At 36.4% G+C, this 72,089-nt stretch overlaps 1 protein-coding gene across 2 annotated transcripts; it reads left to right on the forward strand.

Annotated features, from left to right (window-relative positions):
* Positions 1–5,728: 5,728 nt before the first annotated feature.
* Positions 5,729–57,411, forward strand: A1CF (APOBEC1 complementation factor; the record flags this gene model as incomplete). Of its 2 annotated transcripts, none has more annotated exons than XM_084246295.1 (11): positions 5,729–5,827; positions 21,787–21,921; positions 23,754–23,884; positions 29,119–29,357; positions 36,176–36,340; positions 44,205–44,302; positions 48,419–48,692; positions 50,630–50,835; positions 53,013–53,149; positions 53,853–54,004; positions 57,260–57,411. In XM_084246295.1, the coding sequence occupies 11 exons, from the start codon at positions 5,729–5,731 to the stop codon at positions 57,409–57,411; spliced, it is 1,788 nt and encodes a 595-aa protein (XP_084102421.1). The 2 variants fall into 2 exon arrangements, with proteins under 2 accessions (XP_084102421.1, XP_084102422.1); XM_084246296.1 differs by having other exon boundaries at positions 50,654–50,835.
* Positions 57,412–72,089: the final 14,678 nt, after the last annotated feature.

A 72,089-nucleotide genomic window follows, 5' to 3' on the forward strand; every position in this document is an offset into this window, starting at 1 on the left:
CAATAGAAATATAATGTGAATCATGTTTCACTTACAAATTTTTAATAGTCACAATTAAAAGGTAAAAAGTGGGCTTCCCTGGTGGTGTAGAAGTTAGTCTCAGTGCTATCAAGCTATCACCAGCCAAGGTGAGCAGTTTATTCTAATCTCTCTGTGACTTTCAGGAAGGCAGAAATCTTGAACCACCACAAACTTCTAGCTCCTTTTTCTCTTGCTCAAATAGACATTAAAGTTATAAATATAAAACCTAAAAGGTAATGAGTGCAGAAATGAATCCAAAAATCAATCTTTTTTTTTAATTTTATTTTTATATTCCCCATACATTTGCAACCCCCCATTCTGACCCCAATCCCTCCCCTCCCGCCCCCCACTCCCCAAAAACTGTCTCTGGTTCATAGTTTTTTGTTGATTTTGATTTTCACTTTCTTACAGTTATTCATTTTCCTGGTCCCTTATTTAAGTTCTCTAGATTCCGCTATGAGTGAGACCATCCGGTATTTTTCTTTTTCTTTTTGGCTTATTTCGCTGCGCATGATCCCTTCCAGCGCCATCCATGTTGCTGCAAATTGCATGTGTTTATCTTTTTTGAATGCTGAGTAATATTCCATGGTGTATATGTACCACATCTTCTTGATCCAGTCATCTATTTTTGGGCATTTGGGCTGTTTCCAAAGCTTAGCTATTGTAAATAGTGCTGCTATAAACATAGGGGCGCAGGTGCTCTTTGGAATTGATGTTTCTGTGTCATATTTTTTAATCACCTTGCAATCTCTTTCAAATATGATGCCATGCTCATAAATGCAGAGAAAGTACTCAAATTAGTTTCTTACATCCAACAATTATATTCCAGGAGAGAAAATTCAGGAAGTGACTGAAATAAGAATATGTATTAGGAAATTAAATGCAGATTCACTTTACTCATGATCAAGTGTAAGTTACTATGATGTATAAAATGCTGGTCTAGTGTTTTTCATTTGTTCTGCAAGTATTTATTGAGCACTTAGTGTAATGTCAGGCTAATCCTTCTGGGCAAACAAAAATGAGTACAACACAGTCCCTGTGCTCAGAATGTCCACAGTTTAGTGAGAAACAGCCATGTAAGCAAGAAATCAAAGTACAATGTGCAACAAAGCAAGGGTGTACAGGCTTTTTGAGAACACTGATGTGGCAACCAAAGTTACTCATGGAGGAGGTAAAGGAAGCCTCACAGAGCAGCAACATTGCAGTCAAGTCTAGAGGGATCAACAGGTTGTTGTAGTAAAGTAAGGAGATGTGTGAAAGACAAAGAAGGTCATTCCAAACGCAGAGCATAAGAGGACTTATTAATTCTTAGTGGCAGGGCATTGGGAAGGGTGTTTTGGATCTAGTCCATAAGGGAGGATATATCATGCTAACATCTTCAGCCTTTGTTTTCCTCACAAGTCATTCTGAAATTCTTTTTTTTTCAAAATAGGATAATAGTACTTATTCTTTTTTTGTATTTAATATATTTTATTTTATGTAATTCTTACATCATTTTTCATTTTTGCACAATGTATGCATTTTCATTTTGGTTATATTCCCCACACAACTGCACTCCCCTTATTTTGACCCTAATTCCTCCTCTCCTCTCCCTCACCCCCCATAGTATGTCTCTGGTTTATAGTTGCTTGTTGATTTTGATTTTTTCTTTATTATAATTAGTCTTTTTCCAGGTCCCTTATTTAAGTTTTCTAGATTCCTGCTATCAGTGAGACCATCCGGTGTTTTTCTTTTTCTTTCTGGCTTATTTCACTGAGCATGATCCCTTCCAGCACCATCCATGTTGCTGCAAATTGCATGAGTTTATCTTTTTTGATTGCTGAGTAATATTCCATTGTGTATATGTACCACATCTTCTTGATCCAGTCATCTATTTTTGAGCATTTGGGTTATTTCCATGGCTTAGCTATTGTACATAGTGCTGCTATAAACATAGGGGTGCAGGTGCCCTTTTGAATTAATGTTTCTATGTCCCTTGGGTAAATACCTAGGAGTGGAATTGCTGGCTCATATGGAAGCTCTATCTTTAGTAGGTTGAAGAATTTCCACACAGCTCTCCATAGTGGTTGGACCATTTTGCACTCCCACCAGCAGTGCAGGAGAGTTCCTTTTTCTCTACATCCTCGCCAACAAATATACTAGCTGGCACTTACTAGGTAGGTATTAAAAGCCAGGAACCATCTTCAATATTTCAAATGCATTCATATTTAGTCCTCAACTCCTTGTGAAACACAAACTATTATTATCACAACTACATTTGCAAAGAAAATGTGGCTCAGTGTTTCTACTGGTAAAGAGGTGAACATTTGATATAGCAGACATGGGTGAATATACATTTGAACAAATTATTCCTTGGCTAAGACCATCCACAGTGTCTTAGAAGATGGGGACACAAATGATAGTGATTTAATGAAAGCTGTCAGAAATAGTGGAGACCCCTAGTTTTTCTATTATTAAATTACAATAATAATAAATTATCAGCCCAACCGACACCCATTTTCAGAATGAATATAAGGAAGAAGAAAAGGAAACTATACTAGGCAGTGCTATCATCTCCATCAGGCCCCTCTAGAATCATTTTGCTCATCCTCCACTCTGCTTCTCTTCTCCAACATGTGCTATTTGTAGTAACTGTAAGTCAGGTGGGCATGCTTGCTCTTGTGCCAGACCTAACTAAACACTTCCCAGGTGTTTTATTATTTTATCTTCACAACAGCAATATCACAGCCTGCTGATTACCCAATTCACGAATGAGGAGACTCATACTTTCTTCTCATTCACTCAGTTCCAACCTCTCCACCCTGGTCTCCGTATTGTTCCAGCAACAAGCTGTCACTCTTAGCTTGTTGGGCCCCTGCCTGGAATGCTGTTCTCCAAACTCATCCTCACTTCACCCAGGTCACTTCCCAAATTCACTCTTAGAACTACACTAGGTAAAATTATATCCCTTCCCACATACATTCACATTTTATTCGTCTTCCATTCTTTATTTTTTTCTCTTCAGAAACTGTAAAAATGCTGTATATTTTACTTATCTACTTTATTTATTATCTGTCTCACCCATCATGAAATTCCAAAAGAATTTTTGGGATAAGAAGGTGTATTTTTATTCTCTGCTATATCTCAAAAATTTCTTGAATGATAGCAGGCACTCAGTAAATAATGTTTGAAAGAATAAGTGATAAATACTCATGATTGCTTTCCTCTAATGTCAGAGGTTTTAAGGCCTGCTACATGTAGGTGGTGCATTCCATTGCCTCAATACATCATACTGAGAACTACTCCTTAAAAATCCAGCAGCCCCAGAGCTGAAGAATCTATAGGGTGCTAGTTTAGAAAATGTATTGCAAAACCTGTATTTGAAATTGACCAAATTTTAAACAAAAGTTAGACATGCTTAAAAATATTTTTCAGAATTGAAGTTCATCCTGTAGATTAGATCAACATTAAGAGAGGTGGTCGTTTTTGATAAATAAACATTACTGATCAAGCATCTCTTATGGCAATTTCTGAATTCCATTTCCATTTTCTGGTCTCTAATAACTTAACCCTATATGGAGATATACAGATTTCTGCAATAATTTCAGAGTGAAACTATATGGGATCAATAGACCTTTCAAATGTCAAAACATTTTTTAATCACCATTACTAATTATTAACCAAAACTAAAGCTAGGCTTTGCAAATAAAACTTGTCATTTCACCATGAACTGTTATCTTTTGTTGGAAAAGATGAAGTTCAACAAAAAGCAAATCTACAGGTTGGCCAAAAGACAATAGACTTTGCCTTCAAATATCTGTAAGACACATATGATTAACCCCGTCAGACCCCAGTCCACCGTGGCCTCCCTGATCGTGCAGGCTAAATTCAGAGAGTTTGAGAAAGTCCTGACAAAAAGACTATTTTAGTGAGATTTGGAAAAAGCACAAGAGCTAGGTTTTGTCTTAAAAACTAATTTTTGTCAATTTTTTAAATTTTGTAGTTTTTTGAAGAGGACATGTATTGTTTCACAGAAATTTCTATGACTATGCACTGGTAGATCAAGATCATAAACTCATTTTAACCCTACCTTGTAGTATCCACGGGAAGGTATTTACACTTAATGTATTGCTATATGTGTATTAAAGCACACGTATCAGAAAGATATTTTCTAACTTGTCATAGCCTACACAGAAAAGTTAGATTTTTTTATATGTGCCCTTTATAAAATATAAACACAAAATTCACATCCCTAGAGGTGGGCTACACATAGCACTAACTAAATACTTCTCGACAGAATTAGTAATTCAGTAAAAGTTGAATTGACCAGACTCAGAAGCAAACAAGAATTATTACAAAGGATGAGGACAATGGTCAGCCTGTCAGCCTGTGAAATTGTTCTGTCCCTATACCAGTTAATGGATATTCACTCTGCGGAAGTGTAATTTTTTTCCTTTGGTTTTCTAAATTACATTGAAAATATTGTTTTCCAAATGATTGTAATCCATTGGGGGCTTTTTTTTCTGTTATTTTAATAATTCCATTCTTTGCAGTTGCATTTAAAAATGAACACTCCAGCTTCACTTTTGACACCCAACTTTTAGGCTTGATTTCCTATATTATTAATGGTCCATTAATTCTGCACCTTTAAATTAAAACTAAAATCAGTGTAGGAAATCTCAATGCCTAAGACAAAAAAAAATAAGGATCTATAGGCAAATATCTTAGATATGCATTTGATCAAATCATAAATTGTGTTTCCTCTGTCAGACTGGCAGAGCCCATTAAGCAGAGTGACAATCCAGCACAGAACCTTCAACAAACACTCACACTCTAAGCAAGCAGGTCAGTGTATACCCACACATAAATGCACACCTCCAGGCCCTCAAACCACCATGGCCTGGAACCTTCAATGTGGCCATTTTTCTTGCCTGGGGAGCCTGGGAATTTATCAATAGCAAACTATTTAATATGCCTATCTATATAAATGAACATGGACACATGTAAACTTTCATAATTTCTTAGGTTTTTACAAAGGACTCATGTCCACTACTTAGGCCATGTGGTCTGTGTCATACACGATCCAGGTATCAGGTCCACACACCACTTCTCAGAAGCGGCTACTAATCTTGTATTAAAATTCTCATGTGACTTTTTGTTACTAATAGTTTGAATGATGACTTTCATGTATCTGTCACCAGTACAGTCTTTCCTAAAAATTCATCTTTGGAGAATAGATAGATATATTAGGTAATATATGGGATAGAAAAATGAAGTAAAATCTCATGATTTTGACATTTTATCTTACTTGATTTGATTTAGTAACTTTGCTCTCTTCCCACAACAGCAAGGATCATTCTTTATAGTCTTTTAATTGACAAAAGCTATTTTTTTTTTTTTGCTCATTTTGGTGATATTCAGAGATAATTGGGTTGGGAATACTGATCTGTGTTCTAATTGAAGAAAGTCATGTTTGACTTCTGAATTTCAGCAAAAATTGAAGATTTTTTTAAAGCTTTTTTTTAATGAGGACATTAACTGGCCTTGTTTGTGTGGCTGTTAGATGCTCTAAACTTAATGACTTTTTTTATAGAGAATGTTTCCTAAAGATATCCTTCATGAAAAGGACAAGTTTGGATTTGGCAACAGTAATTTACTTAATTTATCTTAAATTTGGTTTCAGTGAGCAACCCTAATTAACCTGATTTTTTGCTGATAATCACTCTCAATGGAATCAAATCACAAATCCGGGGATGGATTGAGCGGCACCCAGAAGGAAGCAGCACTCCGCGCCCTGGTCCAGCGCACAGGATATAGCTTGGTCCAGGTAGGAACATCCTTCGACATCGACTGAAGCCCACCACTGAATTCACAGAGTGTTGCGAATTTTAGTGGGCCTATGATGCAAATGTGAACAGACATTTAACCACTGAGATGGCTCTTCCTTTACAGGGGGGGAGGAAGTAGCATCATTTAGTTTTGTAGGTGACCCTGTAAGTAATATTTTTATCTAGATTACAGTATCACTCAATTTTAGGTTGGTGTTGAAAGCAGAAAATGTATTCACACTCACAAACATTGTCACAGATTTGAAAGACTATTTTAGTATATGAAAAGGCAGGTGGAATTCACCATCCAAAGCTGTGTATGAAGTAGAAGCAAGCTAGCATTTCAAGAATCGGTAGAGAAATAATTATTTAGGAATTAGCCTAACTTCCAGAAGAATCACTGAAGATGTAGGAAGACTACTAGATATGAGATCCTGACTGGCCATTGGTCAGGCAAGCTATTCCAAACAGTTTCCTATATATAACCAGTCCTGTCCATGTTCAGCATTCTTGAAAATGAAAAAAAATTCTAAAACTGTCTATTTAGACATTGATTATTAAGAATTATCAGTATATTTTTATTATCTTTATGATAACTCCTTTTACAGAGCTTAGTAGTATTAAGTATATAATTAGGTATAGAAAAAGCAAATTCGTGTTAGGGATATAAGTTATCTTATTTGAAGAAATAATATTGTTCTTCTTACAGTGAGACAAATATTTTAATCCTCAGCTATGTTTTTACCCACTCAACTTTGCCAAACCTATGTACTGTTGTGAATACAGACATCATATGTGGACAACAAAATATGCAACCATGTCCTTTTATCACATCTTCCTTTGTCACATTTTTGGAAAACGTAACACATTCAGTTTCCAACTAATCTTATAAATCAGGCATGTTTTGTTTGAAATAATATAATGCTCCAAGTGACTTAAAAACTTTCACTCAAAAAAAGAATATTTGGACTTTCTTAAGATTTCAGAAAGTATTATTTAATGGTAAACTTTTTAAAGTTTCATTTAAGTCAAGAGAAATACTAACGTATTATTAACTTTCCATACTAAGTAACAGTTAAATTATTTTTAAATCATTAGTAAACTTTTAAGTTTTCACCACCAAAATTAGTGCTTTTATATAGTCTTCTACCACATAAAGGAGTGCTTCATAATCCATACAAATAATTTTTTAATCTGCTCTGATATAGTTACTTGAAAGAGTTTTTGCTTTCCTTTTATAATTAACCCTTCCATATATGTAATAAAATAAAAAATATTTTGAAATCAATTTTTTTCTTATTAACTTCTTGATATCTGAAACATTCATGCAAATATGTTGTTAATATTAATTACTTAAACATTTTGAAAAAAGCAGTTTGCTGATCTTATATATAAGTTCATCCCACTTCTGGGAGTGTTTCTCTAGTGATCCAAAGTATGATGAAGAGAAATATGCATAAACCTCTCTAGTGTGACATTATTTATAAGACTCAATATCACAAACCTTAATGCATAAAAATAAAGAAATGTATGTAAACTAGAATGTATGATCATTGCAGTCAACAAGTTGAATCATAAAAAAAAATCCTGACAATATAAATTGTCCATTTAATTTTATTCTTGGCACTAGTTCTTTCTTTTCATCCCAGACGAAATTCAGAGCAAGTCTCATGACTTGCTGGTAACTTTCAGATAATAAAAGATCCTCCATTGAATAATTAATATGTCCACTCCATTATAATAAAAACTTCATTCAAAGTTACAGCCTTTTCCCTTTCCCAATTATGTCAGAGTGGAGAGCTGTCTCTTTTCTCTTTTCCTCCTTTATGCTATACTCTTCTTGCATCAGTTCACTAATTACAATTTCTGACTTACAGTTAAAATATAGCGGAAGAGATACAGCAGAGGAGAAGATGCAGGGGAGTTTCTACTTCCCTGCTATTGGCATTGGACTCTGGGCCTGACAGACATGTAAAGCTTGCAGGATCCCTCACAGGATCACTAGAGATTTATTTCCATTGCTGGGGATCTCACACCTGGCTAATCTCTCCTCTGGTTGGCCATTTTTCCTGAGCCTCGGTCTCCTGCAGAGCTCTATTTGACACTCCAAGCAGTTTTCAGGGAGAGGATAGAAGATAACCTCCAATTACTACATGTGGCCAAATTCTAGTTTCCTGAGAACAGATACTCAGATCCAGTAAATGTAGAAGTGCAGGGAACACAAAGCAAAGATTTTTCCTTCTCTCCAACATCAAAGTAGCAGGTCACCTATTGTTGAGCAGGGGATTAGACCCACTGGTGTTCCCAAACACAGGGAATACAACACAAGCTTTCTGAGTGACTGCCTTTCTATTCCTCTCCCTGCTTTAGGTTAACAGAGAAGCACCTCATAATTTCTCCCAGAAAGAGTGAACTAGGACTCATAATGCACCAGCAGTGGTTTCCAAGTATATAAACTTCAAAAACTCTTTTCAAACTCTCCAATCTCTTTCTTAAACTGGGGGTGGGGAAGCAAGAGGAGAGTGTTAGGTTAACAATGTAAAGTAATTAAGCAGTTCCCTACTACCTCCTCCTGCTGTTTGGCATTCCAATGACTTGATTGCCTATCCAAACCAAAAGCCAAAAGAGTCCCATCCCATCTGAAAATCCTTTTACAGATGAAGTAGTACCCAGTCATTAATTGATCATTTTTAAAAATCCCTGCACAGAAAATTGTGTTATTATTACAGCTTGCCATAACAGTACTTTTATTTTTTTAAGATTTATTTATTTATGCATATAAGAGCTGGGGTACAGGCCAGAGATGCAGGGGGTGAGAGAATTCACCAGAGACAGTGGGGAACAGAACAGGCAGACTGACTGAAATATACTGCTGAGGGAAGCACTGGGCAAGACAGGAGAGGTCTGCTGCGCCACGTGGGTTTCTTTCTGGCCAGCCGGGGATTGAACTCGTGCTGCAGAGGCTGCAGCCAGCTTCATAGCGTGGTGCTTAACCCCTTGTGCCACCAGGGAGGCCCCATAACAGTACTTTTAAAGAGACTCAAACAGCAAAGGAGATCATTTTATAAACCTAACGTACTGATTTAGGAACAACTGCATTATGGAGGAAAAAACCCAATAGGGTTTTATACTTTTATAATTAAACTTTTATGAAATTTATAATTAAAAGTATTTCAAATAAAATTACCCCTAAAATATATGACCAATATACAAGTCACTTTGATCTGATGTGTTCAATTACATTCAGAAAATGTTAAGAATGAGAAAGGTTTATATCACAAGTTACCAACAATAATAGTAAGTATTTATGGTCACTTATATTTTAACTGCTTGTGTCTATTTGTCCAGTACTTACAATAACACTGAAATAGCTACTATGATCACCATTTTTCAGTTAAGAAAAACAAGGTATGAAAAATTCAGGTAACTTGTCCAAGATTTATAGGTAATAATTCCACTTCTACTGACAAAAATTGTGGCAAGATTAGCAGAACTAAGAACTGTTTATGTTATCTTTAAGACTGCAATTTTAGAGATTATAGGAGCATGCATGCAAATAAAAATATTACGCCTAAATTTGGTAATACTTTAACATTGTACTCACTTTAAGTAAAATTGTCAGCAGAAAGTCTACTAGGTAAGAATCACCAGTAATATAGGTATCAAAAATTCTAAAATCTAGTTACCTAGGCCTACAGCCTCTAATCAAGAGGTAAACAAATACATGATTCAGTCCAATCTTTGAATGAATTGGAGAATCTCTCCTGAGTTTGCTCAAAAGTAAGAAAAATCACCCAAGATATTAAATCAGACAGGTATTAAAACCTATCCTCTACCACGTGCAAGTTGTATGATCTTAATATGTTCCTTAACCTCTCTTGGCCTTAATTTCCAGAAGATTGTGAGGTCTTATCCCCCACTCTATTTGTCATGATTTTGTGAATCCTGTATATGATCAAGCTGGCCTTTGGTCAGCAAACTGAACTAATTTGTTGAAAAAAGCATATGCTAAGACACAGCATTTACTATGACACAGCCTCAAACTCTTGCAATTAAATGTTTTCAACACTTCAATTTTTCTACTCTGGATTAGAGGAAAGATAACATTGTCCAATAAGAGGAGATAACAAGAAGTTTACTTTTAAAAAAATCTCTGTACAAAAAATGACAACAAAGAGCATCTTGATACAATTCAGGAAAACTTCAGGCACATAAAATGATCATTTAAATTGTTACCATATTTGCAAAGTTAGGGTTTGAAATATTTACTTTTGCTGTCTTTGTAGTCTCTGACATTGAATGTTAAATACTTTCAAAACAAGAATTCAAAAAACAGAGGGTGACTAATGTGTGCTCTCTTATCACTAGCAGGACAAATACAGCTATCAAAAATAGAATTTTGCAGGTTACTTAATAACATGGGTCAGTCTTTCATACGGAAACTGATGCAACAATATGTGTGAGGGTTTGAAAACATTTTGTGGTACCATATTTTTTATAATTGGATATCTTTATATATTGATAATTGAAAATTTTATCAGAGTACTTCAGAGAATAGAAGAAATTTAATGCTGTAACCCACATATAGTAGGAATTCGATAAATATTACTGATAAAATTGTGTAATGTTCACAAGCCACACTTTCAACATCATTCCAAAGTATTTATAGTGGAAGGAAATGTTCTGCAATGTTAATTTGCAAGTAGTCTTTGTCTCCAGGTAATGGAATTGTGTGTGAAGCTTCTTTGCCCCTACTTTTAGACTTTAAACTTTCCAGATTTCTAAACTTAGGTATTTCTCTGGAAGCTAGAGGGAAAAAAATCACATTACGTTGATCCTTTCCTTAAGAACACATTAATGATGTGGGTCATAAACTCTGTGACATGTGATAAGCCTTCCATCTGGAATTTTCCCCTTAAAACTAAGAAAATACATTTTGCATAGATGAAAAATTTCAGAATGCTTCCTACCTAAGGAGGGGTCAGTTTATATCAATTTTAAATCTACAACTAAACCAAAATACATATATTTCATAAAGGTCATCCTCAAGTACTATGAATGTTTTAAAATAGTAGATCCAGGATACTTAGTATATATACTTTTTCTGCAATAACTACTTTTTTTTTCATTTAGTTTTTAAAACTAATATGTCCATTATTTACATATCCATATAACTTTGGAGTTAAATTTTTACTCCTCCATATGTACACATGTTCCTCCTTAAGGGGATGATGCTAAGAGAAGTCAGAAAGTGAAAGGCAAATATTGGATGGTTTCTCCTATCAGAATATAAAAAACAAATAAGCAAACAAATATATGTATATTGGCAAGGAACAACAAAAACAATTTTTAGACTTTGTGAAAAATAGTTTACCAGAGGGATCATATATTATTTAAAAATTATTAAAAATATTACCTGTGTAAGTATTGCTTGTCCATTTATTCAACTGATTCTTTTGAAAAATTCATTACAACATGATTTTTAGGAAGTATGATAGGCCCATTTCTCTCTTAAAACATGGTCATCCTTAATAAACATCAGGGTATTTTTGGTTATGTTTTTCTCTTTTGTTTCCTCAGTCCCTATTATTAAGAGTATGTTAGTGGTAGATCTTGGGATTATAGTAGTGTAATATATAGCACCTCAGCTAAAGTGCATATAAAGTAGTTGTAATTGAAAATGAATTTATCCAAAATCTAAAATAATACAACACAGCATTAAATAAGCAAAAATAGCTGTGGGTGCTACCTTTGTGTATAAAACTTTAAAACTGACCGTACTCTTTGACCTAATATTTGACCAGATATTTAAGATATAGGGATGCTTAGCATAGTGGTAATTACAGTTTTATAATTATAGTTTAATAAAAAATTAAACATATCCTAAATGTCCAATAAGATACTACTGGTCATATGAAATACGATCACCCTTATACTTCTAAATTATATAGCCATGTAAAACATATTTTAAAAATGATGTGGAAAATGTCCAAATTTTTAAGCCTAGTTAAATATCAGAATGCAAAAACATATACATTAATTTCCAGATATGTTTAAGAAATTATTCATATATAATAAAAAAACATTATGAAAAGAAGAAAATGTAATTCTGATAAGGATAAATTTTTTCTTGCTTTGATGCTCTTCTTTCTTTCCAAACTTCCCATAATAAATATGGATTTCTTTATTACAAGAGAAAATCTCATAAAATAGAAAAAAATCTGGGAAGAAGTCAGAAGCTGATAAATCAGGAAAATTTCATACAAAAATTTAAAAAAAAAATTTCATTTCAAAAAAAAATTTCATATAAAAGAAGTTCATTATTAAAACTGAATAATAGATTCTGAGGTTCATTAGGCTATTCTTTCAAATCTTTATAAGTTTGAAATTGTGGAATATTGATTTTTACAGTTAGAAAACAAGCCCCAGAGTAGTCATACAGCTCAGTTGAGACATAAGTCTGGGGTCAGCAACCTATCACTCATGACTCAAATGTAGCTACAGTCCATTTTTTGTAATAATTTCAGGTTATGAATGGACTTCACATTTTTCAAAATTCAGGTTAGTGTTTTTATTTCAAATTATCATGAATTTTTATTGAGGTAATGTTGGTTTTCACATGTTTAAATAGTTACTTCTTCTAAAAGCTTAAAATATGAACTATCCAGCCTTTTTACAGAAAAAAGGGTGCTGCCTCTCATTCTAATCCTTAATTTAGCTCTCTGTATTAAAAGTGAAGCTACATTTTTTTTTAAATCCCTGTTACATGACCTTGAAGAGGTCTTACCCACTTATTCTATGAAGACCTTAACCTGCATTCAATCATTTATTTGCTCATTTATTGATTTCATAAAGAAATACATGGCGGGCCTCTCCTGTGGCGCAGTGGGTTGAGCGCAGTGCTGTGAAGCTGCCGCAGCCTCTGCAGCACAGGTTCGATCCCCGGCCGGCCAGGGAGATACCCACATGGCGGCAGACCTCTCCTGTCCCGCCCGCTGCTCCCCTCAGCTGTGTTTTCGGTCCGCCTGCCTGTTCTGCTCCCCACTCTGTCTCTGGTGAATTCTCTCACCCTCCTATGCCTCTGGCCTATACTCCAGTTCTGCTGTAAATAAATTTAAAAAATTTTTTTTAAAAAAGAGAAATTCATGGCTCCTGCCTTCATAAAGATTATTCTCATGGAAATACAGGAAATAGACAATGAACAAAATAATTACAGATCATGGTGTCACAAATCACAGTGTGTGACAGAGAATGGCTGGTGGCCTTCTTCAGATAAGATGACATTGAAGCTGAGACTTTGAGGATAAAAGCAAACAAACCTTGTAAAAAAAACAAGGACGAAACAGTGTTATTGACAAAAGGGCCTACTTGGGCAGTACTCTTTAACCAAAATCTTAGCAAGTTAACACCTTTGAGCAATGAAGTTATTTATCCATTCCAAAGAGTCAGAAGGATTATAGCTAGAAAATATGAGAAATAAGCGGACTTCTTTCCCTTCCTAAATGGATCAGTCATGTGCCTGGTTTCCTGGCAGCAATTCCCTCAAACTGGGAATGAAATAATGTCTTTACTTTTTACCCATAAGTTTTGCTTTACGTTCTCTTAGTTGGTGTCTCAATGCAACCAAATATTTTAATTCTAATTTGTATGAGTCTTAACATACAAAGGATAGTTCTAGATCAATAAAAACCTGATTACAATAACCTCCTTCTTCTAAGAGAGTTCCAAATTAAGTCAGCTCCCCATCTCTCATCATTTTACTTGGGTATTTCTCAACTTGCATTCCCTTCCACAAATAATGCAATAAAAATAAGTAACGTTGGGTCCTCAGAGTTTAATAACTGGCTCTATCTACAATGGCTCAGTGAGAAGATAGAATAGTGCTGTGTCACTGAAATTCTTTTCCAATCACTACACAAAAGTCCTAGGGACAAAAGTGGGAATTTGACTATATGATAAAATATAGCACGTGGGTCCCACTTTTTTTCTATCCCTGTTCTTACCACCTGTTCATACCCATGCTATCCAAAGACTGAGGTCATTTTCCAAGTGTATGACACTAATTCTTTAAATAGGTAGCCTAACCATGAGGACAGGATGAGACCAGCAGCTCATCACAGGCGGATATTTCCCTAAGCTTATCACCCCAGCAGCCCACAGGCAGCCGTATTTTAAAGCTCCCAAAAAGCCTTGTTCTACTAACCAGAAATACCATAGTATGGTACAGAAGACTCCAAGTAAAAGAACAGCTCTGGAATCTTTTTATGGAGAATGTTTGTGTCCAACACATGATAGGAACTTCAACATCCCAAGTCACAGAGATTCATTCCAGAAACTATTTTCAAACAGCAATGAATTTCTCCCCAAATCATTTAATAGAGAGCTGGTTATATGAAGTTTTTGACATAAGCTTAAAAATCTTTGTAAACCACATATTATAGTGCTGCCCCTAAACTTGAAGCACAAAAGGTTTCCATTTGCTCAGCCTAATAGCTGGGGTGAGCTTCAGGACTCAAATAGGCAGAAGCCAAAACAGTTCTTTCGGACTTTGGACTTTGCCTGCAGACAACTTTAGGACTTTTTTTTAACCCATTCAATACTGATCAGCCAACAAAAGATAAGTGACTCTTCATCTTCAGCACTTAAAAGTTTATTGTTATTACTTGCAAAGAGTTTTCTAGCCTAGCTAGGCGCAGAAGAAAATGAGGTCAGGAGCCATGCAATCGTAGTTGTAGGTAGGACCTTGGCAGCTATGATCTTCTTTCAAATTTGTTTCCAAAGTGCAGGTCAGAGCACGAGATTATGTTAAATGACTGGTATGGTGAATTTTATAATGAATTACTCCACTTTCAATTCTCTTTCAAGCTTTTTGGTGAGGAAAGTTAGTTATTGAAGGCCCTGCAAACGTTTTTAAACAGAGAGTGCAGAACTAGTGTTCAGAGCTTTGGAGCAGAATTTGATTATGATTTTCCTTTTTTGCAATTATTTTATAATTACTTTCCATTGTGGGAAATACTAATAGTTCATATATTTTCTTTTTTGCTTAAATTTCTTTAAAAAGTGAATTTGTGCAGAGTAATTAATTCATAGGTATAAAATGGATATTCAACTGCAGATACACTGATTTTATGTTTTTTTCTTTTGTTTAGGTAATTTGGTTTATAAAACTACATGATTCCAAAACACAGGATCCACAGCTTTAAATGTGTGTTACCACATCACACCCACCACTGATTTTAAAAAAGTCTCTATCACAGTCACTTCAAGGGCCTACTGACTAACTCACAAAACATCAGTGAACATATCCCCACATTTAAATATAGTGTCAAAGTCAGGATCTCTTTTGTAAGTATCCTAACATTCTGAAAAGACCTATTTCACCCTTTTCCCTAATTAAATAAAGAGTTTAAAGTCAAAAAGAATTAGTGCTTTACCCTTAGCTAGTCAGAAATTAAAATTCATACCACTGAGAAAAGGAGAATAATTACTGTAAAAAATTTCTCACTGTATAAAACATATATACCTGACATAAAAACAAATGTGTTAGGTGGAATTCTACTTGTCAATTAGGGAAGAGCAGAAACGCAGTTACCCAAACCAAATGTTCTTTATCTGTACTGAACAAATGTCTTTTTCTTTTTTTTAAGATTTAGTTATTTATACAAGAACTAGGGTACAGTCAGAGGTGCGGGAAGGTGAGAGAATTCACCAGAGACAGAGCGAGGAACAGAACAGGCAGACTGACTGAAATACACTGCTGAGGAGAGCAGTGTGCGAGAAAGGAGAGGTCTGCCGCGCTATGTGGGTTTCTCCCTGGCAGGCCGGGAATCAAACCTGCGCTGCAGAGGCTACGGACAGCTTCACAGCGCTGTGCTCAACCCACTGCGCCACTGGGGAGGCCTGAACAAATGTCTTTAACCGCATATAGATTCGTAATATTTAACCAGATTTCCAAATGTCATATTAATCAATTCAAAAAGGCAAACTGAACCTATAAGTAAATAAAAACTTGGATTGGCCTATTGAATAAATTTCACATCCCACAAGGACAAAAACCCAAAATGGATAATGGAATCACCAAAAGTCTGGCCTTGTTATTTCTTGAATGGAATTTAGAGGTTTTATAGATTGGAGCAGTGTGTTATAACACATACGGAGAGGGCCTCCCCTGGTGGTGCAGCTTGTTGAGCAGGGGGCTGCGAGGCTGCCCGCAGCCTCTGCAGTGCCGGTTCATTCCCCAGCCGCCGGCAAGGGTCTCACCAAAAAAAAAAAAAAAAACATACTCAGAGCCAAGGTGAATATGATCACACAAAATCCTGCCATCAAAATAATAAATGTAGGGGCCCTCCTGGTGACCTAGGGGTTAAGTCTCAGCGCTATCACTGTGAAGGCCTACTGCTAAGGCCTGAATTTTATCCCAGGCCAGGGAGCTAGCCCACATATAGCACAGCAGACCTCTCCTGTCTGGCCCACCCTTCCCTTAGCAGTGTATTTCAGTCAATCAGCCTGTTCTGCTCCTCATTCTGTCTCTGGTGAAACTTGTCATCACCACACCTCTGGCCTACATCCCAGTTCTTCTACACAAAAATAAAATATATTAAAAATAAATAATTTAAAAAATAATGAAGATTTTGTGTCCATCATGTTAACTTTGTTGCAAAATGTGAACATTACAGACTGCAGAGACTCTCAGAAGCTAATCAGCATTTTACTTTTCTTTTAGAGTAGAAACACAGGTTCAGAGAATATTTTTTGATTTCTAATTTTGTGTGATCATCTTGATATTCCCATTGAGTTCACTAAAAATTTACATTTGAAAAAACTTCACAAAATATGTTATTCTTAAATAATTTGTTTTTGAATATTTAAAATATTGAGATGTTAAATTCCTAAAGGGCAGTTTGCCATATAGAACTCTAAAATATTAAAATATTTTAAATGCATCATTTAATAACATAAATTAATTCATCCTCCAAAAGACAACTAATAAATTGAATTGAATTAGGATAACCTTCCTAGAAAATAGGTCTTCAATAGTCAGCCTTCCAATGTGATACAGGAATATAACTCCTAATATTCTAACATTTGTTTTTTAATGGGAGAACCATATCATACAATTTTAAAGAGCTATAATTTATTTTTAATTGTATTATTTTTATTGAGATAATACTGGTTTACAACACTGTGTATGATTTAAAGATATAGGTTCATACCTCTTCAGATGTGTATTACCACACCACACCCACCACCAAAGCACTTATTACCCCCCACTATGGTCAATCAGGGCCCCTCCTGCTTTTGCTTCCTATTAAATTCTACAGTCCAATTTCTAGAGGTTAGTTTTATCTGTTCCTTTGTTTTGTTTCTTCATATTCCACATGAGTGAAATCATACAGTATGTATCTTTCTCCTATGTGTTGATTTCTTTTAGCATATCTCCCTACATATATTGCTTATATGCTGTCTGTCAAAAATTCCATAAACAGACTAAAGGTAAATTGCATGTAAGGAGTCTCATATCTTTGAGGATTCCTCTACATATACTATTAGATTTGTTTTTTCAACTCTATCGAAAAACATATCTAAGAGGCATCTTTTCAAACTGTTTTTAAAATCCTATAGATCTTCCTTGAACCCCATGTACAGTTGGTATATACACAGAAAGTAAATGAAATAATGGCCAGTCAAGATTTCTATTCAATCTCAAAAATCAATAATTGGGAAAATAATTCATGAAATGCAATGGATACAGTCCAGAAATTTTTTTTTAATGTAATAGCATTAACAATAAGAAATGTCCAAAGGATTTGACCCTAGAACCAATGCTCTGGGGAGGGGTCTGGTGACTGGCATGCTTATGAGGTTAAAAGATGCCATCAATCGTGGGTATCACCCAAGAGTAGAAATTAATACAGTCAATTGAAAAAGGAATAGGAGAACACATTAAAATAGTTTAGTTAAGGAATGTACACAATGTCTCCCCTCTTGGCAAGAAAAAAACAAAAGACCAAGAGAACCATAAAAATGATCACAGAATTGGAACATAAAGGAATTGAAATTATTACTCAGAATTAAAAAAAAAGATGGAATGAGGGTTAATTAGTTAATATTTTTCCAGTTTATGAATGTGCTCATTTATGGGAAACAACAAATCATCTGGTCTCCATGTTTGGTAAAGCTGAACAAGAAACTAGGTATAACATATATAACATGAAGAATGAAGAGATTGATAAATCTGAGAAGAAAAGTCACCAAGACTTTTGAATAGTATATATGCCATGCAATTTACCAAATCAAGGACCTTTAGTCTACTGTTTCTGAAATAAATTAAACCGGTGTGTTTTTCGGTAAGTCACATAATATCTTGACTCAGTTTACTCATGTGTGTAATGAGCCATATTGCCTTAATTAAAAAAAAAACAGAAAAATAATATTGTGACTACAAACATGGCCTCAGAAGTCAAATCATGTCCTTGTCACTTAGTTGTTATATGACTTTGGGTAAACTCTGTGCTTTGGTTTCCTCATCTGTAAAAGGGAAGTGATAGCAGTATCATCCTCATAGATTTGTTGAGATTAAATGAGTTAGCACATGTAAACTTTCAACATAGTACCTGATAATTAGGGCTGCCTGCTGTTTTAGTTTTGTGCTGCTGCTAATAATATGCAAAAGTAACACAAGTTAACCCTGATTGATAAAGAAGAAAGGGTGTTTATTAAAAGGGTACTGGCTCACAAAAACTTTGGATTTGGATAATCAGATTTAAGTTTTTAGGGAATGAATCCCAATACACAGCACACATCAGAAATGATTAGAACATGTATCCACCATCATAATCTGCTAATTTCACATTGCAATTTCTATACCAGAACTCAGTTTCTTGTTATAATCACACTGTCCCAGCTACAAGGGAGACTAGAAAAGCAAATACCTGGCATTTTTAATACCCATAGTTTTGTCCAATTCTCCAGATATATGAAAGTTCAGATGCATGATTGTCAAAATGAACTCAGTCCATATTTATTCATGCTAAACTATATTGCTTAGAATGATTTATTGAAGCTTGTATAATATTACCTGAAGTCAGGCAGACAGTATACACAATCCCTTAAAGACTCTACAGTTCCATCATAAAAGGCTTACTGTATCTGTCACAGAAGGAACTTCCAAATACCCTAACATATAAACTGAGTTACCAGATAGTTTTAGCATCCAATATTTAAATAAACACATTGGATTTACAGTTAGAACTAGGTATGCAATTCTTAATTTAAAGAATTGAAGGTTTTTGACCTATTTATGTGTGAACAGAGAGAGTAATGATTTCTAAGTTTTTGATTGTAAAACTAATAGACCCCAGATTTTAGTGAACATTCTCTCATGGAAAACAAAAGTCTGGACTATAAATACACTTACGCTGCTTGGGGGAATGCATCCCATGAGAAGGACATCAGCTTGGAGGAGTTACAACTGGGTTTTATCTATTTTAAACTCCTCAACTATAAAAATAGTGCTGAAAATACCAGCAATCCAGTTTCCAACTGTCCTTTCTGAGTAATGGACAGTGATTCTAACCCTGTGACTAATGTCAGTGCCTGTCTTAAATTGGCCTGGACTTTCACCACTAGTGCATTCCAAGCCCAGTGGGTGGTTCACAGAGCAAAGCTCCCCAGTGTGTGTGAACTTCATAGCATCTCTGAACCAATCAGATGGTTCCTAATGCCCAAGAATACTCTTGGGGAATTTTTCAAGTGTTCAGAGAAACCACAGAAAGACAAGAAGTTTTGCTGCCCAATTATTTTGGCTCAGAAGCAGACCAATACTCCTTTGCATATGATATGAACTAAGAAGTCTGATGATATCTTCAGCAAATATAATAAGAAAGCTGAAAGGACTTTAAAAGGTCAATCTGTGGGTTGTTTCCAAACTATCAGACAAACCTTATCAAATCAAAAATCCTGGAACAGCCACTATATTTTTATGGGATGAAAATTTGGCTTCCTCAAACTGAAGAATAAAAATACTACCAAATTTACATGGCATTTCTTCTACTTATTCATTGGGTAGTAAATCTATGTACATTTAAGTTACAGAAATGACCTAGCGGAATCATCATCAACCACAATTGTGAAAGTTAACCCAGGGAGTTGGGTTGTCATTTGGGGATACAAATATGTCTCTCTGTGTATAATAAAAGTATGTTTTCCTCAAAATTTTGTGTAACAAAATGATTGGAAATTGGAAAGGATTTTAAATGCAACAGAGTTTGCAATTTAATGTCAAGAAAATTATTTTTATTTTTCATAAATAGGCATTTAAATATATAAACCTATTATAGGTGATTATGCTTCCATATTACAAAGCAACAAAATGCAGGGACTAAGCTGATGGTCTCTGAAACCAGAAGGCTTGGATTCAAATCCTGACTTCTCTACTCCCCAATTACGTGATCTCAGAAAGTTACTTACCCTCTCTGGACTTTGATGTCTTTTGTAAAATAGGGATAGCAATTATCCCATGATGTTGTTTGAGAATTAGAACATTGCCCACCATGTAGTAAAGTGCTATATAGGTATTTGCTAGCAAATAAATAAATAAAGCATCTACTATGTCTCTGAAAATATCATATTAAATATTTTAGGAAATTCTTGGTTACGATATAGCTTTTTGAGTTCTTAAGGACCATTTTCTGTAAGTATATAGCATTCTATTTCTCATATTTCTTAGCAATACCAAAGTTTTGTTACTGGATAATCCTATAAGAGGGCAAGAAAAAAAAGAAAACTTTGAGACAAATATTTAAATACTTAAGAAGAAAAAAAAAACCTGACCTGTTGTTTGGAGCAAAAAGTAATCAGAATACTCCTCTGACTTGTCAGCAAGATATAAAACACTAGGAATATAAAATGGTTCTAAGCACAAACATCTTTTAAATCACTGTTAAACAAAAGTTTTTGTACTAATACTTACAAAATAATTGGCAAACACTACCCTTGACACATATAAAGATTTAACAGTGAAACCAGCAACTGTTTTACTTAGATTATAAGTCACTATTTACAAAACCATATTTTTAAACGGGCATTTAAGAAAAAGTATCCTTGGGAAAATATTTGGAAGGGCAAACTTTTAACAGCAACTACTTATACTGATGGATAGGCTAATATATTGGGGAATTTTTATTTTTACCTATATTTTGCTACTAACATATACCATTTCATAGTATAAAACTTTTTAAAATCATTAGTTGTAGAGAGAGTGATGAATACAGAATTTTAGTTCCTTATATTTTCCTATCCCCCCCAAACATAACAAAATATAAAGAGCTCTCTGGCTTTGTCCAAGTGGAAAGTGAATTTACCTTTCCCCAGCAAATCAACTGTCATAGATCACTAGAAATGGATTAGATCTATATGTCACTTTGGTTCCCTGAAGTTCCTTTCAGTTCTTTAAACTCTAGAAAAATAAAGACACCAGGTTAGATGACACCAATGCCACTCTTCCCAAAACATATTGAATTTTACAAAGGTTTGTTAGAACAAAGGAAAAAAAGCAGGAATTAATTCTAAGAACAGCAGTGCTCCCCACAAACAGAAGCTGCAGAATTCTTACTCTCACACCACATAGCTTTCAACATGAAATCAGAGTCCCGGATTCAAATTATAGTCAGATCCTTTAATTATCAGGCATTGGTGATTTTGAATGACAACACAATATACAATAACCCGCTATCTTTGCCCAGCACTTCCTGAGTTTTTGCAATGCTTATCTCAAGCAAGTCAAGCAAGGTATTAAAATCTACATTAAAATGACTTTTATTTCTATCATGCAATGAATCCACTTGTCAATGATAACTACAGTTCTTATTGTGAAATGACTGAAAAATAATTGAGGAACTCAAACTAAAGATTCTTTTGTTTTCTTCTCTCCCTCATACAACTCACTCTGGATTTGCAGGAAAATGGACAGAGAAAATATGGTGGCCCGCCACCTGGCTGGGATGCTGCGCCGCCAGAAAGGGGCTGTGAAATTTTTATTGGAAAACTTCCCCGAGACCTTTTTGAAGATGAACTTATACCATTATGTGAAAAAGTAGGTCCAAATGTAGTATATGCTTCTTTATCTTTCAAGAGAAAATTACTACTCCTTCACTTTGCTTTCAATCTCATTCTCTGTTGTCAGAGATGATTTCTCACCATCACTGGTGCCATTCCTCAATTAGAGACAAAGTTATAACCTTCCAGCTGTCAGTGAATTTTCTCTTATTGTCACTCCTTGACTTAGCTTTTTGTTCTGTTACTAACACTTGGAACTATCACTGCTGATGACTTTTGAATGTCTCCATCCCTGATCACGGCTAGCAGCGCTATCTCAGTGCAAACTCAATGTGTCTGTTAACCCAGCATAACACTGTAACATCTATAATAACCTATTGGCCCCACTTGACATTTTAATATGGTTTTATGAAGAGTAACACTTTCACATTAAAAGAATGTATAGTTGTCATGACTCAAATGTGTGCCCATATATTAATCCAAAATGAGATTTTTTCCTACAAGTTTCAATTTCTTATCTGCCCTGAAGCATCAACAAGACTGATATCAAGGCTTCTCAAAATCATTATATAAAGAAGGAATAAATTTCATGAATTTTAACTCCCAATGTTACTTTGTTACTAAACCTGGATTTAAAGGGAGAATACAAAATAAAATTTTATTTTCAATAATTTACCAAGTGTTGTTGGAAAAAACCACATTCCTAGAAATTTTATTAAAAATGAGAGGTTAGCTATTTCCTTCTGTTAATGCCAAAATCAGGTGTGTGTCTATAACTCAGACTTAGATTCATGCTACTCTAATTTTATATTACAAACCTATTTGGTATGTGGACAAATAAATTATGAGGACTCAATCCTGTAAGAGTCTTATATACTGAACCTAAAAAAGGGCATCAAGATAAGTCTGAAACATGGAAATGAAAAATGCTGAAATTCTTTCCAAATGAGCACAGAAAAGAATAGGTATCCATCACTGAGTACCTTGGGGCAGGGTAACCTGGAGGGAGGCTGAGCCAGGAGTCACCGACCACTGAGATAAGAGCATATGCTTAACAATGCCTCCTATTCCCGCCCCATATATATTTGTGTTACCCTTACAGCAGCCAGCAATACTAAATTGCTGAATCTAGAATTTCAGAGAACATCAGGGTCAGGAGTGGTACATAAGCAAAGCAGAAGGGATCTAGTCAGAGGGAAAGAGTCCCCAACTATTACGGAGGGTCTGGTCCTGGGTCCGCTGTATTAAGACAAGCATCAAACTTCAGCAACAGACTGAGAAAACAAAGGGTCTTCTCTGGTCAGCCCCTGAAACACATCTTCTGTGTTTACCTTGACATTATAATAGGATGAAAAGACAAGTAAGGAGTCAGTTAAAAAGGTTCCAAACGAGTATGCATGGTCTTTAAACTTATCAGTGTAGAATATGATCATGTAAACGTAAAATTGGAGACTTCAGAGATTAGTGCTGAGGGCAAAGATTGATAAATGTGTTTTTAAGTCCCTAAGACATTGTATAATTCCCCAGATAACTGTGTAATATGAGCTCATTTGCTCTGTCAAAAACCTGTTGGGACCTCAGGCTGACATGCCACTAGTATATACACATTTTCTTCACTTGACTTTTGAAATCAGGCAATGGATCTGAACCCAGCAAGAATATATGCAAACCATTCCACCTAGGATGCAAATGCCAAATGCAACAAAGACAGACTTCAGAAAACACTGTGTGTTTGTGTGTACGAGGCATGAATGTGTGAGTATGTGTGTGCATGTATGTGTGCGTGTGCATGTGTATGCCTGCCCTCATGCATTCCTTTGGGAGCGTAAATATATAAATATGAATTTTTTCTTTTTCTATCACTTTTAGATTGGTAAAATTTATGAAATGAGAATGATGATGGATTTTAATGGCAACAATAGAGGATATGCATTTGTAACATTCTCCACTAAACAGGAAGCCAAGAATGCAATCAAGCAACTAAATAATTATGAAATTAGGTAAGAACCACCTCCTTTAGATTATCAGACAATGCACCTGTATCTGTTCTTCTAACAAGTTTATCTAATATAGTGTGTGCAAAAATAGTCAAACCAGAAAAGGTTCTTTTCCTTGGTGAAAGCCAATTTAATGAAATATTATTTAATATTAATATATATAGCACCAAACTAAAAAAATACATTAATTGATCCATTGCATAAATATGTGATGGGCACCATTCAAAATACTGGCAGTAACAAGGTATATTTTTCTATTCTCATAGTGAACAAATGGATACATAAGATTATTTAAAACAACATGAAAAAATAAGACCAGGAAATGGTACAAAGCTGGGTGAAGAGGTGGCTACTCTGACATGGTGTATTTAAGAAAACATTCTGGAAAAGTTAAATTTGGCCTGAGACTTGAAAAGAGTCAGGCATGACCATCTAACCTGGAAGAAGATTATTTCAGAGAAAGGAATAACAGCAAATGTAAAGGTCCCAAAATGAGAACAAAGTTGATGTGGGAGAGGAATAGAAAGTCAACCCGAATGGGTTGGAAAGAGAGGAGAGTTGAAGGCAAATGAGTGGGAGAGTCTTTGACACCATGATTGAGAACTTGGATTATAATAAAAATGGGAAAATTCTTAGGAGGATTTTTCATTGGATTTGTGTATTTTATAATGTTACCGAGGCTTCTGGATGAGGAATGAAGTAGAGCAGACTAAGGATTGGCAGGGGGAAGGCATTTAGAACGCTGCTGCTGTAGTATTGATCCAGACAAAAGAAGATGGTGTTTGGACCAGGAGGTTAGTGGTGAAGGTGGTGAAAAAGGGTCAGATTTGGGATATATTTTAAAGTTTGAATAAACAAGATTGGCTAAATATTGGATTTTTTTAAGTAAGAGAAAACATGAAAGAGAAGTTTAATATTGGATTTAGAGTATGAGTCAATTTAGCATTCTGGGTGGAAACCGAGGGTATTTATTATACAAGCAGATGGATGTGATATTGTTGGAGAACAGCAGGAAACAGATGCCTCTGTTTGGGGCAATTTACATTTGAGATGCACATTAGACACTGCAGCCAAGATGTTGAAGACATCAGTCAGGGGAGAATATAATATAAATATAAATGTGTTTAGCAAAATAGTAAACAAACATAGATCATATTTAAAGCCATGGTAGTGGGGGAGGGTTCCAGGACAGAACTGCCCTATGCAATCAACAACTGAATTTTGTAAACTGGAACTTCATGAAATTTTCTGAGTTCTAAAACCCTCACATGGAGAAGGAAATGTCATAGATCCTTTCTTAAAGGAAGCCGCAACTGTGTCATCTGGAAGAGAAATCAGCTCTAGAAATTAAGAAGCAATAGGTTTTGGGGTCAAACAGGCCTCATTCGAGTGCCATCAAGTAATTTAATCTCTCTGAGCCTCTTTATCCTCAATTTCCTCATCTACGAAGTGGGGATACTTATTTCATAGGTTTTATGTGGTGATATTAGAAAGATTTTAAAATATATAGCCCAGTACTTAGAATGTATCGATAGGTCAACAAATGATAGACTTCTTATATTAGCACATTTTATCAATCATAAAATGCAGGGTTTTTTTTTAAAGATTTATTTATTTATTTATTTATACAAGCACTGGGTACAGTCAGAAGCGCGGGAGGGTGAGAGAATTCACCAGAGCCAGAGCAGGGAGCAGAACAGGCAGAAGGACTGAAGTACAATGCTGAGGGAAGCAGTGGGCGCAGCAGAAGAGGTCTGCGCACCATGTGGGACCCTCGCCAGTGGCCGGGGATCAAACCGGCGCTGCAGAGGCTGCAGGCAGCTTCGTAGCCCAGCACTCAACTGCTGCACCACCAGGAGAGGCCCAAAAATGCAGATTTTTAAGCTTATTTCCTTCTTACAATAGAAATGTACCTTAAGATTAATGGAATGTTTAATTTGATGAATACAGAAAAAGTAGTAGATGGTAGTTACCTACCATCATTAATTTTTCTTTTATATCATATGAACACAAAATATTCAATAAATATACATGATAATTCTGTAAATCAGTCAATTACTGAGGCATTTTTCTTGAACCCCTTAGCCATAAAAAGATCAGTTGGATTTGGCAACAACTAATACTACTGAATGGCTATTCAGTTCCAATGCTGGATTCTGGAACAGAGTCTTGGAGAAAATATAAAGGAGACTCCCCTTCCACACATGCCTCCATGGACCCCAAAAGAGCTCAGTCTGGTATGTGGAGGATTGTTTGGCATGGGAATCAGGAGATCTGAGGTCTAGCACAGGTTTCTTTGGACAAATCCGTTGGCTTCTTTCAGTATGACTTATGTTAGTAGTACTTGATCACACAGAGATGTTCTGAAAGAGCTACACAATGCTATATTTTAACAAAGCTGTTTATATTACAGTTGTATTGTTTCAAGGGGTGGAAGATTCTCCATTTTTTGCATTTCATGGAATCTGAACATTTTAACAGTAAGGATTATTCCCAAAATGGTTGTTGAGATGGATATAGAATTGCCTATGTTGGGAATCAAAAGGGCTTACTATAGTTGTTTACTTAACACATTGTTACCCATGGGGGCCTGTCAACACTCTTTGCAAATGGATAGGGTATAATGAATATAATCCATCTATCACAGATACGTAACAGTATCCTCTGTGAAATTTCGGTGTTTACATCTATCAAATTAAGGTAAAAACATACCTTCCCCATGAGGTAATATGAAAAATAAATCGAAAAATGCACACAAAACTCAGTGTCTGACATGTTACAGATACCCTTCATGCTTGCTGATGGCTATGGTGGTAATGATGGAAGGAGAAGGGTGGAAAGAGAAGTATGACAAAGCATTTGCGGAGAGAAAGTTGGTGGATGAAATGCAGTCAAATGTTAGGCTGGATGTCATAAGTACAGAGAAGACACAGAATTACTTTAAAATTTGAGGGTAGGATATATGGAATAAGCAAGAGCAGAATAGACATCCCAGACTAACATCACCTATTTCCACTCTGCCCTGAATCAGTTCTGCCAGAGAGAGAGTCTTTCATGTAGAGAAGAGCTTAAACCTTGATTTGTTTTTAGCCACTATTTCTCAAATATGGTTCTTATATGGAAAAGCCCCACAATTGTCATATCATCCTTCTCTGCATCAAATATTCACTGAACAGCATCTAAATGCCTGGTTTCTGGAGACATTCAAGTCATGCTTTTATCTTTTAAGAGATGGCTCTTTGTCTCCAAGCAATTCTGGAAAGGTACCTGACAAACCACACAGATTTAAAAATAGGATATGGAGACTCTACGATCCCCCTGACAGTAATTCATATCTGACAGGGACCCTAATTATGAAAAATAATATAATTTCAAATAACTAATGTTTGGGGATGTAAGTGAAGTTTAAATTTAAAAAACCTGAAGGACCACTTTATCAGACCTCCCTTCCCAAATAAAAACACGTCCCAAGGTCAGTGTTCACCAGGCTGAGATACACCTGTCTCAGCTCTGATGCATGGACCTTGGTTCTTTAGAAAAGCAAGATCACTAGGATAGTGGCCCTATCCTGGTCAAAATGCTCAACACAACTGGGAGTTACTAGTTTCAACAAATCAGCACAAACACTCACTCCACTCACCTGACTGAGTACTTTTATTCATGATGAATGAGCAGTTGCAGTTAAAAGACCTTCACCCATTTTTAATAACTTTGTGTTATTACAAAAGCCATTACAGCACAAAACAAAAAGCCCTAAACACAAAGTATTAAAAATTAAAATCATTCTATTGCCTGAAGATAATCATTATGCTGAATTTTCATTCTTTTTCACTTTTTTAATATATTTTTAAACAAAATGATCTCACATACTTATTTTATAGCCTTTTTCTAAAAAAGCTTATTGTAAGCTGTTTTTTAGCCAGCACTTATTCTTCTAGATTACTGTTTCATGACTGTAGAGCATGCTATGGTATGAATGCCTCATGATTTTCAAGCAAACGCAATTATCATCCACTCTGGAATATTTAGAAAGATGCCTATCATTTGGCATTTCATGGGCAGGGATAACAAACTCTACAGTATAGAACATGAAAATATTCAATCCTAAGGTTGATATCCTTTCAGTTGAGATACATTATACTATTCCTGTACAGGGGAATATTTTGCTCATTTCCAGTTTGGGGACCATTTTAAATCATAGCAAAGACTATGATTAAAAAATGTTGGTGCTCATCTGTATTTCCTAAAGTGACTTTCCAGAAGGAATATTATTTGATGAAAGGTTATGCATGTTAAACCTTTTGATACATTTTGCAACCAATTTTTAAACAAGTTTCATCAATCTACACTCTGCCTAGGAGGTTTATACCAACATTGCACAGTTGAAGTAACAAAAACTGAACTGAGCGTCTGATGGCCAGTTTAATCCCTTACATGCTGGCTGCGATTGTATGGGGAATATAACAATAAAATTTACTATTAAAAAAAAAATAATCCCTTACATGCTGTAACAGCATAAGCAAGTCACAAAATTTCTTGGTGTCTTGAGTTGATCTGTAAAACATCAATAACACCTATATGCCCATCTCAAAGGCTCCTTTGTAGGCCAAATGAGAATATATTTGAAAATCTGTCCAGTATAAGGAACTAACTTTAATAGCAATCATATTAGAATAGTTTCTCTGTATAAATTGAAGAGAAAGGGGGCACCAGAAATGAAAAGTTAAATGTCTCCAAGGCTGGGCAGTAAACTGCATTATATGGGCAGGTAAATATGCTTCAAGAGTGGGGAATGAGGTAAAGACTAACACTAAGGATCACAGATGCTACTCAGCTTCCAATAATGGAATATTTTTTTCTTTTTTAAAAAATGTAACACCAATATTGACATAGCTTTCAACTGCTCAAAAGCAACCACAACTCTCCAAAAATATTTTAGACACCATGAAGACCAGCATCCCACATCTGCAGACCATTTCTGACTCAGAGTCATACATTTTCAAATTCTATCTTAATCGCGCAGACCTCTCCTGCCACGCCCGCTGCTCCCCTCAGCAGTGTACTTCGTCAGATTGCATGTTCTGTTCCCTGCTCTGTCTCTGGTGAATTCTCTCACTCTCCCATGCTTCTGACTGTACCCAGTGCTTGTATATATAAATAAATCAATCTTCAAATTCTATCTTAAGCCTTAATTCCACCAGGATTCTCACCAATCAATATGCCTGCTCTATTTGCAGAAACGGGCGTCTCCTAGGGGTTTGTGCCAGTGTGGATAACTGCCGATTGTTTGTTGGGGGAATCCCAAAAACAAAAAAGAGAGAAGAAATCTTATCCGAGATGAAAAAGGTTACTGAAGGAGTTGTTGATGTCATCGTCTACCCAAGTGCTGCAGATAAAACAAAAAACAGAGGCTTTGCCTTTGTGGAATATGAGAGTCACAGGGCAGCCGCCATGGCCCGGAGGAAACTTCTACCAGGTCAGCATCCCCTCCTCAAGCATGAGACTTTTCCACTCCATTCTGCCTCCCTCAGGCTGCTATGACTTTTAGCAAAGAAATCAAATGTTATTTTGTTTGTTCTTACTCCAGTTATGAGTAAGTTCTTACTCCAGTTTGCTTATTATGTTTTTAATTCTTCATCCTTCTTATTCACAGATCAGATAGATTTGGTTCTCACAAGTTTTCACAGACTGGTTCTGAAAAATACTTATTATATGCATTCAGTCTAATTTACATGCACTGAAGAAATCCAGAACTTCAAACTACAGCAACTCTATAATGAACCCTCTAAGAATCTTCTTAAAGTGAAGAATCTTCTTAGAATTAGACATATCAATCAATGGTTGCTTTCATGTATAGGTTTTGTTATCAGGCTTATTAAAATAAGTAACATTATCCATTACAATGTAGAAATAAATCTATAAGTACTATATTATCCTAATGGCAATTAAGTTCTATATGTCTATTATGAATCCTTAGTGCCTAATAATTCTTGAGTAATTTGGGGAATAGAAATAACAGCTCTCTATGGAGGCACCTTTGTTGGGTGCTACAGCCACAGGGTAGGTCCCATGTGTTCAATACCCATCAACTCTACCAGGACACTACCTCAGTCAGATCTACCTGGGAAAAAGTCTTCAATTCATTCTAAAATAGTTGCTAGAACTTACAGAAAGTAAGGTATTAAAATCAAAGGCTCTCAAGAATGGCAGGCTAGATACATTGGAACAAATCTTTCTCATGAACATTATGGGACAGCCACCAGGCTCATAGCGAAACAAAAATATGTAGATTTGCATTGTCCTTGTACACATTCCTAATAATGAAACAAATAGTAGAATTAGCCCTGTAGAAATTTTTGAAATTAGAAGATGGCTTTTGGGTTTGGGGAAATTTGATGAAGGCAATACAAAGTTAAAAAAATATGAGATAGCTCCAAAAACTGCTAAATCATTGAAGAGAGGTAGATTTTTTTTTGAAGTGGAAGCTTCCATTTACTACTTCCTCATTATGCAGTGGTCAAGTCCTTTGACTCACAGGATAAGTGACATCATCACTGAAAATCTTCTTGGAGTCAGACCTAGTCTCTCCATGATATGGACTTAGTATTTTGTTATCCTCTCACTGTTCAACATCAATGAATATATCACTGAATAGTCCTTCACACCCATGCTGTTCTCGAAATGTCACTATAGCCTAATCATAAACAGATGATACAAATTCATGGGTTTTTTATTTTTGACAATGGTACAAAAGCAGTACACATTTGGTAGAAACAATACTTTAAATTTTGAATGATGGCATTTTGCTTCTCACTTGCAATATAGTATTCAATGAAATACATGAGAGAATCAACACTTCATTATCAAACAGACTTTGTGTTGTTTGATTTTGCCCCACTGTTGGTTAATGTAAGTATACTGAGCATAACCTAGACTAGGCTATGATATTTGTTAGGTTAGATGTATAAATGCATTTCAACTTACAATGGGTTTACAGGACATAATCCATCATAAAGTCAAGAGTGATTTGTATTCCCACACTTAGATTTTTTTCACTATCTTCTAATTATTCTACCAGCTTTGCTTTTCTTTGAACTACCTCACCCTCTGCCTACTCCATCCTAAACATAAGCATAAGATTATATTTCCCAAGTATCATGTTGACCTCTCATAGAATCCTTGCAAATTTTAAGAATATGTTAATAGGGTAAATGGTATCCCTCACTTATCAGTTCAAAAATATTCACTGACACCTTGCTGTATTTGAGGTATAGAGTAAAGGCCTTTTCTTCATGGCCCCAGTCCTTTACAACTATATTTGCTATGCTTTGTTTTCTCAATAAAAACTCTCCTTTCTATCAGGACAAACTCCTCAATGTCCTGGATAATGCCATGCTCATTTCTGTCTTTTTCATTCCTAAAGCTGTATTCCCTACTAAGAATGGGTACCCCTCCCCCTCAGCTTACTAATCGCATTCAAAGCCCCAATTCAGGGCCTCCCTGGTGGTGAAAGGGGTTAAGCGCCGCACTATGAAGCTATCTGCAGCCTTTGCAGCACGAGTTCGATCCTTGGCCAGGGAGCTGACCCACATGGCACAGCAGACCTCTCCTGTCTCGCCCGCTGCTCCCCTCAGCAGTGTATTTCAGTCAATCTGCCTGTTCTGCTCCCCACTCTGCCTCTGGTGAATCCTGTCACACCTGAATCTCTGGCCTGTACCCCAGCTCTTGTATGCATAAATAAATCTTTAAAAAAACAAAACAAAGCCCCAGTTCAGCCACTTTCTTGAGAAACACACTGTCACTATTTCAGTCCATACTAGTCACTTTCTTCCTTCATTATCTATAAAAATGAACGTATGTGTTCTTTTGGGAACCAGGGGAGGATGACAGTGAAAGAGGGTCCAAATAGGAGCAAAGAGTTTCTAGAGTCCAGACAATCAATTTTCCTGGAGAACCTGACCTCCCCATAAGCTTCCTCTTTCTTCAAATAAAACAGCACATTGACCCACAGAAAGAGCATCTGTCTTTACCTGAGTCAGCTGACTAGACTGGGCATTGCTGATCAGCTCGGCTTCAGAAATTCTCATGTATGTTGTGATGCTTCCACCCAAGATAGTTCAGGATCCAGCAACAGAAAATCTACCTTATTCTCCCCATTCACTATTCATCTTTATCATGATCAGAGCAAACTCACCGCCCCCCCTTGCCTAGGACCATCTGAGTTGGCTTTAACTGAGTTGAATTTCATTCAGCTCAGCGTAGTCAGATTGCCTCCCTCAAAGGCAGATTAATAGGATGAGACACAAGGGTGAACAAGCCAATCAGAGCAAACTTTCATTCTTACTGAGGCCTGAAATTAAGCTCTATGACTCATGTGCACACTCCATCTATTATCTCACTCACTGTAGTTTCAACAACAACAAAGGATTTCAGTAATGGCAATCCTCTGGGGAGCCTTGTACAGAATGAAATATTTAAGAAACATGATCAGCAAGGACCACAAGAAGCTTTTCCTTCTTAATTGATTCAGGCTTGAACACAAAGAGAAAACTGTTGTCTGAAGTAATATATTGATTCCCCAGCATCAAACCTCTTCTGTTGACAGTGGCAGCTCTCACGAGAAAACGAGTGCTGTACTGAAGTGTGTGGAAGTTGGGCATCTAACTTGGAGACTATTGATCCATTCTAAGGACTTTATGGAAAGAAGTTCTAATGGTGGTTAGCCTACTTCAGAATCACTTGGAAGCTTTGTTAAAGTACAGACTGCAGGGCCTCACCGCCAGAGTTCCTGATTCAGTAGGTCTGCCGTAGATCTGATTTGCTCTTATCACAAGTTCCCAAGATGCTACTGCCCCTACAATCACTAATCTAATTCGATAGTTGTGAATCATGGGCTACAAATTTGAACCACCTGAGGAGGCTTTTAAATACTACCAGTACCCAAATCAACCTCTAATGAAAAAAATGAAAGCATTTTAAACTTTCCGTATGATTCAATTATGCAGCCAAGTTTTGTGATACCCTCTGCTAAGTCTCAACGGACACTGGACATTCACCTGCATGGAGCATAAATAGGGACACCTGGGGAACAACTCAATATGCAAACATTTATTAAATATCTACAAGACACTGCTCTTTTCTAAAGGACATGGGAGATTATTTTTTAAAAAAATCTGACTTAACTACTGCAGTCAAAGAGTGCATATTCTGAGGAAACTAAACATTCTGGAAAATAGACAAAAATCAAAAGTATATTAACAATTATCTTTCAAGTGATAAACTAACACCTTTATATGCATGGTGTCTTTTTATCTTCAAAACAACCTTAATAATTAGAAAGATTAGGTACTTTCATTATACCAATTTTTATAATTGAGGCTTAGAATAAGTTCATGTTTCCTAATCAGGGTCAGTGATCTCACATCTGAACTTTTCTGACATCAAAGCCCATGTTCCCAATTACTCTGCACCACTGACTTCTGAAAGGACATTCATGGAAACCACCTCTTTCCAGGTGAGCTCTCACTTCTGTCTGCTCAAGTTTTTATAGATATTCAGCTCTGTGGATACGCACCCTGGTTCCAGATTTGGGAGGCTGTATAGGCAGGACAGGCCACAGTGCAGGTTTTCTGATCCCATGCAGACCGGGTAAATGAGGAGTCAGAGTCCTCAGTGGTTTTGCAGGTTTTTTATTGGGGTTCACCAGGCACATGGCAGGCAGGGGTGCTGGGGGACCGGGAGGCTGGCAGGCCTCCCAGCCCTCAGCAAGTCTTCACTCTTCTGGGCTTTCCGGCCTTCTCTGCTTCTCTCTCAGCTTCCATTCATTCTCAGCTTCTTGGCTTCTCTCTCAGCTTCTCTTCGGCTTCTGCTGCTTCTACTGGCATCCCCGTGACGCCGCCCTTAAAAAAAAGCACAGTCTTAGCGCAGGTGTACCCACTTCAGGTGCCCGCCATCAGGCATGCATTCAGGATCACAGCGTTCCCTCATCTATCCTGATGTTGGGAGGGCAGAAAAGTCTGATTTTTTACCTTACCCTACAGAGGCAAAAGCCAATGTGCTAGAACAGTAGTTCTCAAACTTAGCTGCACATTAGAATTCACTGAGATGCTAGGCTCAGCACTATCAAGCTATTGCAAGCCACTGCAGCATGTGTTCAATCCCTGACCAGGAAATTAGCCCACATGGTGCAGCAGACCTCTCCTGTTTCACACACTGCTCCCCTCAGCAGAATATTTCAGTAGATTCACCTGTTTGTTCTGCTCCCCATTCTGACTCTGTCTCTGGTGAATCCTCTCACTTCTGGCCTGGACCCCAGTTCTTATATGCATAAAAATAAATCTTTAAAAAAAAAGAATTCACTGAGGTGCTTTGAGAGTCCTGGGGCTTAGACCATTTATATCAGAATTGGAAGGGGGAGGATCTGGGGCCATCAGTGAATTAGTAAATATTTAACAGCCAACTCTGAGGGGAAAATCAAAAGCCCTAACTCACAGCATTTGTGGATTTTCATGACATTAATATTCCCAACATAGTATATTTCAAGTGACCAAGGTAATAGCTATCAGATAACAAAATTCTGAAAATTTATTCTTGCATGCAGATAGGACCAGGAGCAACATACTACTGAGCAGAAGCCAGGTTTCAGTACTTTTTAATTTTTTTTCAGTGTGGAGCCAACACTGAGAACCCCTAGGTGACCTGGGAACTGTAGGAATCTAGAGATAAAACAAGCAGCAAAGTCTGTGTAAAGCATAGAACAGAAAGGAAGGAAAGCAAAAGGAATGACAGGACAGAGGGAGGGGTACAGGGAAAGGAGGGAAAGGAGAGAAGGAAGCAAAGAAAACCGCACTCTGGGATATAGTGCGGAATGAGGTATCAGCCTCCCTAAGAGCCACTGACTCTGTTTGGATTTTAAAATGTCAGTACCATGGGTGTTTTCATTGGCTGTTTTTCAAAGAATAAAAAGATGGTTTTGGTTGAAAAGAATTGCCTCCCATGTGTAATATGATTAAATAATTACCAACATTGAGAATTTCTGATTGTTTTTCTCTTCTCTCGATTTTTTTAATTTCTTCCATACTACAGCTTGTTCTGAAACAGATAATAAAAAAACAAACAAGATTTTCAATCACAGTTAGGAACTGAGTTGACCCTCAACCTCTTCTCATAACTGAAACAGGGATCTGCACCGTGCAAGGGTCCAGGAGGCGAGCAGAAAAAAGTGTTGAAGTGGGGAACATGGTAGAGAAGGGAAACAGATCTGGATAAGTTATCCTCTCTGCAGCTCATTTCCTCTTCCCTCTTCTACAAAACTGAGAATGCCATTTCCTGCCCCATAGAGTCATTGTGAGAAGAAAATGAGATAACATCTAGGAAACAGAGTACAGTGCAATTCGCTCAATAGATTGCTATCACAGGAAAGCAAAAATATATGTTGTCATAGCTAACAATGCCTGTTTAAGAATAGTTCTCATCATAGACTCTTCCATTGCTTTTCATGTCTTCTTAATTTAGATGAAAACATTTTTCCTCCAGTTTCCTGAGTTACCCACGTTCTGACAGAGAGAGAACTAGGAGGATACATGGTTGATCAGAGCTCTGACCAACTATAAGGATCAGGCAAAAAACCAAGGATGCATGAGTCCGACCCACTCTTGCCCATATACCTTTTATGTTTTTTTTTTGTTTTTGTTTTTGGACAATCAGCAGTGGTAGCTGGCCACAGTTTCCAACAGCAGCAGACATACTTCCCAGTGAAATTTTTTTGTTTTAAATTGTATCCTTTTTGAGGCAACCTTACTTTCTAGCACTGTGTAAGATTTGGGTTCATACCATATTCTTCAGATATGTAACCATACCACACTCACCACCAAAATACCAATAATTCTTATCTTTTTAATACTTCATAGTGTCAGATGCTATGTCTGATCCCTAAATCCATTCATTTCCTTTCTCTTCTGTCAACTCACCTTCACCTGTGAGAGCTATCCTAAGACCCAAGTATGCCTACTGCTGCCTCATTTCTATTCCATTTCAAGCCACATCCTAGTTCCCTTTATACTCAATCATTCATTGTAATAAGCCACTTGTCATACAGAACTCCCTCCTAGCCAGCCAGCTCTTACACTTATTTGGAATGCTTCTTAAAATCAATAATCACCTCTTTTAATATTGGTCTTCTCTCTCAGTCAAGACTTCAAGGGTCAGTTTAATTTAAAAGGCCATCAGTATGAAATGAGATCATATTGTCCTGATTCTACATAATTAATCATACTTGTGGTCCTTTTTTAATAGGAAGAATTCAGTTATGGGGACATCCTATTGCAGTAGACTGGGCAGAACCAGAAGTAGAAGTTGATGAAGATACAATGTCTTCAGTGAAAATCCTGTATGTGAGAAACTTAATGCTGTCTACCTCTGAAGAGATGATTGAGAAGGAATTCAACAACATTAAACCAGGTAGGACACAATAGGAAGATTGCTTTTTCAAAATGTACACTAAAGGCACTTATGCTTGAGATGACTTCCCATAACATTAAATATTTGTTGTATTAATGAATGCATGGCCATTCATGCAATTCTAACACAGGGTTTCTCAAACTCAGTACTAATGACATTTTGTGCCAAATAATCTCAATCGTGGAGGTCTCTCCCCTGAATTATAGAATTAACACCATCCCAGGCCTCTACCAATTAGATCCCATTAACAATCTCTATGATATGATAACCAAAATATTTTCAGACATTACCAAATGTACACCGCGGGGGAGGGGACTGGGGAAGAATCACCCCTACTTGAAAACTGGTGGACTTACAAAACATGCTTGTGACTTTACATACTTAAATAAGGAGGTGACAATTAATTCTAGGAAGCTCATTCGCATAAAGAGAATGGATAAGGAACAGAGGGAAGGTAGAGGGAAATAATTGCTATTTATCTTGTCAATACTTTTTATTATCAATTCTAAGTTATGAGATTGATTCCCCATCTCTTTTTTCTCATATAGAACTACAGCATGAGGACAAGTAAAGCATTTCAATTACCAATGCATAAACAAGCATCCCTTGAAGCTGATTCAGCAGAACATTAATATTCTACAAATTGTTAGATGTTATTGATGAAAGGAGTTCATAGTCAAATAAGTTTGTAAATACCTGGTTCAGCAAAATTAAATAGATTTCTTTATCATGGGGCTTATTAGAGTGCTTAATCTTCTAATATGTTTTTGAAAGTCTCCAGAAGTAGAATGCTTCATTTCCCAAACTTTTGGAACACTTCCCATTTTTTGGTAGATTATCTTCTGGGATTAGGGTATCTTGGAAAATACTCTGTGGACTACTGGCCAAAGTTTTCATTGTGAAAACATCCTTCCATAAATGAAAGCTTCCCTCTCTCCAGGCAATAACCCTCTAGCTTGTTGACAAGCATCAACCATGGCACCATCACATTAAAACTGCCTTTTTTTATTTCACATAGTCACATTGTCTGTTCCACCTCTGGGTACTATGTCAAGTATATCAGAATAAGCTATTCTGTTACAATTCATTCTGAAGGAAATTAGTAAGGATGTCATTCTTTTTGAAGTTTCACCAAAGATCTTTTGCTAGCCTTCAGAACTCTGCCCCTCCTGCCATTTTAGTACAATAATGGCTCCTGCTGTGAATCCATAACTAATCAAGAAACTGCAAATGTCTGATGGCCCCACTATGTGTCAGGTATAGAGTGAGCTTTTTCATAGCATGTGTCATTTATTCCTCACATATATGATGTAGGTTACTTTATCACTTCAATTATTTTCAAGGTTAGAAAACCAGGACTCAAGAGTAGTTGAGGAATTTGTCCAGGGTTCTATAACTAGCACATGGCAAATCCAAGATTTGAATATAGGTCTGGTTAAGAACATATAACAACTCTGTGAACCCCACCTTCCAACTTCATTCCATTCATTCATTCAACTGTCATTTTCAGAAGCTCTTATGTGTCAGGCACTGTTGGAAGAGTTAACAGGTATTATATGTGTAGAAGGAGTTTAAGATTCCCCCAGAAAGAATTACAGCAATGTCAGCCTACTTTTGGTATGCAGGGAAGAGTCTTGTTTCAGAGAAGTGACATGTAAGGTAGGACCTGAAAATTGGTGCTGTTGTAAGCACAGGAACTAACATATGCCTGCATAAATACTGTTTCATGAACAACTCCCCTTATTTCATACTAACTTTCTACCTTCCCAGAGTGAGTAAAACTTTAATACTTCTTATTTTTATCTAATTAAAATATTATCCTTTTTTGGTAAAGGCTAGCATGAGAAACTACCAAAAATATGCTTCCTGTCACAGTCACTGATTATCAGCTTTCCCAGGCTGCATATTAAAGAGAAACAGGCCCTAATAATGAAAATAATGAATGCCAGATCTGTTCCTCTGTTTCTCTCAACAGTTTCCTTTCAGGCCTAAAGTGTGTCCAGCTAGTCCAGAGCACATCCTGAGGCTAGTGGCACAACTCTCAGGGATCTATAATGATGCGTGAATTATTTTTGGCACTTTGCAAAATAACTTAAACTGCAGAGAGTGAACAACTAGCAAACATCTGATCTACTGGGAGGAAAAAGTCAAGAGCTAACTGGTTTCTTTTGCAGTGGAAGGGATGAGTTCTTACATATTTGGAAAAATTGTAGCGCGAAAACAAGAACATAGATCTTAAAAAATTCCATTTAAAAACTGAATTCCTAAAAAGAACCTGAATATTCCTGGCAAATATTTGATTATCTATAACTTTTTTTTTAAGATTTATTTATTTATACAAGAGCCAGGGTACAGGCCAGAGGTGCGAAGCATGAGTGGATTCACCAGAGACAGAGTGGGGAGCAGAACAGGCAAAGTGACTGAAATACACCCCTGAGGGGAGCAGCGGGTGAGACAGGAGAGGTCTGCTGGGCCATGTGGGTTGCTCCGCAGCTGGCGGGGATCAAACCAGCACTGCAGAGGCTGCGGACAGCTTCACAGCACTGCGTTCAACCTCCTGCGCCACCAGGGAGGCCCTGATTACCTATAACTTTAACCCTGATTAACCTGAAGATATTATGCCATGCAGAGAAGCAAATATCCATCAAAACAGGAAATGGGGCCTCAAAATATAGGTTCTTCCCAACAAGGCCTAAGGAAATCTACTGAAATTCCAATTAGAGCCATTCTATAAATTCTGATTTTCTTAAAAAGATAGTGCATCAGAATCACCCAGACACACTGATGGTCCATCCCCAGAGCTTTTGATTCAGTAGGTCTGGGTTGGGTCCTCAGCATTTGAATTTCTATTAAGTTCTAGCAAGGACCAAACTTTGAGAACAGCAATCCTCTAGTAAGCCTCTCTTTAGATCGTAACTGTGCTTGTCTTCAGGTAATTGATGTGGTGCTGACAAGCTGATATTGAGCAGTTATATTTTTCCAATTCCCTGTCTTATGATTTTAGAGTCTTTTTCATCACTGCTGATGGAGGATCATTGATAATGAGCACCAGTGCTTTATTACCTCACCCTCTGCTTAATGATAACCAATCAATAAACAAACTCCTATACAAAAATAAAAGAGAACATAATAAATGAGTCATGTGGTAAATACCACTGTAGAGGAAATCAGCTTTTGTGATATAAACTCACACTTTCTATTATTTTTTTAAAGATTTATTTATTTATTTATTTGTTTATTTATTTATTTATTTATACAAGCACTGGGTATAGTCAGAAGTGTGGGAGGGTGAGAGGATTCACCAGAGCCAGAGCGGGGAACAGAACAGGCAGATGGACGAAAGCACAGCTGAGGGGAACAGCGGGCAGCAGGAGAGGTTTGCGCGCCATGTGGGACCCTCACTCTTGGCGGCAGGGGATCGAACTGGCGCTGCAGAGGCTGCGGGCAGCTTCGCAGCCCAGTGCTCAACTGCTGCGCCACCTGGGAGGCCCTAAACTCACACTTTCTAATTTACCTCATTTGTAAATTTTCAAGAATTAAGATTTCCAAAAGCAGTATTGCTCAAATATGCAAGTCCATTTCAGTACCTGCAAGTAGAATTTGAGAACACCTAAATCCATTATCATCTGAAATGCTACCTAACTAATATGGATGATAGAAGCTGGAGTGGGGATTGACTGACAGTATTCAGTCATTCTGTGTATATTTATTGGGCAGCCCCTGTGTAGAAAGCATTGGGCAAGGTGAAGACAATGCAAGATGCCTTTAAAGCAGGTCCTGTTCTCAGAGACTAATAGTCTAGTAGAGCCTAGATAAAGGAAAGCTCTGAAAAAGAAAGGAGAAGAGACTGTTAGAGGTCCTAATTGGCCAACCTCTTACTTCTTAATTATCAAGACAATCCTCAGGGTGGAGTCACAATAACTACCTTATCCAACACTGGGGGAATAAAGAGACTATGTTAGAATTTCAGTTAATTACAAGTCTCATGCTTTATAGTTTCACATATCTTACTTATTTTCTCCTGTAGCCAGACATTTTTTTTTTTTTTTACAACCATTGTCATAAGAAGCCAAAGGCTGAATGCTGCAGGGAAAGAGGAGTAACACAATACTTAAAAATTATCCTTACTTTATAGCCCCACCATTATTCTAAAGGACGGTGGTTTATATCCACTGGATTATGTGATAGAAACTCTAATTGTCTTTGTGATGTTGAATCTAAGAAAATAAATAGGATGACTATTTTGATAAGAAGAGGAAGAAAGGAGAGGACCTATCTCTGCTTCTGATCCTTCCTGGCACAGTGTCCATTCTATATTGTCTCTGGAAACTAAGCTTAGGAAAAAGAAATCTAGTCTTTCAAGATACTCCCAAATGAATGAAACTAAAGAGGATAATTGACATGCTAAATGCTTACCAAATCAATGTTAAGTAAGTTTCCATTTTACCCTTAATCTAGGCAAAAAATAATAAAAGTAAAACAAATAACATTTTAATGTTAAAATGTGAAATGTGGGGCCTCCCCTGGTGGCGCAGGCAGTTGAGTGCAGCGCTGTGGAGCTGTCTGCAGCCTCTGCAGCACCGGTTCGATTCCGGCCGGCTGGCGAGGGTCCCACATGGCATGGCAGACCTCTCCTGTCACGCCCGCTGCTCCCCTCAGCAGTGCATTTCGTCAGTCTGACTGTTCTGTTCCCCGCTCTGTCTTGGTGAATCCTCTTACTCTTCCGCACATCTGGCCTGTACCCTGGTTCTTGTATAAATAAATAAATAAATCTTCAAAAAAAAGTGAAATGTGAACTTCCATGAGTTCTTAATAGATCTTTTTTTTTAAATAATAAATTTTATTTTTATATTCCCCATACAATTGCAGCCCCCCCCATTCTGACCCCAATCCCTCCCCTCCCGCCCCCACCCCCCTAAAAGTGTCTCTGGTTCATAGTTTTTTGTTGATTTTGATTTTCACTTTCTTATAGTTATTCATTTTCCTGGTCCCTTATTTAGGTTTTCTAGATTCCTGCTATGAGTGAGACCATCCGGTATTTTTCTTTTTCTTTCTGGCTTATTTCGCTGAGCATGATCCCTTCCAGCGCCATCCATGTTGCTGCAAATTCATGTGTTTATCTTTTTTGAATGCTGAGTAATATTCCATGGTATATATGTACCACATCTTCTTGATCCAGTCATCTATTTTTGGGCATTTGGGTTGTTTCCAAAGCTTAGCTATTGTAAACAGTGCTGCTATAAACATAGGGGTGCAGGTGCTCTTGGAATTGATGTTTCTGTGTCCTTTGGGTAAATACCTAGGAGTGGAATTGCTGGATCATATGGAAGCTCTATGTTTAGTAGGTCCAGAAATCTCCACACAGCTCTCCATAGTGGTTGGACCAGTTTGCACTCCCACCAACAGTGCAGAAGAGTTCCTTTTTCTCCACACCCTCGCCAACATTTGTTGCTGCTAGTTTTTTTAATATGTGCCATTCTCACTGGTGTAAGATGGTATCTCATGGTAGTTTTGATTTGTATTTCCCTGATGACAAGTGATGTTGAACATTTTTTCATATGCCTGTTGGCCATTTGCATTTCCTCTTCAGAGAAGTTTCTTTTTAGCTCTTCTGCCCATTTTTTGACTGGATTATTTTCTTTGTTGTTGTTGAGTCTCATCAGCTCTTTGCAGATTTTTGTGATCAGTCCTTTATCATTAGTGTTGTGTGCAAAAATGTTCTCCCAGTTGGTGGGGTTTCTCTTTGTTTTTGTTATTGTCTCTTTTGCTGTGCAGAAGCTCTTTAATTTGATGTAGTCCCAGCTGTTTATCTTTGCCTTCACTATCACTGCTTTGGGTGATGTGTCTGTAAAGATGTCTTTGATGTGCAAATCACGTAGTGTTTCGCCTATATTTCCTTCTATATATTTTATGGTTTCAGGTCTTATGTCTAGTTCTTTAATCCATTTTGAGTTGATTTTTGTGTATGGTGTGAGGTAGTGGTCAAGCTTCATTCTTTTGCATGTAGCTACCCAGTTTTCCCAGCACCATTTATTGAACAAACTTTCTTTGCTCCAAAGCATAGTCTTTGCTTCTTTGTCAAAGATTAGTTGACCATAAATCTGTGGGTTTATTTCTGGATTTTCTATTCGATTCCATTGGTCTGTATGTCTGTTCTTGTTCCAATACCATGCAGTTTTGATGATTATGGCTTTGTAGTATAGTTTGAAGTCTGGGAGTGTGATGCCTCCATTCCCTTCTTTTTTTTTTCAGGAGAGCTTTGGCTATTCGGGGTTTTTTGTGATTCCATATGAATTTCATCAATAATTGTTCTAGTTCTTAATAGATCTTAATAGAATATTTTATTTTTACATGTTAGCATCTACATATATAGCAACTCCTTTATATAAAAATAGGTTAGATTGATTTTTACTTTTTGTTACTATTCAAACAACTATTGTAACTATTTTAAAAATATCAAAGAACATAGATTAAAATATGAAAGTCCCCCAATTCTCCTCAATTTTTTTCCTCATTTCTGAAGTAACCTCTATTGATAGTTTGGTCTCTATCTTTCTAGTTCTCTTCCTCTGTGTGAATTCACATTTATGCACACATATCTCTGGGTTGGGGTTTTTTACATGCCATGATATACATATTTTATAATTTAGATTAATGTTAGATCTTCAATCTTTCAATGTAAGCACATACAGGCCTAGTTCTTTAATGAATGTTCCAGATTTATCACTCTTGTAAAAAAGGACATTAAATTGTTTTATTTTTGTTATTTCAACAGTGGTTTAATATCCTTATGCATGATTCTTTTGCACATGTGTGATTACTTCTGTAAAAGACATTCCTCAAGGTAGAATTAGTGGATATCTTCATTGCTTCCAAGCCTTAGATATCATGAGCAACATGGTAAGGAACTATCTTGGTGGTCATATGTTCTTCAGAAACCACTTTTTTTTTAATCAAGAGTATCAGATAAGAGACCTGATTTCTAGTGCTTAGTTGTGTGAATTCATGCATCTCACTTAACTTATTAGAAACTTAGATTTATAACCTGTAAGTTAAAAATGAGTAAGCAGGGTAAAATGAATTAAAGAAAAATTAAAGTTACTCATTGCTAAAATTTCTCCTAACTCTAAAAGTTTACTATATAAATCAAAAGAGATAACATATTTTTTCTGGGGAAAAGCCATAAATCTAAAATGGTAATCACCTAAATATATATTTGTAAGATCATCAATAATTGAATTCAACTCAATGCGACAGATATTTTACACATATAAGCTACTATCTTTTACATTATATAATATACAAAAGAAACTACTCCTACTCTTAAAGAGCTTATCCAAGAAGTGAAAAATACAAATCCATAACATCATCATAACGCAGAAAATATGTGTGATTAAAAAATCTACAAATAGGGTCTCCCCGGTGGCGCAGCGGTTGAACCCTGGGTTGCTCAGCTGCCCGCAGTCTCTGCAGCGCCGGTTCGATCCCCGAACGCCGGGTGAGGGTCCAACATGGCGCGCAGACCTCTCCTGCCACCCATTGCTCCCCTCAGCAGTGTACTTCGGTCCTACTACCTGTTCTGTTGCCTGATCTGGCTCTGGTGAATTCTCTCACCCTCCTGTGCTTCTGACTGTACACAGTGCTTGTATAAATAAATAAATCTTAAAAAAAAAAAAAACTACAAATAAAATCTGCTGAATGTGTAGAATTTTAAATTGCATACATGAAATAATCTCAATGAGAACTTTTACCTAAATATTGTCTCCAATATAATATCAAATACTCTTGAAGACTTAATGCTAAAATATGCCATTTTCAGTACTAACCCCACATTGCTAATGGGACTACGTCACTCTATTCACAGGTGCTGTGGAGAGGGTAAAGAAAATTCGAGACTATGCTTTTGTGCACTTTAGTAACCGAGAAGATGCTGTTGAAGCCATGAAAGCTTTAAATGGGAAGGTAATGTAGGACAAATAAAAAATATTTGTAGGACAAATGTAGGTAATGTAGGACAAATAAAAAATATGTATAGATTCCAGAAAAGTGATACATGGTAGAAATGTAGCTGTTTAAAAATTAACTTCTATATCTTCTGATTTGTATGGAGAAAATCAATATATACTTATCAATCCAACAAACATTAAGAAGTTTTTGTAAACCACTTATTCTAAATAATGACGGAGGTACAAAAAGAATCAAGCAAAAATGCTTATCAAAGAGCTAAAAGTCTGCCAGAGGAACAAGACCAGTGCACAAACACCTTCGCAGAGTACAGTCATGAGTCAGCAAAAAGATTAAAAGTGGTTAAGAATTTTCAAAGAAAGAAGTGGATCATAAAGAGTCAGAGAATTTCATGGATTTCTAAAGATAATGTCTAAAATAAACCATGAAGTTGGGTAGAATTCCAAAGGGAAAAAAAAAAAATGGAAAAGGAGTGGCACTCAGGATTGGAAAGAGCAAAATAATGACTACAGAACAGAAAAAAATAGTTCAATTTGATTAGATCACGATGCACCAAGGACCATGCATCAATCAGTCCTAACATGAGAAAGATGACAAAGGGACTAATTACAAAGTTGTAGGCATGGAGAAGAGGAATTAAAAGACATAGTATAGGGGCCTCCCTGGTGGCACAGCAGGTTGAGCGCTGCACTGTGAAGCTGTCTGCAGCCTCTGCAGCGCGGATTTGATTCCCAGCCAGCCAGGGAGAAACCCACATGGCGCGGCAGACCTCTCCTATCTCGCCCGCTGCTTCCCTCAGCAGTGTCTTTGGTCTGTCTGCTTGTTCTGCTCCCCGCTCTCTCTGGTGAATTCTCTCACCCTCCTGCGCCTCTGACCCGTACCCCAGTTCTTGTATAAATAAATCTTTAAAAAAAAAAAAAGACACAGTACAGGAACCAAGGACTCCCTATACTCTTGGAGTCAAGCGCCAAGAATTGGAGAAGTCATGAGGACTATAAAGGAGAAACAGTTGTATAGAGCAGGTCTCTTTGAGGAAAGTAAAGGCCTGTGGTCAAAGGACATAGCCAAGCCAAAGTGACCTTTCAGAGAGGGAGCCAGAGTACATTACTGTACTTTCCAAAGGTGTTTGTGTACTTGTCTTGTTCCTCTGGCAGACTTTCAGCATTTTTACTAGATTCTTTTTGTACCTCATCATTATTTAGCATGGTAAGTGGTTTACAAAAACTTTTAAAAGATTGATTTATTTATGCATACAAGAACTGAGGTCCAGATTAGGGGTGAGGGGGGTGAAAGGATTCACCAGAGACAGAGTGGGGAGCAGAACAGGTGGACTGACTGAACTACACTGCTGAGAGAAGCAGCAGGTGAGACAGGAGAGGTCTGCTGTGCCATGTGGGTCACCTCCCTGGCCAGGGATCGAACTCATGCTGCAGTGGCTGCGGATAGTTTCATAGTGCTGATACTTAACCCCTTGTGCCACCAGGGAGGCCCTACAAAAACTTTTTAATGTTTATTGGATTGATAAGTAAATATTTTGGCTCAAACTCATTATAATCTCTCCAGCCTCCTACCAGAGCTCCCCACTGGCCAAATCAAACCAGGAGGTGCCAGAGGCCCTGAAGGGAGGACTCCATGTAGAGTAACCTCCCACAGCAGAGAGGCTGAGATCAAAAGTAATTGGATAAGGAGGACAGACAGAGAATCTCCCAATTTAGGCCCTTCAGATACAGTTTGTCTGCACATCTAAGCTTCTCTGGGACCCACAGAAAAGTTTGAGTCCTTGGAGGAAAAGAAGTACTGACTCCAACACATAAAAGATAACTGCAAAGCAAATGTTAATGCATAAACATATGTCCATGAAGTAATACATTACTTTTTTTACATTGATTATTACATTTAGTATCATAAAATCTATTTGAAAACAATTTGTAGATTAGCATTTTTCAATTTGAAAACTTTGCTGAGTATACACGATAATTGCTGAGAAGGGATAGTCAATCATAAAATAAATGCTGAATAATTGCACTAGAATAATTACAATGGAAAATATTCATATTGTTCCCAATTTTTACAGCTATAGATATTCATAGCTAGATAACTTGTAGCAGTGTATATGTACCCATAATATAGCTAAATATATTCAATGTTATTAAATGTGTAGTGAACATTATAGTTATGTTTATAATGTAGCATGGCAAAGCAAAATTAAGGTTGCCTAGGAATTGAGAGTTTTTGAGTGAAAGGATATTTATATTTAACTTATTATGCAAGGTGAAGCTTTAAAGTTTTTTTATTCACTGTAATTAATGATGAAATTTATAATTTAGAGAAATAATCAAATAAGAGTTGAAGCTTAACTGGGTAGTGAGAGGATTATAATTAAAACTAATGAAAAAGTTAATACTTTCACCAAACATAAGAAATAAAGAATTGAGAGTGGGTAAGATGGATTGTAGAATAGAATACTACACAAGCCATCAGGAACAAATTTAAGGATCTCAGGAACTGATTAGACACAGGGTAAGAAAGAAGGTTGAGTCAATCTAGGCTTTCAATAAGGGAAACCTCTTTGGAAAGGAAGGTAATGAATTGACCTTTGGCCATGATTACTCACTTATTCTATAAATATCTGAAGTGTCTATGATCAAGAAATTTTGCTGACATTGGGGTTATACAGATTTAAAATATATTGTTCTATCTCTTAAAACATCTAAACCAAATAACTAAAAATACACTAAGTTTAAAGCATTTAAAATGTCTCATGATATAAAGTGCCTTTAAACAGAGACTTTTTTGGCCTCTCATCTTCCTCAAGATAGGACTGAAGATATAAAGAATCTTATGTCCAAAGTCACCCCATTTCTTCAATATTGCAAGTCCATATTTTCTAATTACATCAACATCAAAATGAGATCATTGGATATCTAGTAGGTGGATTCTACCTCTCATGCATTCCAGCTAATGTATTTGTTATTTATTCTTGCTACTAAAAAGTAAGGGAGGTACAGAAACTAGGGAAACATTGCCCCAGAAGCCACCAAAATGGTCAGGATGACCACGAAGCACAAATTTGTCCAACAGACTTCAATATTCCAGGAGCTATGGTATACAGTGAACAGCTGTGAAGGGGAACTTTGGCAGGACACTTTATATCAATTCTTTTCTTCATATTTAATAGAGGCTCATCATATTCTTACTGAAAAGAAGTCACAAATGCTTTCTCATAGCATACGTCAACCTATGAAGTATCTGTTGCCTACCCTTTTGACACTTGTATGCGCAAGCATTACAAAGATGCGAGTCTCACATGTAGATCTACAAAGGATCATCGTCAATATTTGGAGCTGTTTGCAAAGTCAAAAATTGGTGTCAGAAAAGAACCACTGCAATAATTCTGAAGGACAAGTTTTAAGTCATACTTGAGTTGAGAAACCTCAACACTTCTCCTACCATCCCTGTTAATTCCTAACTGGTCAGCAGATCAAAAGGTTGTACAAAGAAAGAAAGATGCACCTGTGGGGGACAATGCAGTAGCATCCCAGGGTCCTCATCCTTGAGCAAGGCCACACTTTCAGCCTCCCTCTCCCAGTGAAAACATACCTATTGTATAACTGCTTTAAGGAGCAAGCCATTTAGCTGGCTGGCTGTTGGAAAAGTCTAAATGGGCTGTTCCATGCCAATGTGTTAAGAACTGATAACCACTGATAATAGTTGATATCTTCATTGGTTTTCTTTTACCTTCATTTTAGTGTTGTAGGCAGTGAAGATTATATCCCACCTAAAATTTCTTAGAATTATATAAATAAGTAATTATATATTTAATATGTGTGTGTTTAATATATATAAAAATATACCACATTCAAAATATAACATAATTCAGGCAATAAAATTATAACCAATGTCAACAGAAAGTCGCCAATACGCTGGCAGGGCCAACAGTGGCCAACAGCAGGTTGGCAGGTACAAACCTATAAAGAAATAAGCTATATATATAAGTGAAAGTCAACCTGGCAACAAATAAGGGGACACGTAAAAGAGATGTTACTGCAGCTCAGCGACACTTTGTTGCCTTCATGTTTTCTTATTTTACTTTTCCTTTTCTCTCTACAACAGGTGCTGGATGGTTGCCCCATAGAGGTGACCCTAGCCAAGCCAGTGGACAAGGACAGTTATGTTAGGTACACCCGTGGTACAGGTGGAAGGGGCACCATGTTTCAAGGAGAGTACACCTATTCTTTCGGTCCTGTTTATGATCCCACCACAGCCTACCTTGGCGCTCCTGTCTTCTATGCCCCCCAACCTTACACAGCAATCCCCAGCCTCCATTTCCCAGCCACCAAAGGACATCTTGGCAACAGGGCTGTTATCCGAGCCCCTTCTGTTAGAGGTAACACTAGTCCGCTCTTTCCTAGAATAACTTAAAATTGCAAATGATTTGTATTGCAATAGATTTAGACAAATTGGGGCCACTGGGAGAAAGGAGCTAGAAAATTGTTTATTAAAAAATCAAATGCTATATCAATAGTTTTCCTTCCTTAGGAATCTTTTTTCACATTACAACTGGTTATTGAAAAAAAATGTGGCCAGAAGATAGTACAAATGAGTCTGATACACACATTTGATGCTTGCATGGACCCATAAAATATTCAGAAACTTACACTTAGTTCCACAATTGCTAGCTTCATTCTTATCACTGGACCTCATTATTGCAATAATATGTGACTTATTACCAAACTTCCAAGTAAGAGCAACATGGACAAATGGAAACCAAATCTCTCACAGTAAAAACAGTTCAAGAACATGTAATCGATGGTGAGTCAGTGGCATCGCTTTCATATGTAAATAACTAGTCATCATAAATATGTTCTAATATAGAAGGTTCTCTCATCTGACCTCCTCCAAGAAATATATGCTATACTTTCCAAAAAGCCTCTCTATTAAGGAAATAAACATTTTCTCCAGGACATGGGAAAGTAAATAGTAAAGTTCAAATAGAGAAAAAACACCTCCATCAAACTGCCAACCAGTAACTTTTGAATGCTGTATAAAACCTAAATGTTCAAGCAGTTTTTTCTGAGATCACTTGGTTCAAGCAATGTAGAAGACAAAAAAAAAGAATCACTTTTATTTCCAAGAAACTAGTTTGTTTCTTCTTATAGGATCCTTCAAAATGGTCCTGCTGGAATGTGGCTAATGCCAACAGAATCCTAATTCTGTCTTCCAACCATGACACCAATCTGGGTAATTCAACAACAAATTTTATATTGAAATCTATTCTTGGGTTTACTGTAGAATAGGGACATATCTTGTCAAAACAGTATTTGTATCATGTTTTCAAGAGAAATGAATTGATTAGAGCTTCTAGGATGCTAGGAGCTATAATCTTCAACAGCATAAAAATACTATATTTATACTATAGCCACTCCACCAAAAATGAGAATGCAAAAGAAGTCATCAGGGTTTCCTTAAAGATAATCTATCTATAGGATCATAAATTATGTCATTAAACATTATGCATTTATAATCTAACATCACATCATTTAAACATAAGTTGTAAATACACATAATACATAAGTTATAAACCAGTTGTAATGTAGGAAAAAAACAAGCTCTGCTCCACGGGGGGAAATATATACCTGTCTTGTAACAAGAAAGGAATCAATGAACGATATTCATGGATTAAGGGTAATCAATTTAAAATATTTTTCATTTTTTCATGCCACCAACAGGAAATCAAAGTCACAATGTGGCAAAATGAAAAAATCAAAAGGAATCTATTAATGAAACTCAATGTAAATTTAAACTTTACATTGACAGAACATAAGAGAGAAAATGATAAACTCAAAAACAAGTTTTTTAACTGTGGGTTTTCCAATGGGTCATTGGGATGGAATTATTGGAGAAGCTAGAATTCATTTTTGGTTTTACTGATTGATGACAAAAATACAAGACTAATTTTAACACATGTGGTATAATATACATTGGGATATCTTAATTAACATCTTCCCAATATTAATTAATCTACAGAAAAATGTCAATAAGAGTAAAGACAGAAGTTCTAAATGTTTCTCTGTGCCAAAGTTTTAAAGTTGGTCACATACATATCAATAGCTTTGATGATATTACTCTCTTCCATAAATATTTTTTTTTTAATCTAGGGAACATCCTACCTTATGTTGAGTTTCATTATATTAGAATCCTAGAGTTTTCTACCTATCTTCAGAGCAATAATCAATGTGACATGGGCTAACTTTTCCATTACAGTAAGATTCAGGGTGATTTTCTGGTGGTTTGATTCAGTTTAATGCCTTCTTACATTCCTAGAAATTTACATGAATGTACCTGTAGGGGCTGCGGGAGTGAGAGGACTGGGCGGCCGTGGCTATCTGGCATACACAGGCCTGGGGCGTGGATACCAGGTGAAAGGAGACAAGAGAGAAGACAAACTCTTTGATCTTTTACCTGGGATGGAGCTCACCCCAATGAATCCTGTCACTTTAAAGCCTCAAGGAATTAAACTTGCTCCCCAGGTAGGTGATGTTATTCCAGGGACAGATTCTTTAACACAGGCCAAAGACCATCCATTACCTTCCATTTGCCTAGATCCCCACATGGACTTCTGTTTTGTTTTGTTCAGTAGAGAATGTGACCAAAGTAATGTACAGTGGTAGCCTGATGGGTGTCAAGTGCCATTACTCTATTATAGACTCCTTTTTCTTTTCATAATTATAAAATTTGAAACCTAAAATGATCTGTCACTGAAATGCACAGATCTTGAGAGCTATTAAGAATTAACCCATACCTAAAATGAAAATAATAGGGAGCAAAGACCATAGCTCAGAATAAATATCAATTGTGTGTGAGCCAGGTTACTTAGCAAATAAAGAATATTCATGACAAGGAATGAATAGACCATTTAAGATTTTTTCTTTGAAAAAAAAACTGTTTAAAAGAAAACCCCTTGTTATCTATGGTAGTATCTTGAGTTAAAAAGCAAAAAAAAAAAAAAAGCAAATGAAGGAATCCAACTGGAGTACTGGGACATGGAGAAATCTTTTAAGAATGTAGCAGTAACTTTTAAGTCTTGGACAGTAGTTCTAATGGCACAGTGATCTCTGCTTTTTATATTAAAACCAGGTTGGAAATTAGTCATGCTTTATTTTACAGTATGAGAAATCTTCTCTATCAACTAATTAAAGTTCTTTCATTTTTCTCTGCATATCTATAACTGTCACTCAGAAATTGAAAATCATGCCACTCCAACCAACAGAAATGGACCCTGAACAATTCCAGAGTGGAATTATGAACTCCCAACAAGGGTCAAGGGACAAGCACTGCCCTGTAGTTCCTACTTAAGAGTCTGTATTCCTGTAGCAAGTGTTTTGCACTGTGGAAATTAAAAGGGAAGCAAGAGTATCCCTCTGTTAATTTATTATTTAGTACCTAATTTATTTATTTATTTATTTATTTATTTATTTATACATACATACATACATACATACAAGCACTGGGTACAGTCAGAAGCGCGAAAGGGTGAGAGAATTCACCAGAGCCAGAGGGGAGAGCGGAGCAGGCAGATTTACTAAAATACACTGCTGAGGGGAGCAGCGGGCTGCAGGAGAGGTCTGCACCATGTGGGACCCTCGCCGGCAGCTAGGGATTGAACCGGTGCTGCAGAGGCTGCGGGCAGCTTCGCAGCCCAGCGCTGAACCGCTGCGCCACCAGGGGAGGCCCAGTACCTAATTTACTTTTAACCAGAAGCCTTTGAGAACACTTTTTAGATGACAGATGCTACAAACTAAGAGTATTAAAAAGTTAAGAGAAAAAAATTGGAGCAATGTACAGTTTTAATAAACTTGAATATGTCATGCTATTGCAGCTGAATTAGTTTAGAACAAATGAGATAAGAAGCTTTATAGATTCATCCTTGGGGAATCATACTGTCCCACAGTTATATTTTTTCAGATTTTTGCCTGTTTTACACAGCTAGTTTTGCACAGTTTACTGACTCTGCTGACTAATAGGAGCATCAGAGTTTGTGATCCACCAAATATGGTTTTAGGGATAAAGAAAATATGTGCCTTTAGGAAAAACTATGTTTGGAGTAATGCTATAAGGACAAACATGCAGGAAGATGCTAAAAATCAGATAGTTATAAAAATAGCCTGAAGCAGATTTTGTCAAAGATGGTGAAACCATCAACACCCCTCTATTAATGCTCATCAGTAAATACTAACCCATTAAACTTTTTAATTATTTTTTGAAAATGTGAAGTTAAAACTCCATGACAAATGACAAGAAACAAGAACGTATTCATATGTTACCTTCTCTAAACCATTATAAATAGAAAGATTGGGGGTAATGACGAGTAAATTCAGAAACACTGTGGGAAATATAATATTTTTAAATGGAAATATACATCAAACAAATTGTAAAATTAAACTCTTGGGGGGAAGTTAAAGCTAATGGACTAAACTAAAAGCATTAGAGTAAATGTTGTAAAAATTATTTTTATGAATTAACATAGAATTTTAAATGGAGTTCAAATTGAGTTCATTTTAAATTTTATGAGTCATTAAATCATATGGCATTTTATATCTTCGTAGATTAGCGTAAACTGAGAAGATTTGAGTTTAAATACTTGAAAGCTGGAGAAATAATACAAATGTGATATCTGAACAGAGAAATCACTTTTTTGCTCTTATAGATATTAGAAGAAATTTGTCAGAAAAATAACTGGGGACAGCCAGTATATCAGCTGCACTCTGCCATTGGACAAGACCAAAGACAACTATTCTTATACAAAATAACCATTCCAGCTCTGGCCAGTCAGAACCCGGCAATGTGCGTAACTTCTCCAAAATCCCTAAACCTTTAGATATTAGAATGTGAATGTCTTAGAAATGAAGCATATTTTATCACTATCTAAACATGATCAGTGTTGAAATCTACAACCTACTCATTTTCCCTTAAATGAAAATGTGGAAATGCGTAGCTGAAATGCATGTGCCAGCTAAAAGATTGGCACTTAAAAGTTGTTAAATTTCACAGAAGAATATATGGAATAAACAACCAGTGGAAAATTGCAGATGTAAAATGGGATAGAAATCAAAAATACAGTCCGTTCTCAGATCTGTCTGAACCATAGGAAATTGCTAATTTTATCCATAACATTGTATATGTCATTTAAATTTGGGGCCAAACATATGACCTCACAGTTAATGGATATCGCCTTATGAATTTTAGCTGAAGCCTGTATTTCTACATATTTTTGGAGCCATTGTGTTTCACATATACATAGAAAAACGTGTACAGTAATGAGTTACAAGTATGCTCTGAAGTCATCAACTACCATTGTTGTAGATCAATTCACAAATACTCCTACATGCATGTACATTTAGAAGCTTAACTAGCAAAGAGAATGAAAAATACCCACAACGACAAAAAAATCCATTATCTGATCATCTTTAAAAGTTAGTAGCATCTTAAGTTTTCATTTTTCTCATAAGCACAAGTTTAAAATATCTATTGTGACTGTGCTTTCCAGCCACCCTTTCACGCCTCCCAAGCTAAGCGCCTACATGGATGAAGCAAAGACATACGCAGCCGAGTACACCCTGCAGACCCTGGGCATTCCGGCCGAGGGAGCTGATGCTCAGACTGCAGCTGCTGCTGTTGCTTCTGCTACTGCTTTTCCAGGTATGGAAAAATTGTGCCTGAAATGGCACCCTGTAGAGAGGGTCTGGGAAAGCTGCTTTGGGACCATGTGCTAATAGAGTTGTTTGTGAACTTGACCTACAGTAAATCTGATTTACATCCACTGTGACATAAATGAATTTACCACATGCATAAACCACTGAAATATGAGTGAAAAGAATTGACCGGACAGTGAAAGTGAGGTCTCCTCTTCACTTAGTTTTAAAGCAGCTGAGTGATCTTAAATGAGCAAACTCTGCATCTGATCTGTTTTGTTTTTTTGTCTTTAATTTTAGTAAAAGAGTTGGGATGTTTATTTAAACACTATGTGCCAGGCATTCACCTAAACACCCATCACGCTTTCCGCTATGTCAGTAATGTTCATGACATCATAAGAGAGAGGTTCAATCCTTGCACCCATTGTTCCAGATACTGGAAAAATTAAGGTCAACCAGTTTTTAAATAATCCTTGAACTCCCTCTTCAATCCTAATCTTCAATTCTACTTCTATTATTTTGCATTCTGAAGGAAATGTAGAAATGACATTTTTTCTTAAATTACTTTAAATCAAAAATATTGTGTGAGTGTGTGGGTTGGAGGGGAGTCCTTTCAATATGTGGATAATCAGACCTCATTTTATATATTCTATCATTTTGGTCAGGAGCATATGCTGATTGCTTAAAATAAAGCCTATATGTAGATTAGCATGCCTTTGGGGTCGTATTTAGAAGCTGTTCTCCCACTTATTATATGCCCACAACAAATGCTCAATTAAAAATAAACTCTCTAGAGATTAAAAATAATATTTGCAAACTTTAAGCAGATTACTGTATTATATTTTAGTAATAGAAGCTTTTTCTTCTGAAGAAATTTATCATTCTGACTTCTTGTACTGGCATACCCCTCATAAGCTCAAATCAGAGAATTTTGTGTAGACACAGAAATAGGACATTCCTATTGATTAATTTATATATTAGCCAGGACTAAGTGTAAGAACTATATTCCTCAAATCCACAACACCAGGGACTCCTCTTGTTTGCTTTTACTTCTCAAAAATTACTAATATATCCTCCATCCTGGCAAGTGAAGTTGAAATAAATCATGTTTCACATTCAAGTGAGACTTCAAATCAGCTTTATAGCTATAGAATGTGGGGAAGGTGTGTAACCCCCTACAAGGTTATCAGTAGAACAGATGTCAGAGCAGAGACCAAGGTCCCCCCTGGGCAACAGCGGGGTCATTAACCCCTGTGCTTGTTTTCTGTGAAACAGGATGTTAACATGTCTGTCACTGGGGACTTGAGCCAGAGCGTCTCAGTTCTTGGAGAAAGTTGAACGCTGTCTTGCAAAAAGCTGCACTTAAGGGCTCCTAACCGTGCACTATAAAAATAGCCACTGTCAGGAAAATTTCTGATGTGAAAATTGCTTTCACATCAGAAAGGATTTATTTTCCCCAGGAATGTTTTATCATGTTATCACTTCTATTTATGCCTACCATAAGTTAAAAATGTTGAGGACATAAAAGTTTTTGGGGAAATGCCTAATAATCAGAGATCCTCTGCTAAACTTTGCTGTGGACTCAAGCAAAGAATATCAGGTTCCAAGGGAAGGATCTGTTTGATACACAAATACCCATGTACTTAAGAAATTAACCAAATGAAACGAAAATGCCCTAAAGATAAAATCTACACACACACACACACACACACACACACCCTTACTTTAGAAACACTATTTCCAAATATGAAGAAGTAATTGTTAACACATTGCTTATATCCTTGGAAAATGTAGCAAACTTCACTAATGCATTAGTCAGCATTATGCCCAAAGTGAAAGAGCCAGGGGTGGATTCCATTTTTTTTTAATAGTCCAGTAAACTTCCTGCCACCATTTCCTGAGAAACCATCAGAAAGAAATCAATGTATCTGGCAGACTTCCACAGCACATAAACCAAATGGGTTTTATTTTTAATCAGGTCCCAACTCATTGCTTCAGTATATATTTTTCTTTTTTTTAAGATTTATTTATTTATATATTTATTTATACAAGCACTGGTTACAGTCGGAAGCACAGGAGAGTGAGAGAATTCACCAGAGCCAGAACAGAGAGCAGAACAGGCAGACTGACGAAGTACACTGCTGAGGGGAGCAGCGGGCGTCAGGAGAGGTCTGCGTACCATGTGGGACCGTCGCCCGGTGGCTGGGGATCGAACCGGTGCTGCAGAGGCTGTGGGCAGCTTCGCAACCCAGGGCTCAACCACTGCGCCACCGGGGAGGCCCTGCTTCAGTATATTTTCCCTCTTCCTGTTACCTTACATATTTGGGATGGTCTCAGAAATATCCAGGTTTTAGTATAAAACATTTACAGAAACATTGAGTTTAAATAATAACTGTAATGCTCTCTTCTTCAAAAGTGAGTATTAATCAACTAGACACAATACTATTATAAAAACACAAACAATTGTCTTATCACTCAAACCCCTTGGCTCTCTAAGGGTCTGGACAGACATCAAGGCTTCCAAATACACCTCAGACAATTTGACTGTGGGGGTGAAAAGGATGGTTTTGCCATTCACAGGTCTAAAGGTGAACAGGTATTGCATTTATCTAATTTTTTATATGTATTTTTTATTAAGGTAATGTTGGTTTACAACACTGTACATGATTTAGAAATATAGGATTCTATTTCAGATATTTGCATTTTTGGTGCTACTAAAAAGAATACTATTGATAGATAGTAGAATAGTATTTCTTCCACTAGTCTATCTAATGCCTACACACCTTTCTTAGGTAAAGGCAATGGCTTTAACCTTTCATTTGGGGGCTGGGGGGCATGGGGGGTATAACAGAACCAGATTCCCCGACTCCTGCCCCCATGCCCTGCCAACTCACTAATCGCTTCCCTCCTTTATAAATTCTAAGACCCTCTGAAAAAGTTCTAAATCATAGGTTATAATGAACTCAGCATCCTGTTAAGTGTCTCTTAGCACCTACCTCCACTGTTTCTAATTTTCTAAGTGTAAAGTGATTCTAACTGATAGCTGACCACACTTTCAGGAAGACTGACCTAGGACTTTCAAATGTCACTTTAAAAATCACTAAGTCTAGATAAGATGACTGAATACACCTGCTGTTCAAGCAGACATATTTACTGTGACCTAAGGCAATATGTTAAATGTTCTTAATCCAAAAAGAGGACAGTAAGTAATAAAAAAAGCAAATGAGAATCCCTCTCCTGTTTTCTCTGCCTGCTCCTCCAGGATATGCCGTCCCCAGTGCCACCGCCGCTGTGTCTGCAGCCCAGCTCAAGCAAGCAGTGACCCTTGGACAAGATTTAGCAGCATATGCAACATACGAGGTCTACCCCACTTTTGCAGTGACTGCCCGAGGGGATGGATATGGAACCTTCTGAAGATACCTTTTTTTTCCCAATTAAGAATAAGACAAACGAAACTCTATATGGAAGAAATAAACATCTAACTCAGTCCCCTAATGATCACAAGTAATACTTTCCCTGAAGTAATACCTTTTCTGAGACTGTGCAGTATATGCTAATTGTAGAATTCCAACCATGAGAACGTTATTCCTAATGAAATCAAAGTTAAGGAGCCTTTTGTCTGATACAAAGCTAAAGAGTCATAATCCCTAAAAGTTGTTCTTCCCAGAGTCATGAGCAGCCTGGAGGTCTGTTTACAAATCCTGACAGAACGGAGAGAGATCTTTCAGTCAACTGGACTTCAGAGGCTGAGCAGATCTGAGCAGCCAGTTACAACAGAGGGAGCCAAGTAAACATTAGAGTTGTAACTGCTGACTCAGCTGCTCTGTGATACACAAAGTCACAAAAGGCAGAAGGGGCATGTTTGCAGACTCAGGAAACACTGTCCAGGGTTTAATGGAGTATCATTTTAGTCTAAAAATGCCATCAAGTTGTTATAGGTCAGCATCTCTCTGTCCCCTGTTGTTCCTGGGGACTTCCTAGAAACTGTTGTGATGTATTACAGACATGGTTGAGACAAGTCAAGACCCATTGTTTATTAACTTCATTAGTCCATGTATATTTTTCCCTGGAACTGCTACCCTGCCCAAGGTTCCCAACAGCAAAGCAACCGTTCCAACTTGAAATGACTTTTTCCCATTTTCAACATTTGGACTTGTTCGTATTTATTTTCATCTTGTCTCATTTGCTCTTTTCTAATATCATAAGCAAGTAAATCATATCTAGAGTATTATATAATAATTTTTCATATTTAGAAAATTGACTGAAAAGTCATTTCAGAAAGTAAGATTTATTCTCATTTCTTTTATCTTTCTGCAGCCCTCAGACCACCATCAGTAACTGTTGCATCCAGCAACAGTTCTGTTAACTTCAACCATCTAGTCCATTTATATTAAATCTGTCAAGAAATTCTCTACCTACCCTTCCATTTACTTGTGATAAGTATCAGACAGCTTTGATACCAGAGCAGGCTTTAGGTCTTGAAATTGTCACAGTAAACCTTACAACCATTGCTGCTTATCAGAAGCTGCTTCTTCAGACCCCCTCAGGGTGTTATTTACCCAAATCCCCAAGAGTATTATGCCTCTTCCAGAAATAGCTCAGGTTGGTGATATGTTAAACTGTGACAGAGGGAAACAGAAGGTACTGCTTTCTTCTCATTGTAAATCATTGCTTTTTTTCCTCAAAACAGAAATAATCGAAGTCCAAATACTATTATTACTGCTCCAACTTCATCAGTGATTTAAGACATATGTTACTAGAATTTCCATTTAAAAATCCATCCCTTGTTCTGTATAAAATTCACCAGAACACAGGGTAAGACTTAAACACAAAGGTATTGAAAAGTTTGTGAGTTCTTGAATGGAATTCTGTGATCTAAAATCAATCCAGACTTCAATCAAAATGGTGTGATGAATGTCGATAGTAAGTCCTGACAACCTTTCAGTTCTCTTATCTCCAATCAGATATCAAGGTCTCCAAGCAACAGCTGAAATGCTGAAAAACATTGTGTTTTCAACTTAATGTTTTATTTCTCATATTGTCTGGAGCACATTCTCGAAGTTAAAAATACTTGGAGAGTTTATAAAACTCCCAATGCCAAGATTATACTTCCAACCAATTATATCAGAATGCCTTGGGGTCTGAATCTGGCATAGACTTCTTTTAAGGATCTTTAGATGATTCCAATGTGCAACTAAGTTGGGAACTGCTATAATCTTTATTATTTCACCTTTTTTAAAATCTTTTCTTTTCTCACTTTTGTTAAAAAGAAAAATACAAGAAAAAATATGACTAAGTTAAAACAAATAACCACATCATATTTTGACATATATTTATCTCATAGGAAGTATGAATTTGGATATAATTCACATTGACCTCAAACCAACTCTTGGATCAAACTAATTCTAAGAATGAGAAAGTCTCTCTTTAAATAATTCTTAGCTTCAAATTCATACTACCCTCTCCACTTCCTCCCTCTCCCCCACCATAGACCTGCTTTAATTTTCAGACAGTAATTACCTAGGGGGCAGACAAATTTCTACTCAGTCCTAATAAGTATTCTAAATTCCAAGAACAAGAGTCTTGATGTTATTTAAAATCTTTGAAAATAAATGGAAAAGAGTACTCTGCATGTATAATCAATGTAAAACAGAAGGTTTGAGAAGAGTTTTAAATTTAATCAAAATGAAAAATTAGTAAATACAGGAGTCTCCTTATGAGAAAAATCATTAGTTCAGGTCAAATCATAGTTATTTATTACAAAAGTTAAGCAGAGAGACTTAAGCATACAATAATATCAATCCATTAAGAAAATCACTGGAACATCTTATTACTTATTCCCAGAAAAGTGGAAGTACTCATGATGTTTACCTCCTGAGGACGGAATTTAAGTAGATTTTATTTTATTTATTTGTTGAAATATCACCTCATTCTAGTAAAAATCTACAAAATGTTTTTAATTCCATTAAAGCATAATCATAGAAAGTGTTAAGTAATCTACCATGCCATATGCTTGTATTTACTTTGTCCAAGTTAACTAATGTAGAGCAAGTATTTTTGTGATGAGCTAGAAAAAAAAAAAATGGGACTTTTAAAAAGCAAGCAGAACCATTGGGTTGTTCTGTTTTTTTTGGTTTTTTTGGTATGATGTTTATATTTGGGGGCTTTTGAAATTATCACTTTTTAAATACCTATCATAACTTGTGCATCAATATTTGTCTTCTGTTATTTCTTCATTGCTTCCTAGAAATAAATCTTCATAAAAATATTAAACTAGTCAATCAACCAAGTAAGAAAAAAAAAAAAACCCAAACCAATCATTTAAAAACATCAAGCAGGGGCCTCCCCTGTAGCGCAGTGGTTGAGCACTGGGTTGCTAAGCTGCCCGCAGCCTCTGCAGCGCCAGTTTGATCCCCGGCCGCAGAGCGAGGGTCCCACATGGCGCGCACACCTCTCCTGCCGCCCCCTGCTCCCCTCAACAGTGCACTTCGTCGGTCTGCCTGCTCTGCTCTCCCCTCTGGCTCTGGTGAATTCTCTCACCCTCCTGCGCTTCTGACTGTACCCAGTGCTTGTATATTTAAATAAATAAATCTTAAAAAAAAAATCAAGCAAATTAGAACTGGGTTCTAAATTTTAGCAATTAATATATAGCTTAGTGAGAATCAAAATCAGTCTCTTACACAGGAAGAACTAAAAAACAGTGAGATTCGATATTTATTTTATTACCCGTAAAAAAGCTGCATCTTCTCAAATTGCTGTTCTTCTACCCTATTAGAATATCTAGATTACCTTTAACTGAAACAAAATAAAATTTTCTTAGATTACTAGTTTTTCCCACCCAAGACTGCTCTAAATAGTGAGATTACTAGGAAAATGAGATTTTCTCTGTTTCCATCTGCTATTTTTTGACTTATGAAGTAGAACATTTTTAATATTTTAAATAAAAAAACAGGTGTAGAATAGTCTATTGCCCCCAAAATGTTGACTATTTTAAAAACCAGTGTTCCCATATAGTGTCCGTACACAAAGTAAACGCACAGGTTTAATAGCGATAACAGTGTCTATCTAACACATAGACTCATTCATGGGAGACAGCCAACTTGATGCATCCACAGTTCTTTATTTTATAGGAGACCTTATACTTAAGCTAATAGTGAAAAGAAATGGATAACCAATCTAGAAATGAAAAATAATTCAGAAACTAAAAGACTCCATTCATTCCAAAACAGCTAGGATAAAATACAGAACACTTCTGGATCTGCCTCTCCCTTTCAGACTTTTCTCCTATTGTGAGAGAGAAATCAAGAAAAAGAATATGCCTTGTTTACTCTTCTCATACTGTTAGCATGTCTAAGGGGAGGAGAGATATCAAGAAACAGCACTTCAAAGAAAGTGAACCACCCCAGGAACTCACCCCAGGAACTTCTTCAAGCTGAAAGAATATTAACACCACAAAAGCTTTAGCATCTTCTCTCTGGGACACACATTCTGGTTTGCAAGGACAGTGCTAGCTTGTGTCTGTTGTTACACTTTATAAATATTTACTGAAGCCATCCCCTTACTCTCGAGTGTTCCAGTTTAGACAATTAATGACACAGTGATTCTGTCTTTATAGCTCTTTTTTTAATATTGTAGAATTGGCAGTTACAACTTAAACTAAAGGGTCCAGCTGCTTATGTATAACTGGGATAGAAAAACAGTTAAACAGAGAAGATTGTATCATCTTCCCTAGCTGTCCTACCCAGTCCCTACCAAGTCCTTGTTTTCCTCCCTGTCCCAGGGGTGGGTCCCTAGTTCTGCCTTCAGTTGACAGACCCAGCAGCCTAGAGGCCAAACTGAACAGGGAACAGATGATAGAAAGTTCATGGGGACAAATGCTGAGGTCATCAAGATCCACAGGGTGTTAAAATGGTCACAAAGCATTTTTCCTTGAATCAAGTTACTTACACCCCGTACAAGAAAGGACTTCTTATGTAAACCTTCACTTTAAAACATATGTTGCCATTTCCCCTCTTCTGTGTTTTACAAATTTTCCCAAATATTAATTACTTTTCAACTTTTTAACTACGCCTTTATAATTACTCATCAACTATTTTTCACAAAAACCCCTCATCTATTCCTATATAAAGGTTTTATTATTTGTAATAGAAAATAATATTGACAGGTATTTCCCCTTTTTATAGAACTTAAGTTTTCCTTTTTCTTTATTCTCTTTACTAATATTGAAAATTAAACAAACTTGACAGTCTCTATTACTATTAATTCCCAAACCTATTCTTCATAGGCTATACTATCAGTCTGTGTTTACCATGCATCTACTCTTATGCCAGAAACTGTGAATACAAATTTTTTTTCTATTTCTTTCCTTGGTGGGATACACAGTCTAGTGGTCCATTCTCTCCATTTCTTTATAGAACTGATTATAAGTATCCTTATTTAAAGTGCATCATCTGGTAGGTTTTGTCACTTAGTCAGAATCCCAAAAATAAACCAACTCTATTCTAAACTTTAAGTTTCCACTATTATTGCCAAATGCCAGGTTGGTATAATAAGCTTTTTAAAAATAAGTTTAATGCCTGAACTATTATTCATATTTAAATAAAGTGAGTTTTTAAATGTTTTCCCCAGGAGAAAAAAACCTATGTACAAATAAAAAATTTTTAATTAGAAGTTCAAAAGCTTTAAAATATGAATTGACAAACTCTCATATAGATTTTTAATGCTACTGAGCAGGTACCCATGATTTTATTTACTTGAAAACATTTTGGTCATTAACTATTTCTGTTATCTAAATAAGCTGTGTTTATAAAATTTAAAATCCTATTTAACAAAGTTTATTATATCTATTTTGCAATAAATGATTTGCAAATAATATGCATCCTTTTGTCAAATGTAAACACTATTTTGAAACTTAACATTATCTGTTGTAAGTCCTGAGAGACTTTGGGGCTCACAGGCTTATAATTTTTAATGTAATTATTGGTATTTTATTTCTATACCTTCAGGAGTTTTCTACTTTTTCTGAATGTAATATAACCACATCTTATTATCTCCTACCTCTTAATGAAAAGCAAACTGTCAACAAAATGCATTTCTAGTTTCTCGGTGTTAAACAATTTCTTGCTTTGTTTCATTTTGTTATTATTGACTTTATTTATGTGAAGTTATTTAGCTGATATCAGAAGTACGAGACAAAAACAGTATTAACAAGTGTGCATAAAGCACTTATTTTTGTACTTTGAGTACAACGTTTTATAGAATTCTCTGATCTATCTAAATACATTAAGCAAAATTACACCATTTCTTCTTGGGAAAATAATAACTGGTTTGGAAGATATAAACATAATGGGCACTGTAGAATCATCAATCACATGAAATGAGCAACAAACAATGCAATATTGTGATGATTAGTGTAATTCCAGGATGTTGAAATGATTTTAATTGAATTTTCAAGTACCATTATAAAGTTTTTAAAAGTATCAACATGAGTTGCTGATTTATTTTGTTTCTTTTCTGAAAATGAAAGTTTTATTCTTTTTGAGTAAATACCGGAATATTAATGATCCATAATTGCAATGTCCTTTTGGTGATTTGGTGAATTTACATTTCATCTTTTATAAGCACTCCCTCTTGTGCAGCTCCTGAGAGTAAAGGTAACTTTTAATGACAATTGAGGGCATTATTTTCCAATCAATAAAGTTTACAAGAGAAATACAAACTGAAGATGAGAAGACATGGCTCCAGGAAGGGGAGGGTCTCTCAAGTCATCATCTGCCCTGGGTGCATCTGCTGATCCCTAATGGATGAGAGCAGAATAAACTATCCCCAAGGGCCAAGTCCAGCCACCTATCTCTGGTTGCTCCTTGAGTCAAGAATGATTGCTATACTTTTAAAGGACTGAGCTAAAATGTTATCTACATTTTTAAAAAAGTTATTTTTAAAAAGAAGGAAGACTTTATGATCAAGACTACAGATGGTCCAAACAACCTAAAATATTTGCCAGCAGATCCTTTACAAATAGTTTGCCAACCCACCAACTACGCTGATACCATAGTTTCCTTAGTAGGGAGCTCCCCCCTTTTATGTACCAAATCCTGCATAGCAATGATTAAATTTGGTTGCTAGTGACAATACCCAAAATAGCAGTGGTTCAAATAAGATAGCAATTTGAATTGTCCCTCACCCAGACATCTTAAAAGGCAGCACAGGACTGATATTGTGCTTTACAGCATCATGAACAGAGGTCTTTCTTCTTGCTGCTCTACCTTCATGGTTTCCCCATCATGGTCTAAGGTGATGGCTTTAACATTCCAGATAGAAGGAAGACAAAGAAGAGGAGATCTCCTGAGATCTCCTGAAAGATTTACTAGGTGTCACCACAGCAGTTTGGTTTACAACCCATTGACCAAAAGCTAGGTACATGACCACCTCTAACTACAAGAAAGGAAAATGGAGTCAGTCTGGGTGACCATAAAAATGTGCTCACTATGAAAGAATGGAATGAAAATTGAGGAAAGTTAGCACCGTCTGCCAAAAACACCTACATCATGGAAAAGATCTAAGGATTAACTTAAGTAAAATCCATGAGAACATCTGGTGTGGGCTGGGCACAGGCTAGATACAATGAAATTGTGGCTTCGCTTCACTAACTAAAAGGAAACTGATAATTTGCCTCAGAATTTCTTAGAGTATTGTCACCTCCTGAAAGTATAGCTGTAGTAGGGAAGGTCCTACTGATACCAAATCCTAATATTCACACTGCTGTATAATCTGTTTCCTTTGAGAGTGGCTGCACCTAGTGGTTCACTTCTAATGACAGAAGATAGCAAAGTGATGGGATCACTTCTGGAATAAGTTGATACAAGATTTTGATTTCTATTTTGCTGACATCTTGCTGACTCTTCTCGTTTGCTCCCTCTGATGAAGTCAGGTGCCAGGTTGTGAGTTGTGCTATGATAAGGTTCAGATGGCAAGGCACCTAAGGCAACCTCCAGTTAACAGTCTGTGGGGATCTAAGTCCTGTAAATAATCATGTGATTGGTCTTGGCAGCAGATCCTCCTCCTCCTGAGTGTCACTGCAGAACCACAGGCCAGGCTAATTGGCTGATTGCAGAGTTTGAGATTCTGAAGTAGAGGACCCAACTACTCCCATATAGACCATGAGGTAACAAATACAGTTTTCTTAAACTGCTAAATTTCAGTATTATTTGTTATGAAACAACAGATGGCTAATACCATTGATATAAAGCAGCAAATGCAAATGTGCTTGTCATCTGAGATTCACTGAAGCAGTTATGTAAAATGAGAGAAACCAATTCTCAATCTTTGAGATTATGCAAAACTTGCTGTTGTCGGTGTGCAGGAACATATGCCCAACATAGAGGATAAAGGCTAAGGAGTTAAATATACTTGATAAAAAGGATGTGCTCAAAAATGCTGGTTTAGAAGAAAGAAGTGGGGGATGGGGGTAAAGGAAGGAATGAAGAATATGGTGAAATAAGAGAGGAAGGGAGAGAAGAATAAAGGCATCTAGGTCAAGCATCAAGCAGAAATGCCATACAAACCTTTCTGGCTATGGTTTTCTTTTTTTTTTAATGTATAATACAATAACATTTTTATTTTTTATATATTTATTATATATATATTTTATATATTTATTTTATATATATTTATTTTATGTATTTTATATATATTTTATATATTTATTTTATATATATATTTTATATATTTTATATATTTTTTATATATTTATATATATTTATATATATAATTTTATATATTTTTACATAATTTTTCATTTTTGTACAATGTATGCATTTTCATCTTGGTTCTAGTCCCCATACAATTCCCTCTACCCATTCGCCTGTGAACTATCACCATGGTCCCTTGTGCTCTTCCACCCTTGTTTTGATCCTACTCCCTTCTCCCCCACTGTAGTGTGTCTCTGGTGTATAGTTGCCTGTTCATTTTGATTTTTACTTTATTATAGTTTTTTTTTTCCTGATCCCTTATCTGGAGCCTCTAGATTCCTGCTATAATAGCATTTTTATAAGAAAAAGCCCAGGAAACCTGTATTTATCTATGAATATGAGGGGAGGGCTCATATATTTATGGACCCACACACATATCTATGCATATATAATAATTGTACCTAATTATGTGGACTCAAAGGAAATCTGTAAGACACACAGCAGGTTGTGACAATAAGAGGGAGATTGGAACAGGCAGAACAATTGGAAAAGGAGTAAAAAACTGCACTAAAAAAAAAAATCTCATAAGCATGTCTGGCTGTGGTTTTCCAAGAGCTTTAGCAATTCAAAGAATGTATAAGGTTTTTGGAAGAAGTGGAAAAAGTGGGAGAAAGTGATTTATTGTAGAGACAGAGTATCATAGAGAAGCAAGGAAAAGATTGTGTGCTCTCATCCTCCAAACAGAAAACAGAAGGGGAGAAAAAAAAGAAAGCATTAAAAGCCTTGAACACAGGGACTTTGAAGGCCACTCCCAAGCAGCACCAACCACAAGATAATAAGATCTCAGAGAACAATAACTGCAGAGCAGGTTCAGGCAACCTTGAATGCATGTCCATGCCCCAAACATTGTGGGGACTTCTAAAAAAAAAATCAAAAGTACAGGTTGTCAGAACAGAGACATTGACATTCTCACAAGTTATCTCTAATGACCCATTAATGGAGAATAAATCTTGTATGTTCACTATACCAAAGGTTGAGACACAATCACAGAAATGACAGGAGAACGCTTGGCAAGTTTTTGTTATCATCTGTCCCACAAGATGGCAGTTCATCCAAAAAATCAAGTTGGTTATAGAAAAATTAAGGGATGATTTGTCTTTTGTGCTTATGCTTTATAGACTTAGACCTACTGTTTCAGCACTCAAGGTCCACCTCAACATGGTTCCAATTGTTCTTTTTAATGGTATGCTACCTCTCAGAGTTGCTAAGAGCATATTCTTTGGAGTCTCATCATAACTGCATTTGCTCTGCCAATTGCTAACTTTTGGGAACTTGAGAACTTCCTTAATTTATCTGATTGTGTTTCTCAATCATTAAAGAGAAGCTGTATCTCCCTCATAGGGTTGATGGGTGATTGATCATGACTATGTACATTATATTATTCACCAGTGTATCAGACATGGTAAAGAGTAAATATTGATGTCACTATTATTATGAAAATCTATGAATGGGGCTTAGTAGCATTCTGACGAACACATAAAAATCAAGTTTACAGATTTGTAGAGCTGTCCAAATGGAAATGAACCAACTGCAGCCTATTCCTCCCACTGATATCAAAATAAAACCTTAGCAGGCAGCTTGGGATAGGAAACCAAAATTTTAAAAATGATCCATAATGGTACTGGGCTGGGGATGAGAGAGGGTGGAGAAAGGAGTTTGTCCTTTTCAACTCAGTATTTAACCTGAGGATGACCCAAGTCACAGAATTGTGTGACAAGTATAAACACTAAAACCTTTCAGATAAAGTCCCCTTCCAGCCAGAAGACAAGAGAATGGAGTTCCTGAGAACACCACAGTATGGGAGAAATAAAACCTTCTGGGTGGGTGCAGGGTAAGTAATTTTCAGGTTTTTCTTCCCTCCCACCATTAGGATTGCCCTGCCAGATGGGGCATCTACATTTTGTTACATTGTTATAGTTGTATTGTTTACTCTGTGGGGCGTACTGCAATATTGAGATATTCAGGGAAAGAAGCAGAGACAGGAGAGAGAACATGGGAGAAGGGATGAATGAAAGCCGGAAGAGAGAGAGAAACCCAGAGTGAACACTTGCTGGGGGCTTGGAGGCTTCCTGGCCCCCCAACACTCCTGTCTGCAGAGTACCTGGTTGCTGCACTACATGTAAAGCTCAATAAAAGCCTGAGAAAGCCACTGAGGGCCCCAGGACTCTCCTTTACCCGGTCTGCTCGAATCATAGAAAACCTGCTCAGTGGCCCATCCTGCCACTACAGTGGGGTTTTTTCTTATTTTTGTTTCTTGTTTTTCCTTTTTTTTTTCCTCTCCCATCCCTACCCCACCCACCCTAACTCACTGGAAGACTGAGCAGCTGCAATGGCAGTGAGGAGCGAGCAGCAGCAGTACAGGCACGACAATCCTTCAAAAAAAATTCATCTCCTTCTTTCAGCAAAGGGATCACAATGAGGCCCCTCTGCTCTGAAGTGTATGGGGGAATTCTCATTTTAAATAATGATACTTTCTCCTGCCACTTTACCTAGAAAACAAACCCAATAGTGTAGATCTGCATGAGAACACAGAAAGCAATAACCTGAGGAAAAAAAAACTCACCTTTTTAGCTAGAAGAACTAGGAAAAGGAGTCCCTAGTGATAAACATAGAAAAATCCCAAAAAGAAGAGTGCTGAAGAGGGAAAATTCCTGAACTGTGCAGATGAAACTTACTTAGAAAAAATGAAAAAGGCATGACAAAGATTATTATCAGGATAATAAAGTTCACTTCATAATGATAAAGGAGTTAGAAGATCTAACAGTCCCAAACACATATGCACCTCATAATGGAACTTCAAAACACATGAAGCAAAAACTAATAGAACTGAAAAGGAGAAATGGGCAAATGCATATTATGGTAAGAGACTGATATACCACTTGCAATAGCTTGTAGAACAAATTGGAAAAAAAATGAATGAAAATATGAAAGATTTGAAAAATGCTATCAACCAACTTGACTTGATCATCATTTTAGGCTGCTTTGCTCAACAACAGGATATATATTCTCTTCAAATGGATGCAGAATATTTACTTAGACCATATTCCTGGCCACAAAACATCTCAATTTTTTTTTTTAGATTTAACTCTTATAGAATATGTTCTCTGATTGCCTTTTCTACTTTACCTCAGTGGAATTAAATTGAACATCAATGACAAAGTTATCTGGAAAATGCCTTATTTGAATGCTAACTAGCATACTTTCCAAAAAATTAGTCCAAAGAAAATTAGAATATATTTGAACTAAATGAAAATGAAATATCAATTTTCATATCCAAATATGAAAATATTTGGAATACCTCCAAAAATAGTACTTAGGGAGAAATTTGTACAATTAAACACAAGATCTCAAGTCAGTAGTCTCTCCTATTGTCATCTTTTTTAAATATAAAAAGAGGACAAAACAAAATGTATAAAAATAATAAGATGTGAGTGAAAAGTAATGAAATAAAAAACAAGTAAACAATACATAAAATCAATGAAACCAAAAGTCAATTGTTTAATAATTTGATCAAAATATTAGCCTGTATCCAAACTGATCAGGAGAAAAGGCAGTAAGTATCAGCTACACCAGATTCTATAGATATTCAAATATAATTAGAAAATTATTATGAACAAATTTATGAAAATAAATTCAGCAGTTCAGATGGGCAAATTCCTTGCAAGATACAAACTGCCAAAGTTAAATCAAGAAGAAAAAGATAATCTGAAGAGTTGATGATATTAAAGAAATTGAACCTATAGGTAAGAACGTCCCCATAAAGAAAATTCCACATTCATATGGCTTCATTGATGAATTCTACCAAATATTTAAGGAAGAAATAATACCAATTCTACACAAACTCTTCTAGAAAACTGAAAAGCAGGAATATTTTCTTGCTTATTTTATGAGGCTGATTTACCCCAATATCAAAATCAGCCAAAAGAAACTTCAAAAGAATACCTATGTTCATAACAATGTTCAATCCATTAGGAATCAAAAGGAACTTCCTCAAAATGCTGAAAGCATGTACAAAAAAACATAATTAACATTGTTTTTGGGAACATAAAGTGATACAATTCCTTTATAAGACAGTTTGGTAGTGTCTTAAAAAGTACACTTACTATATGATTGGCCATTTCACCAATCTATTTATTCAAAGTAAATGAAAACACGCAAATGTTCCTATCAGTTTTATCCATATGACCAAAATCTATACAAATAATAGGATACTACTAATCAAGAAAGATATGAAATACTAATATACTACATGAAAGGATTTAAAAATAATTATGCTAGATGAAGGAAACTAAATATAAAATAGCACATACTGGTTTATTCCCATTTTCTAAAATTCTAGAAAACACAAAATAATCTATAGTGACATGAAACAGATGAATGGTTCCAATGGTCAAGAGTGAGAAAGGCAGGGATTTACAAAGGAACACCAGGAAATATTTCTGAGTGAATTCTATGTTCACTCTCTTGAAAACGGTGGCATTTTCACAGGTGAATAATTATATAAACATTTATCAAATTGTGTAACTTAAATATTGCAGTGTATTATATACATCAAAAGTTAAGCATAGAGCTATCATACGTTCTAGTCATTCTATTGCTAAGTACGGACCTGAAAAACAAAAAAGCCTACCCATACAAAAACTTTTACATGAATGTTCATAGTAGCTTTATTTGTAATAGTCATTGACTGGAAAAAGCCCAAACATTCATCATCATGAATTGTAATGAGGTTTTTTTCTGAGTATATATCTCTCTCAAAATGTATCAAATTATACAATTTTCTTATACATATAAATATATATGTAGTTAACTACATGTCAGGAAGACCTCAATGTTAGAAAAAAATGGATATGAAACAGTAAAGATATCAAATATTAATAGTAAAGATAACTAGAAAATCAACAGATGAGGATTCTGGAGATTTGAGTATTAAAAAGTATTGACAGGTGATGGTACACAGGTGACCTGGTGGACTACACCTGAGAAAATGGGACTACGTGGGGACTACACCTGAGAAAAGGGGACTACATGGGGACTACACCTGAGAAAAGAAAGTGAATGCTGTGAAAAAATGAAAAATGATATAAAATATATATAAATAAAAATAAATAAATAAAATACTCATTAAAAAAAAAAGTATTGACAGGAAGAAAGGACAGTAAATTGCCTTATAACCAAAACCAAGTCCTTCCTGATACTATGATGTTAAAATGATTGGACTTAATGCTCTTTAATATTTGTACCAGTTCTAACAGGCTACACTACTATTTTTAATCATTGACATCAGGGTTCTTCAAAATACACTTAAACAGACAGCTAATGAATTTCTTTAAGAATCTTCAAATTCAAGTAAACCAAAGCCCACCCTCCACACTTCCCATCCCCAGGGAAGAAATCATATCCTCCCCAAACTATGCAGAATCTCAGAACAACTGCCCTAGGCAGTGAAATGTTTTCAAAGGAAGTCTAGTTTATTCTTATCTTTGTAGACCCTGCAGGCCTGCAATTTTACTGACATAATCCTACAAATAACCTTCTCCAGTTCTAATGAGAACATAACCAGGGAAATCTAAATCTGAGAGATAATTACCCTCTCTGACCCGTTCTTTCCACAGGCAGTGGGTAGAGTGTGAGCAGTATTAGCCTATATTCTCTATCTGGTAATCATAAAAATTTAAACGTGTATGTGTGTGTGTGTGTGTGTTTGCTTTTACATTATAACTCATGAGTAGTCAGTGAGTTCTGGCTTACTTTTGCTGATAAGAGCTGGGATAAATCATGAAACTTGCCTTGTCTCACTGGCTTCCTGTTAAAGGTTTTGGACTTTATTGTTAGCCTAATGTATCTCTAAGCATTTTGGGAAGCAGGTTTCAGTGTTCAGAGTCCCATTCCCCTCAACCAAATTCATAAGTTAAAACCAAATTCATAAGTTAAAACATTGATGAGATTAAACACTCCACTTGCTGTTGTAAAAGTGAAAATATTCATAGGCTTGTGATTGAGCAGAATTTAGAAGACAATAATCCTCTCATCTTCTGCATAGTAGAAATTTCTTAAATGTGCATAATCTTGATAAAGCTCTGAAGTATCTGGCTCAAAGCCAGGCACCAACATGGGAATCAAAAACCTGAGCTCCAGTCCTATTTCTGAGCTCTACCAACCTAACCTGAGTCCTTGCTGAAACTGCATAAGCTGTCTGAATGGTCAGTTTCCTCCTCTGCAAAATGAGATCAGATGTTCCACACTCTGTTGCTTTGAGGAACTAGGTGGGTAACCAAACAAATGAAGGGTCAAAACTAGGACTCTACAGAGTAGAACACAGTCCATTCCCTGCCTCAGTGT

The sequence above is a fragment of the Talpa europaea genome, assembly GCF_964194135.1.
Source record: "Talpa europaea genome assembly, chromosome: 10".
Taxonomy (NCBI): Eukaryota; Metazoa; Chordata; class Mammalia; order Eulipotyphla; family Talpidae; genus Talpa; species Talpa europaea.